At 39.4% G+C, this 58,309-nt stretch overlaps 1 protein-coding gene across 2 annotated transcripts; it reads right to left on the bottom strand.

The window, feature by feature from the left end:
- Positions 1-6,870: 6,870 nt before the first annotated feature.
- KCNG3 (potassium voltage-gated channel modifier subfamily G member 3) lies at positions 6,871-45,733 on the bottom strand. Of its 2 annotated transcripts, none has more exons than XM_063079047.1 (2): positions 45,102-45,733; positions 6,871-7,516 (listed from the first exon to the last, which is right to left on the bottom strand). In XM_063079047.1, exons 1-2 carry the CDS (start codon positions 45,731-45,733, stop codon positions 6,871-6,873), a joined length of 1,278 nt encoding a protein of 425 aa, XP_062935117.1. The 2 variants fall into 2 exon arrangements, with proteins under 2 accessions (XP_062935117.1, XP_062935116.1); XM_063079046.1 differs by having other exon boundaries at positions 45,069-45,733.
- Positions 45,734-58,309: the final 12,576 nt, after the last annotated feature.

A 58,309-nucleotide genomic window follows, 5' to 3' on the forward strand; every position in this document is an offset into this window, starting at 1 on the left:
GGTGCTGATAATACCGAAGTCCAGGGACTGATCCCTGTACCGGCCAGCTGCCAAAAAAAAAAAAAAAAAAGAACAGACATATACATTATACATCACTGGAACAGAACTGAGAGTCCAGAAATAAATCCACATATCTACAGTCAATTGATTTTTGACAAAGGTGTCATTACTGTTAAATGGGAAAAGAATAGTCTTTTCAACAACTGTATACCCACATGCAAAAGAATAAAACTGGATTTCTACCTCAGATCATATACAAAAGTTAACTGTAAATTGACCAGAGACCTACAGCTGAGAGCTAATGCTGTAAATTTCTTAGGAGGAAACATAAGAGTAAAGTCTTATTTTCTTAAGATACAAAAAACATAAAAGATGAGAGAAAAAAATAGATAAATTAGACTATATCAAAATGTGTGTGCTGCAAATGATACTACTAAAAAAGTGAAAAGATGACTCTCAGAATTACAGAAAATATTTGCACATCATATATCCGCTAAGGGGCCGGTATCCAGAATAGGCACAGAACTCTTACAATTCAGTAATAAAAAGACAAATAACCTAATTTTTTTAATGGGCAAAGGATTTAAATAGACATGCCTCCAAAGAACATATACAAATGACCAGTAAATACATGGAAAAATGCTCAATCATTATGGAAATGCAAATCAAAAACACAGGGAGATACCACTTCATACCCACCAGGATGGCTATTATTAAAAAAAAGAAAATTAACAAGTGTTGGGGAGGATGTGGAGAAATTGGAACCCTCATATACTGCTGGTGGGAATATTAAATGGGGTCAGCTGCTTTCAAAAACAGTTTGGCAGCTCCTCAAAAAGTTAAATGTAGTGTTACCATCTGACTTGGCAATTCCATTCCTAGGTATACATCCAAGAGAGGAAAAACCCTATGTCTACATAATAACTTGTACGTCAATGTTCATAGCAGCATTATTCTTAACAGACAAAAAGTGCAACAACCCAAGTGTCCATCAACTGATAAGCAGATAAACAAAATGTGGTATATTCATACAATGGAATTTTATTCAGCCATAAAAAAGAATGATGTATCGATATATGCTGCAACATGGATGAACTTTGAAAACATTATGCTAAGGGGCAAAAGTCAGACACAACAGGCCACATATCATGGTTCCATTTATATGAAATACCCAGAATAGGCAAATCCATAGAGACAGAAAGTAGATTAGTGATTGCTAGGGGATGGGTGGAGTGGGAAAGGGGAGTGACTGCTAATGGGTACAGGATATGTGAAAATGTTCTGGAGTTAGCGGTGATAGTTGTACAGCCCTGTGAATATGCTAAAAACTACAGAATTGTACATTTTAAAATGATAAATTTTGTATATGAATTATATCTCTATTTTTCTTAAAAAATGCTTTGTCAGAACCACCCATCTCTATTTAGTTTCAGTTTTTAACTTCCCAAACTACTCTTCCCAAACAGTCTGAAGCTTGTCTACAGAGCCACAATAGCAACAACACTGACTGGCCAATTTAGTCAGCTTCAAAACAATAGAAATAATTGAAGTCACAGGAGAGGGAACTTATCTAACAAAAAATTACAGAAAATTTTAGTTTTGGTTTTAAGACCAAATTTAATACAATGCCACATGAATAAATACAACAGAGCACTACTTCAGATACAGATGACAGAATCACTTATTCCTGGTAGGTAAAAGCCAAATAATATTCCCTCTGGCTTTCACCCACTAAATGTCATTTATTCTTTGACTATACTTGGTATAGTGTTGTTGATATTTTAAAATATAAATAACAAGAGTCCCACTAGAGTTCCTTAAAATTCATTTATTTAAATTACAGCATAAATGCAGATTATCAAGTTCAATTCCCTAAGCAAATAATAGTAAACTGACAACTGAGCTTATGTCAATGGCCCAAAGTTTAAGGGTTTTTTGGGAATGTCTGAGGACACTGGAAAAATCTGAAAGTTTAGACCTAAATTAATCATACAATGGGACTATGATATTATATGTATACTTTGGTTTTCATTCATAATTCCTGGCTTGTTCTAACCTTCTCTGCCTTTCTGTCTTGGATGGAGCTAGCCATAAAGAAAAGTCTCTGACTTATCTGATTGTAGGTCATAAGACCCCCATTTCAGAAGGGGCCCTGCCCCATCCCCGGGAGGAAGGAATGCCGCACAGAGAGGCCAAAAACAATCTGTACAAACAGGCCCTTCAATCATGCCTACGTAGGGAAGCTTTCGTAAAAACCCAAGAGCACAGGGTTTAGAGAGCTTCAGGACAGCTGAACACATAGAGCTTGCTGGAGGATGGTGTGCCCAGGGAGGGCAAGGAAACTCCACGCCCCTTCCCCCATACGTTGCCCTGTGCATCTCTTCGTCTGTATCCTTTGTAATATCCTTTATAATAAGCTGACAAACATAAGTACGTGTTTCCCTGAGTTCTATGAGCTGCTATAGCAAACTAATCGAATCCTAGGAGAGAGTTGTGGGAATCCTGATTTACAGCTGGTTCGTCAGATGTTCCAGAGGCCTGGACTTGCAACCGGCTTCTGAAGTGGGGGCAGTCTTGGGGACTGAGCCCTCACCCTGTGAGATCTGATGCTATCCTGGACTTGCAACTGGCATCTGAAGTGGGGGCAGTCTTGGGGACTGAGCCCTCACCCTGTGAGATCTGATGCTATCCTCAGGTAGACAGTGTCAGAATTGAATTGGAAGGGACCCAACTGGTGTCTGCTGCAGAATTAGTGGCTTGCTTGCTGATGGGGAGAAGTCCCCACATTTGGTCATAGAAGTCAATCTTCTGTGTTGATTGTGCTGTGAGAGCAGAGGAAAGACAATGTATTTTTCCCACTCTCTCAGGGACAATATACTCATGCTTGTGGATGAAATTTCACAAGTCTGTGGAAGGCTCCATGGCAAATGGGGCCATAAATCATTAGCTTACTTTCAGGAGCAGAACTGATATGCCCAGTCCTCTGAGTGCAGATGGGCTCTGGAAGCAAAACACCATATGAAAGCATGCTGAACAGAGAAGTGTATGTAACCTTCCCTGATCAAAATGGAACTTTTCCAGAACATTCCATTAAAGCTTCAACCCATGTTACTTCCTATTCAACTATGACATTTCTCAGTCCAGCTCTTCTAAATAATGCACTGATAACTAAGAAATACATGTACTTTTTTGTATATATGTGAATGGGTGCACAACTGTGAAGTCTTGCAATTTAAAAAATTCTACTGAAAATCTGAGTTCCCTATGCACTGGTCCCAAGCCCTCCTTCTTGACATCCATGGCTTCTAAAAGCAACATTTGCTTTTTAATTCAACCTAAAGAAACATGGGAGATTCCAAAGCACCAAAGAAAATATTTTTAAAAGAAATCTTTCATGCTTTCTGATGTGACAAAATTAAAGGAAAAAAAACCAAAAAAACAAAAACAAGTATATCCATAGGGTACTGAACCAAGAGCCTGGAAATCAGATTTCTGGGGCCTAATCTGACACTAGAGTGACCATGGCTAAATCATAATCCACTGAGAGCAGAGTTCCCTGGTTTCTAACATCTGGGTGGGACAAAGGGTGTACAATTGGGGCACGGTAGATCAGAAGGTCTCCAGGACCCCTTTAGTGCCTACTTCTTATGATCCTATAAAATATTTAGACCATGCTTGACTGGGTTATATATTGCATACCATAGGGAATGCAAATTTTTGTAGGGTCAGAGGGCTCTGGAAATATTCTGTGAAGCTATACACTGTTTGGAGTTACATAAGCTTTATACAGTGTTTGGAGTTACACAAGCTTAACAGTAAAACGGAGCTAGGAGTTTTCAGTGCTTTATTTTTTATTTCTATAGAAAAAAGGTAAATTAAGTGGCTTCTAGAAAATATCAAGCCAAAAAAAATTCTCCTAACACCAACATCTATCTTTTCCCCCTTTCTGAGATCACAGATCATCTAGACAAAAATTTTAAAAGAGGAAATATTATTTTGACTTACTGACAGCCACTGTGAAAGAATATATTTTAACACTTTTAAGAAAGTAAGAATTTACAAATGTGTGGTTACAAGTACCTACTAAACCAAAAACAAATGCAACTGTTTCAGCTAGCAACCTACAATGACAATACAAGAATGAAAGAAAAAGATAAAGTCGTGAATTGTTATGGTATGTTCACGTTCAAATATATTCCCTAATTTTGTTTATTGAATCCTGAAAAATCCCAGTTTAGAGAATACGAAATAAGTTACATATAAGATCAAGCCATATAAGCTCAGGTGTGGTAAAATCAGTACAGGGCTTCCTCTTTCCTCTTTGGGCATTTTAATTCAGGATAATATCTGACTTACTGGTACTAATATAGATCCTAATGAAAACAATTCTGCCATGAACACTGATTATGAGAAATGTCTAAAAGTACAACTAAGAAAGAAGTGTTACTTAATGATTTTATTAAAAAAAACATTCAGGGAAAGTTACAAGAAAATGCTCTATTCCTAAAAAACCACAACATCCACAAAGACAAAACTCTTATTTTTTTCATTTATGCATAAACTACTCTATCATTACTTATCCTTCTTAATAAATAGGTAGCTGAACTGCCATTAGCATTTATCCAACATGCTTCTTTATTAAAACCAGTCCTATGAAAAGTCTAGCATCACCAACAAGAGATTTCACACTTGTTACCTAAGGGCAGCTCAAAGCCTGTGTGTGTATTCACATGGGTGGCTATACATATATAAATATGGATGTACGCTTCTCCTTGCTTCTTCACACAAAAGTTTCTCCCCCCAAATAGTCAATAATTTATGCCCAAGTCTGTAATAGACACTGTGGGGATATGAAGGTGTGTGCATGAGAGAGAATCCCAGCTCTCAACATAGTTATAATTTACTTGGAGAGATAAGACATAAGCACATGAAGAGTTCCCAGTCCCAGAAAAATTGATGGTTATCTTATTTTTATGAGTAATATGGAGATAGGTATGAAAAAATAAATCCATGCCATTTATTTCAATTATATTAAAATACAATAAATATACAATAAATAACAGAATTTATTTTGAGTATGTAAAAAGTAGCATGTGAGAAGGGCAGTAGTAGGGGAGGTGGGGTGAGATTCTTAATGGCCAAAATATCGCATACACTCAGGAAAGGAAATTAGGGAAAATGAAACAGTTTTGCTAACATTATCTCAGCAATGATCAAGAAGTGTGATTCTCAAGGCTTTGCTCAAAACTCAGAGGTGTATGAAGAATCAACTGCTGGGCTAGCTCCAACTCCTTCACAACTGTATCCTCTCTTGCCCTGGTTTTCTACCCGTAATAGCTGAGGTTTGAAGTAGATGATGGCTAATACTCCTTTAATGAACACTTCTGGTAACCCTTTCTTTGATAAATATATCAAGGTCCCCTATCCTACTCACCACTTCCCTACCATACCCCCACCCCTGATAAATTACAGTGTACAATATTAAGTTATTCATGAATCCGTAACTTTAATTTTTTTGTGTTTATACCTCTTTATGGCAACTGTTTGAAAAAAGCAAAATTCTAATTCATATTGCTAAAATTCAGCACTAAACAATCATCACTCTTACATTATCTAGTTCTAATAATCTAGCCAGCATAATATAGTGCATTATTCAATATTCTTACAAGAAGAGTATTGGTGTAGCTATGATTCACAATGGTGAAGATAGGATCAAATAATTATGTATTCACTGCTTTTAGCTGGCTTAAAGTTGACTTAGCTACACAGCAACTAAAAGTACGATAATATTGGTAACAATAATCAACCACAATGTATATCGACAAAATAAAAGTTAAAAAAAAAAGTACAATAATATTTAATTTCTTTTTTAATGATAATCCAGTAACAGCACATAAGTATGACTTTGGTATTTAAACGCTACATAAATAACCTTTCATTTGGTAAGTCTTATTAAACCCAAGGTGTTTGGGAAAAAGTTAAGAGCAGAAAAAGATAAATATGGGTTGTAATACTGAGTAATATCAAACTATTTCTATTATCATTTTTTATGTTAAAAATATTCTTATTTGGACATCTGAATGTTAAGAAAATTATCACCTAGTAACAGCAATGAATTCAAATATTATCCAATAAAATGCTAAACAATGCAAGCTCTCTTCAATTCTTAAATACTTTTTAAAGTCATTTCAGTAAAGAGATAAAATACTCTTTACTGAAATGGAAGAGAGAGAACTTTCATGAAGCCATACAGTAAGGTAAATAATAGGTACAAAAATAAAGCAGAGAATTGAGAAGTATGCTGGAAAAGTTTTGCAAATACTATTTTTGGTTGTATCTAGCTCCATTATACAGTTTAAATTTTGGCCAAATTTTAAAAATATTTGTTAAACAGTTCCTTCATGTGACATATGCTTCCGGGATACTTCTGACATTGATATGAGAAATTATAAAACATTTAGAAATGAAAATGTTACTCTCAAACCAAAAACAGCACTGTAATCCAAGCTTTTTCTGAATTCATAAGACGGAAAAACATTTAGAAGTACCTTTCTGTTTTAAAACATCCAAATAATGTACTTTAAAAAAACAAAAATACGTAATTGTTCAAGGCAAAAAGGAGACAAGTCTAAATAAAATAAGGTCCCAAATTTTACTCTAGGAGTCATTACTCTTCCTTTGCAGTCTCTACTCTATTTACTCCATAATAAGTAAACTGTTTTATCCCTTCATCTGGGAAGGATAATTTTTACCCTACCAAGATGATAACAATGCCACTGCAGTGCTCACCCAGCAAGAAATGCATGAATATAAAGTAGTGCCAACTCTTTCTATCAAACAAAGTGTATGCAAGAATTGATTCGCAATGCATTAATTCAGGAACTCAGCAGAGAGGCTCCTACTATATCGAGCTGATCTAAACTTGAGCTCATGATAACACTGCACAAAGCTATGGTAGATAAAAGTGATAGGCAATGCTAATAGAACGATTCCACTGACAACACAAACTCCTCCAAGAATTCTTCCAGGCATTGTGATAGGATACATATCTCCATAGCCAACTGTAGTCATAGAGATAATCACCCACCAGCAGGCAGCGGGGATGCTGGCGAAGTCCTTGTTGGATGTTTCCAGGTCCAACCCATGTTCGAGAAGCTGAGAAAGTGCACTAAAGATTGCCATGGCAACACAAATGAAGACAAGTAACATAACCATCTCTCGGTAACATCGTTTGAGAGTCAAACCAAGTGTCTGAAGACCAATGAAGTGACGGGCAAGCTTAATCACCCAAAAAATCCTCATCATTCTAAGCACCCTCAAGGTGACTCCAGCCCTCTGGAGTTGAGAGTTCTCGCCTGTAAATACTGTCATTAACACGGAGATGTAATACGGCGTGATTGCCAGTAAATCAATGATGTTCAGGGGTCTCTTGACAAACTCACACTTGTTTTTGGAGACGATGAACCTCACGATGCACTCTGCAGTGAACCAACCTATGCAGATAGCTTCAATTATCCTGTCAAGAGAACAAAAGAAGGATTGATGATTTTATTTTTAAGCATTTTAATAGCTCTTAGATTTCTACAGATAGTACTACACTGACATACTAATTCAGTTACTTTTCCAGAAAACATAAAGAACAGACAGCATTACCAATGTCATCGGACCCACCAAAACACAACAGAACAAACACAGTTCAGATGAAAATTGAACTTAGTAAAGTTCTTATTTATGTACTGCATGTAACACCATTAAAACGATTATTTTTTTACTTGTCACTAATACCTTTAAAAAAATCTCTTTCTTATTTGGTGGTTTGAAATTAACTTATGTTCATCTAGCCACAATATGAAATTTCACTTACTCTTTGAGGACAATGGTTCTCAACTGTGATATAAGTTACAAGGCGGGTCAGAAGGATTTTGTTCCTACAGACAGTGGACATACCCAAGTTTTTTTGATGATTTATTTCTTGGTAAATTAGATTGACTACAGATCATTTCCTGAAATGTGACTGCTCATTTCTTTTCCAATAGGCTTGTGTGAGAGACACGGAAGCTGAGCTGGCTTTTGGAGCACTGGAGGAGTGCCCTCGCCAGGAGAGCACCAGGTCACCACCACCACCACCCTCATCATGAGGCTCCCAGGGGAAAAACGCCTGAAGAGTCCTACAATGGAGCAAAACCACCACTAGGATTTTCCCAAAAACCACAACTACTTTGCTTTCCATAACTATTTTTACATAGCATAAGTTTTAAAATATAAGGCCACATTTGACCTAGAACATTATTTATCAACCTTTTTGCATCACTGCACACACTGAAAATAATATTTACACAACATACTGGAGTCAACGGGTAGGATTCCTAAAGCAGAAGCCACCCTCCTGGGGGCTCTAGCCACCCTGGCCCTTGTCCTGCACTCTCCAAGCCTGAGGAAATCAAATCTCAGCACAATGGTTAGGAAGACCTGATCCAGAGAGAGAAGTAATTTGGAAGTAACTGTAAGTTAATTAAAAATTATTAATTCCAAATTAAAAGCTGTCATTTACTATATACCCTCATTCATTTTTCTCCCCATAATTTTTTCCTGCCACTCACCTAGACACAAATGTCAGAAGCACAATGGAGGGAAAAGAAATTGGAGTAGGTAGGATGGGAGTGGTAGGTGGGGCAACATTTTGAAGAGAATTACTCAAAGCATACTCAGAACACAAGTTACACTAGATGTTACTCTGGGAAATGAGTAAATACAATTAACCATGCTTCCCTACTGTAGGGCTTTATAGGGCCATAAAGATAAACTTTATTTATTCTGTTTATTAACTTTCATTTATTTATTTTTTTAACATTCACATTCACATGGTTCAAATCAAAAAGGCAAAAAAAAAAGAAAAGAAAAGAAAAGAGAGTATGCAAAGAAAAGTCTCTCTCTCACCCCATTCCCCAGAGAGCCAAAGCCAGCAGGCAACAAATATTTCTCTACTGTGAGATCTCCTGCTCTACTCATGGGCCCTATCACCTGTGGAAACAGCAGCTTCCCTGTCCCCACCCTGCTATCAAGATGGCTTCCATGAATCTGGAGGCTTAGAAAACTGGGAGGGTCATAAAACTTCGTAGACCTAGAGAACAGGAAGCTGCAATTTTCTAATACACAGTTTTAGCTGACATAATATCATGCATCACTTCTCCCTGGTAATGCTAATCAAATATTCCATGTGTTAGCCCATAGTTTCAGCCCCTTGCAGTTAGGCAGGGTCATGTGACCAGTTCCGTCCAATGGGCAATGAGCAAAATGCCTGTAACATTTCTAGGCAGATACACAGAAGTTGATGCAAATTCTTTTCCCTGCCATGGCAACCTGGAAGGCATGTATTCTAATGGCTTGCTACAAGACGGTGGGTCCCTACCAGCCCAAGCCCAAGTGACTGCACAGAGTACAGCAGAGAAACCTTCTCCCCTGACCTAGATAGGACATATGTGATCAGGAGGAAATAAATCCTTACTGTGTTAAGCCACTGAGATGTCTAAGTTGGTTGCTACCCTAGGTAATAAATTGACAAATATAGTAAGTAGTAAGGTGTGCACTCAAAAGGGACTGCAGGAGCACAGAGTAGTAATAATAAGTTTTCTTAGACTGGCTAGTGCATAAAACATACCAGTTTTCCAGCCAGCACACTATGTCTCTTCTCTAGGCGGACACAAGCAAGGACAGTAGACTGGATGTCAAAAGTCCCCATGCTCTTTTTGCTCTGAAGGAAGAGCCTCACCCATGAAGTGGCAGAGTTGCACTTAATCTTCTAAGGGACCTCCCAGCTCTAAAATCCTATGATTCTATTAATGTCAGAAGAGTGATAATTTTAACGTGCCAAAAATACCAGAACATTTTCTGTCTAATTATTTCTACCAGCAGTCAAAGTTCTTCAGATTATAAAGGAGGAAAATCCAAATAGTGCGGAATAATCTTTCAGTAACGGAATTTCAAAGAGGTAAACTCGCCTATAATGAGGTCCTCAGGGTTCTTCCTGCCCACTCCCCGAGTCAGATGCAGTTTATCCAGAATATCACGCTAAAGGGATGAATCAGTGAGAAACCCTGGGCCTCAATTTCACCTGGGATTATGCCAAGGCAGTCTCCAACAACAAACACCACTAAGCCTGCCAAAATTCCCCATGCTTCCAAACGGCACTCTTACCAATCCACCACTGACAACTGCTAAAAAACTGAGTACTGTTTACTGAGCACTACAGCAAACAATTGGGTACTCCCAAAGACTACTTCTATGAAACACAAATAGGGGGGAAAAAAAAGAACTAAAGAAGATACTGAGGGACACCATATTCCTTTGAAGCACATTCTGATTTCTTTTGAGGTCCAAATATACACAAGTTTATGAATGCACGGCTAATAAAAATGTTACCACTTACTGAGGCCTTTCAGTGGAGCACTATGCTAAGCACTTTACAGACACCATCTCATTTAATCCTTCTCAAGAATTCTATTAAGTATGTATTTCCCTTATTATCTCCATTTTACAGATGACAAACTGAAACAGAAAGGTTAAGCATCTTTTCCAGAGACACACTAAGAAATCGTAGTGGCACAGGTAATGAAAGCCAGATCTGCTGGGCTTTAAAGCTATAAGGAACATTTGAAAATGCTACTGATTTTTATGACAATGTCCAATGTTACTATTATATGGCATATGTCCATCTCTTGGTCTCCATGATTTATGTTAGTCAGAACAGTATTTTTCAGACTGCTGGTTCTTACCGTGTTAAAATCAACATTAAAATTAACATTTTCTTGGAAACAGAATAGAAAATGACAGAGTACATCAAAGAATAGTTTCATGAAACTTTTGTTTCAGTTATATACAACTGTGTCCTAGGTTATAATGTAAAAAGGACTTTCTGCAGGTACTGGAGGACCTCAACAATTGCAGGCAATCGCCTGTCATTCCTAATTACTCTGACTGATTCCTAATGACAGAAGGCACTTCTGGGAATGACTCAGAGGATTATAAACCGGCTAAGAAGGGGAGCAAATGCTTTTAGCGTTAACCAGTGTCTGCCTCCATGCTCTCCCCCAACTCCCTCCCACAAAAAAGACTGGGCCAGGCACAAGAGGTCATTAACTATGCGATGTGAAGTAAGATCAGGGCCCTCTGGGTGCTCTTTTTGCGTCTTTCCCCCCCAACATTTTATTATGAAACATGGAGCAGATTCATTAATATTTTAAATATACTTGCTTACCACCTTTATCTATCCATAATCTGTTTTTAATGCATTTCAAAATAAAACGCAGACCTCAATGCACTCTTCTCTCTAAAACTTCAGAGTGCATATCATTGACTAGAGTTCCATATTTGTTTAGTTTTTTATCTCTTGATACAAACTTTATACACAATGAAACATACAAACCTTAAATGTACATTCACTTACTTTTGACAAATGCATAACCTCTATGATCCAAACTCTTATCGAGATACAGAGCTTTTATATCTCCCAGGGAGTTTCCTACCTGGTTCATCTTTGTATCTCCTGCCCTCACTTTCCAAACCCACCAGACACTAGCAAGTGCTCAATACATGTTTGTCCAGTACAATTGAAGTGACTTTGATAGAACAGGAAGTCCTGGGGCTGGCCAGTTACCCAGTTACCTCAGTTGGTTAGAGCACAGCCTCATAACACCAAGGTCACGGGTTCAGATCCCCATACCAGCCAGCTGCCAAAAAAAAAAAAAAAAAAAAAAAAAAAAGAACACAAAGGCCTGGGATGGCCACTCCACAGCCACAAGAAGCCTCTCAGTCCCCCTGGACAACTGAAGACTTTCAGTTATCTTACACCCTTATCTTACACCATACATGTTATAGACTGAATCTATGTGTCCTTCCTCCCTCTCCCAAATTAATATGTTGAAGCCCTAATCCCCAGTATGCTAGTATGACTGTATTTGGAGAGGGGATTTGGAGAAATAATTAGGTTTAGATAAAGTCATAAGGGTGGGGCCCTAATCTGATAAGGCTTGTGCCCTCATGAGAAAAGGAAGAAAAACCATAGCTCTTTCTCTCCAGCATGTGAGGACACAGCAGGAAGGCAGCTACGTACAAGTCAGAAAGAGCCCTCACTAGAACCTGACCACTGGCACTTTGATCTCAGACTTCCAACTTTCAGAACAGTGGATAAACACACTTCTACTGCTTAAGCCATGCAGTCTATGGTATTTTGTTATGACAGCCCAAGCCAACTAATGTAGCACTGATGCAACTGGATTAGTGTCCTAAGAAGAGACACCAGAAAGCAAAAACAGACAGATGGAACAACATCAAATAAAAACTTGTTCATCAAAGGACACAATCAACAGAGTGAAAATGCAACCCATGGAATGGGAGAAAGTATCTGCAAGTCATATATCTGATTTATATCCACATATCTGATTAATATCCAGAATATGTAAGGAACTCCTACAACTCAACCACAAAAAACAAATAACCCGATTAAAAAATGAGCAAAGAAATTGAATGGACACTTCTCCAAACATGATATACAAAGAGCCAAAAAGCATATGAAAGGATGCTCAACATCACTAATCCTCAGAGAAATGCACATCAAAGCCACAATAAGCTATCACACCCACACCCATTAGGATGGCTACTATTAAAAAAAACCAAAAAACCAAAAACACACAGAAAATAACAAGTGTTGGTGAGAACGCGAACCTTTGTGCACTGTTGGTGGCACAGTAAATGGTACATCCCCTATAGAAATACCATATGATATTTCCCAATCCCACTTCTGGTTATATATCCAAAAGAACTGAAAGGGGGAGTCTGGGAGAGATACTTGCACATAATTGTATATGGCAGCACTATTTGCAATAGCCAAGATGTAGAAGCAACCCAAATGTCCATTTATGGATAAATAGACAAAGAAAATGTAGTATATACATACAATGGAATATTATTCAGCATAAAAAGGGAGGAAATCTTGTCACATGCTACAACATATATGGACCTTGAGGACACTATATTAAATGAAATAAGCTAGTCACAAAAAACCCAAATACTATATGATTCCACTTATACGAGATATCTATAGTAGACACAGAAACAGAAAGCAGAATGGTTGGGCCGAGCCTGTGGCGCACTCGGGAGAGTGCGGCGCTGGGAGCGCAGCGACGCTCCTGCCACAGGTTCGGATCCTATATAGGAATGGCCGGTGCACTCGCTGGCTGTCACGAAAAAGACAAAAAAAAAAAAAAGAAAGCAGAATGGTGGCTTTCCAGGGCCCAGGGGAAGGGAGGAAAAATTGTTTAATAGTGCTATGATTTGAACATCCCCCCAAGCTCATGTTGGAACTTAATCCCCAATATGGTATTTGAAAGGTGAGCCATTTTAAGAGGTGATTAGATCATGAAGACTATGCTCTCATGAATGGATTTATCCATTCATGGAGTAATGGGCTGATGGTTTAGTGGATGGTCATGGGCATAGTCTGGTGGTTTTATAAGGAGAACACATGAAAGCACTCTTGACATTCTCGCCACCTGACACCTTGCATTGCCATGGGACTCTATACAGAGACCACCAAAAAGGCCCTCACCAGATGTGGTCCCTGGACCTTGAACTTCCTGACCTCCAAAACTATAAGAAATAAATTTTATTCCTTTATAAACTACCCAGTTTCAGGTATTTTGTTATAAGTGACAAAAAACAAACTAATACAATGGGTTTTCAGAGAGGAGGCCGACAGCTTTCAGGTGAGCAAGTGAGCCTGTAAAAACACTTTTGCTCTTGCCCAGCCCTCGCTATGTGATACCCTGCACCACCACAGGACTCTGCAGCGAGTTCCCACCATGAAGACCCTCACCAGATGTGTTATTTGGATCTTGGACTTGCCAGCTTCCAAAATCATAAGAAATAAAATTTCATTTTCTTATAAATTACCCACTTTCAGATATTCTGCTATAAGCAACAGATAACTGACTAATACAAATGGGTATAGAGTTTCAGATTTGCAAGATGAAAAAGTTCTGAAGATCTGTTTCCCAGCAACATGAATATTCTTAACACTATTGAACTATATACTTAAAAATGGTTAAGACGGTAAATTTTATGATATACGTTTTTTACCGCAATTCAAGCAAACAAACATATGGGCAGTGGTGGGATTCAAATCCGTGCCCCCAAAGAGACTGAAACCTTAATCTGACACTTTAGACTGCTGCTCATCAACACCGCTCACTGGGTCAATGAAAAAAAATGGTGCTGACCTTGCCAGTAATTAATTTATTGACTTATATCCTGCCTTACCTCAAAAGAATTTAAGATGATTGTTCTTGTCATTAACACCAAGCAGAACCTGAATAAAATTCAATAATCTAGGTATAATTAAGAAAATTAATGTAAAAATAGCTGAAAGCTGAATATTTTTACTGGATAGCTGACTTGAAAAAGCTAAATGAGTTACACAAATGTATAACAGCACAGAAAACTATCTGAAATAGTTATTATACACAATGTATTTATCATACATTTATATAGCTACGTCATTATAATATATTTTAAAGCAAGTACAATATCACAATGTATTAGAATATAACATAAAATGTTAAATGAATCCAAACCCCAATAACTTTGTTTCTTATTAAGTTACCTTTAAATTGGAGTAGGATTTAAGATTCAACTTTATACTTTTGATAGGGAAAAATGAAACACAAGATCTCTGAAGACATATATATTGACACACCAGTGTAAAATTAAAGATAATAGAGTGCTATCATTTTTTTCCCCAAAATAAAAATAATAGTTCTTTGTTTATATATGAAACTACAGAACACCAGGTAGAAGACAGCAGTATGTCTAATAACTTGTTGTGGAACTTTGGATAAACTATTTAATCTGTCTTCCTGAATTTTCCTCATTGATTAAATGGTGACTATAATAATAGAACCTATGTTTTATGTTGTAGTAAGAATTAAACGAAACAATATGTATAAAGAGCTTAGAATACTGCCTGGCACATAGTAAGTGCTCAATAAATTGTGACTTTATTATTACTACAAACCATCCCTGGGCTCATAGTCTTCTCTCCATACTCAAAAGGAGATTAATTCAATGCCTTTCTGAGGGCAAAGAGAAGGTGCTATGGTTTGAATGCTTGTCTCCTCAATGTGCATGATGAAATTTAATTGCCACTGTGATGGCTCGGGGAGGCGGGGCCTTTAAGAGGCATTTAGGTCATAAGGACTCCAACCTCACGAATGGACTAACGCCCTAACAGCGAGAGTGGGTTCTTTATCACACTGGTGGGTTTGCCTCCTCTTGCTCTAGCTCTTCCTCTTGCACCTACTCTTGCTTTCTCTCTCTTTCTCTCTCTCTGCCCCCGTCTTTGCCCTTCTGCATTGTGATGTCTTCCACCATGAGATGACACAGCAAGATGCCCCTCACCAGATGACAGCCTCTCATCTTGGACTTCCCAGCCTCCAGAACTTTGAGCCAGTAAACCTCTGTTCATTTCAAATTACCCAGTCTATAGCATTCTATTACAGCAGCGCAGAACAGACAGAAGGCAAGAAGGAACGCTCCATTCTTTCTTCTCTGAAGAATTCCGCCTATATTCTTATAAATTGCTGGTTGCAGCATAAATTGTTAAAACCACTTACGAGAGCAAATGGCAGGATTTATCAAGCTTAATACTGCACAGGAGCCCCTCCATCCACTCTCGAAGTTTATCCTACATACACATCCTCACATTTACAAGAACATGTAGTACAGCCTTATAACATCAAGGTCACGGATTCGGATCCCCATACCAGTCAGCTGCTGAGGGAAAAAACAAAAAACTAAAAAACAAATACAAGAACATATATAAAACCCAAGGATAAAAAAAAAAAAAAAAAAAATACAAATGCCTATCCATAGGAGATAGATTATACAAATGTATTTCCAAAAGTTATTTTGGGGTTGAATCATATGAAATTGCCAGTCAAATATCAGAAATTTTATAATTCCACCTTTTGTTATGTACCCATGAAAAGGAATGAGGTACATCACTGCACTTTGATGTGGAACATTCTTCAAGACGCGTGGTTAAGTAAGGTGCAGAATAGTACATATAACAGGCTACGATTGTGTATGCATGTGTGTGCGCACCTGCATGAGCTGGAAGGATACCCAAGAAACGGTTAACACCAGTTGTCACTAGGGAGGGAACCCTCAAGCCTGATGCAGGATGGAAACTCACTTTTTATTTTATTTCCTTTTGTACTGTTAAATGTTTTGCCAGCACATATTATTTTTCCAATTTAAAAACACTTTTAAAAGAAAAAGTAAAAAGTATGCCCAACTAGAAGAGCAATCACCATGATCACATTGTCAGCAGCTTGAATCAGCCTGTAACCCCAGGAGTGCCACAAAAGGAAAAGTCACACCCCTCCTAACCCAATCTTTCAGACTTAAACATACAAGGCATTTCCAATCACATTTCTAACAGGCAAGTATGGGGTAATAATACATGGTATAATAAAAGTTTCTAACGAACTGCACATCAACATCCACCACACTACCTAGAATCTCTTTCAAGCCTTAAAACAGTTTTCTCCACAACAATCAGTTAAATGGGGGAAAGGCAGGATTTTTTTTTAAATTTGATTTTTTGGTTATACACTTTAATTGCCTTACAGGAAAAAAATCTATACTGTTCACATCTTTTTATCTCCCAACCTAGATCAATGAGAATAAATAAAACACACATAGAAGGGTACTTCAAAAAGTTCATGGAAAGATTCGTATTATCTTTTAATTCTATTTCTCCACAAACTTTTTGAATGGCCCTCTTATTGAGCACTTACTCAAATGCCAAGCATCTTTCTATACATTTATACGTATTAATTCATTTCATTCTCTCAACTGTATGGTAGATTTTATTATCCCTACCAATAAATGAGGAAACTGAGGCAAAAAGCAGTTAACTTACTCACACCACAGAACTAATAAATGGCAGATTAGTAATATGTACTCATTGATTATGTCATACATTGAATCCTGGCTGGGAGCTTTGCTTTTCTTAAAGCTCTAATCAATATATGCATGCTATTTTATGTTTCTCACTTGATATTATTTTGTTTAACCATGCCCAGCTGGGATGGCCATTTCTTCAGGATATGTAGCAGGATAAGGATAATGATCAATAGAAAAGTCGCAGTTCCAGTCATTGGGACTGGCTACAGAGAACTGAGCTCCTTCCACAGTTTTTAAGGGGCTGCTATTATTCTGCTGAATCTCCTCCTATAATCACCTCCTTTGGGCTGCCCATGCTTTTTTCACTCCTGTCTTAGCAGACAGACACACACTGCTCTCTCCCTTGCCTGAAGAGCTGGGGCTCTTCCTCACAACTGCAGAGTTTCCCTTCTGTTGTTCCTCTGTCCTCTGTTTTGGTGACACAGGCACAAGACCCAAATTGTCTCTTTACTGGTAAACGGAGACCCATGGCTCTCTACAAAGGAACAACCAAGTTCTTGATGTCACATCCAGGCTACACCACCTGTTCGGCGAAGACAGGGTCTACCCATCCTATATTAATCTCCTTCAAAGATCAGAATGTGTTTCTGTGACAAATTATAGACAATTACTACAAATAACCCTCATCTTCTCTGATTCCTTTTGGCATAATTAATTCCATTTCTAACCCAAGCATATGACTTGAGTGCATTGTGATAGAGCCTGAGGTAGTGTCTTGCTAGGAACTCTGTCCTACTAGTGTGACAGTACAGACGAATGCTAAAACTTCCGAAAGAAATGGTTTTGATACTGTCAATATGGTAGGCTTTAAAAAAAAAAAAAAAAAAAAACTTTTAATATGGAAAATTGAGACTATTCAACATACAAAAGAAGACAGAACAGTAATATGAACCCCCAAGCACCCAACCAGCCCCATCAACCATCAGCCCATTGCCAATTCTGCCCCTTCCACATCCTCACCCACCACTTCCTTCCTCCTGAATTATTTTGAAATAAATCCTAGAGTGTAGGCATTTATCCCGGAGTCCTTTCTCCCCCTCCCTGGCTGTCGGGTCCAGCAAGTGTTCACAAAGGGAGGCAGGAAATGTCTGTGACTTCAGCCTGAGTCTCCTGAGATAGGTCAACTGTAACCAGGGTGATGCAGTGTCCTGGAGTAAGGATGGGATGACAATCTATTAACTTGGATGTAGTTCTAAGCCCATGGAGCACATTAATTCATGCATCATGCAATAAAGCTTATGACTGCTTACTGGTATGCCAGGGCTCTACAGAGCCACAGAGCGGTGTATAAAGATAGAACTTAATTACATAAGATGTTAGAACTTCATTATATAAGAACTTAGTTATATAAGATGTTACCATTGGGGAAACTGGATGAATGGTATATCAGAACTGTGTACTATTTCTGTAACTTCTTGTGAGCATAAAATGGTTTCAAATTAAAAAGGTAAAAAGCAAAACAAAACAAAAAAGAAGATACGACTTACCCTACAAGAGTTTACAACCTACTGATAGGTAAGATATATCCTCCCCAACAACAACCCTATCATATAAACTCAAAAATAAAATGTAAAAATTGATCAATGCTGTAATCAACACACATTAAGTTCAGAACAAGGTAATTTTCCTTCATCTGGGGGATTACAGAAGGCTTCTTTGAGAAGGCAGTGATTTATTTTGGCATGAAAATAAATCAAATTCAGAACAAGCAAACTCAGGAAAATGCTGGATATATTTGCAGAAGTGAAAGCAATTATCTTTAAAAAGTTTTTTAAAAAAGATGCCTAAGGTAACAGATAATAGAGGTAAATTGAGGCCTGAAGCTTACTTGAGGGTAATAATAATAATGGTACTGTTTATTGAAATGATTGCTATGAGGCTTGTGCTTTAAATCTACCATGTCATATGTATTTATGGGTACAGATGTACCCAGAAAAGGAGCCAGATTATCAAATTAACAGTGGTTACACCAGGAGAAAGACGGGGACTGGCAGGGAGGGGATTTGCAAAGGTAGGAATTCATTTTTTACTGTTATCTGTGCATCATTTAATTTTTCACAGTTGAAATGTATTCAAGTATTAACTGTGTGATTTTTAAAATAACTTTTAAGTATATATTATTATTATATTACCCTTCAGAGCCCACAAGTTGATCATCACTATTATATTATCCTTATTAATATAATATCCTTATAGGAAATACAGGCTCCAGGCTAAATCAGTGGCATAGTGGTGTTGGGTCTGTAGCATGGACATTTCTGCTGGGGGAGAGACTGAAAGCAGGAGGTCTAGTTAAGGGGCTACTAAAATATTCAAAAACCAAAATAAGGGCCAGACACCAAGTGATAGTGGCAAAAACAAGGAGAGAGGCCAGATGAGAAAAGGCACAGGAGCTGAAAAGCATCATGGTGCTTGGGGACAGAGAGCCGCATGAGTATGCAAAGTGAGGTGTGCACTGGGAAGAAGGGACCATTGTAGGAATGATGGCTGGGTGTGTCCACTCAAGCTTGATGACTAAGGGTTTTGAAAGTCAAGTGACAACTTTGAAGGCAAAGGGAACTCATTAACAATTTGGCAACAGGTGGATTCATTCAGTAAGTCCTTCCTGAGAGGTGACTATGTGCCATGCATCATGGTGCCAGGCCCACGAGCTGGGAAGAGGCCAAGTGTGCTGTGGGAATCTGCATGGGCAGCAAACAGATGATGGGATGGCTGGATGGTGAGATGGTGCGGTCAGTCAGGTAGCTATGATGCAAGCAAGAGGGATGGAAGGCCTCAACCGGCAGGAGACCACGGGAATAAAATGAAATGAAAAAAAAATGATGGAGGACAGTTGACAGAAGCCTTCAACAAGACCCTGCCACTGGCTGGGTGTGAAGGGCATAGAGAGTCATGCCTACAAGGATATGAGCAGATGCCCAGAGCCCATCAAACAGGCACACAACACAGCAGACATTCAGTCACTCTCCTGGACCTCCCGGAGAGATGTGCCGGTCAGAAAGATCCAGGCAGAGCCCCTGAGTCATTCCCTAAACGGAAAGGAAAGTGAAGAAAACAAAACCACCCAGAAAAATCTTATTACAAGAGATGGTCACTTCAGCCAATGAAAAGATAGAAATCATCTTTTAGGAGCTAAATTACATAAAGAATTTCATCAATCCCACGCTTCAGTGCTCATGTTCATTACCCTCTAATACAGGATTTGTGTTGTTTTGTCCTTAGCGCTGGACTGGCTTTGTGAACAAACCATCAGCGTGTCTGTGTGTGCCTCACCAAAGGCTCTCAAGAGTCAGGGACATTGTGTCTCTCTGACTGCTGTGGAAACCAGGGTACACTTCTCTTCACCAGAGCTAAGGAATGTGTTTTCAGAATACTACCATGTTCTAGGTGGACATATTCATACAAGTGGAAAGACCCAAAATCTGTGGTTCCGATTCTCACTATTAAAATACTTCTCAGAGATGAGAGAAACACAAACCTAGACCCATCAGCACCTGCCCTCCCAGGACCCACAGCCTCCACTCCAGGTGGGCTCCCTTACTCTTCAGGTGCAGCAATCTCCCACTGCATCTTTACCACAGCCCCAGTATCCACAGATTTACCTAAGTAATGCGAGAGAAAACCAATCTCATCATGAGACTTAATCTGTTCCTATTCCATATATAACTACCAGCTGGCTTGTACTCCCTTTTTATTTAATTGGCAATTCATTACTAAGAGAATTATGAGACCAGAAGGGATGTCAAGAGACCATTCACCTCATCAAACAAGATCATTTTATAAAAATTTGGAAAATGAATTTCAAAAGATTATTTTTTAAAGTGGGCTAGTTCATGCTAATATCATATTTGCTATCTTCTAACCACATGTAAATGATTTGTCCAAGAGCTCAACTCGGATTATTTTTACTTAATTACTGTGTACCAGGTACTCACTGCAAACATCAGGACCTAAATGATACTTCTGTTGCACACACAAAGTTTCCGACATGCACATAAAAACAAAAGATTTAATTAATAATAGGAATATTTAAAAGTATCCAGATGTAAGGTCTTATTGAGACAACAAGCTAAGTGTTTTATTCTACAGTCATAGAATACAAAAACATTCATGGCACTAAAAACAGCAATACCGAGCTCCGAATACTGAGGTACTGACTCCCACTGTCATCAGATAAAAGCTAAATTCATGATTATGTCATACAAGGCTTCAGATCTGCCACTCTCCGCCTTACACCATCTGCTCCAACTAAAGTCAGGCAACACAGTCCTGGTCTTCTCACTCCTCTTGCCTTTGCACATCTATCCCCCGTTCTTGGCTAACATCAGCCATGCCTTCAGATCTGAGCCCGAGCATCATTACCCTTGGAAAGCCCTGCCTTAGGTCCCTAGCATATGTGGCTGAGTTTCTCCTGTGTTCCTGTCACAGCAGCCAGAGTTAATCTCCCGCACTGCACACATCATGTTGTGTAGTGGTTGTTTACCTGCCTGTCTCCCTGTCTCCCTAGCTAGGCAGCAAACTGGGCTCTGTCTCTTTTTTTAAAAAAAAAAAAATCACTATATTGCCTAATCATAGCATTTAATATATATTCAGTAAATAAGTTGTTTGAATAAGCTAATGGTGTAATTAATGTTATAATTAGTGAGTTCAGCAGTTTTGCCAATCTAATGAAATATTTTGGACCAAATGATGGGTTTGTTGTATTGATTAAAAAAGAAAAAAAGGCTCAGCAATCACAATTCCTTGAACTTGTTAAGATAAGTGAACAGATATAATGTTGATGGGGGGGGGATTGGTAAAGGGACATGAAAATCAACTACATTATATATTGATAAAGTAAAATAAAATATATAAATAAAAATTAGAGATAATGCATTACTATCCTTACTTCACACCACACTAGTATTGGCTGAAGGTGTCCCCCAAAAGTTCATGTGTTGGAAAATTGATCCCCACTGTAACAGTGTTAAAAGGGTGGGAAATCTGATTATGGTATTTGAAATGCAGGCCCTTTAAGAGGTGACTGGATCATGAGATGATACCCTCATGAATGGATCAATCCATTCACAGAGTAATGGGTTGATGGTTTAAGGGGTTGTCGTGGGTGTGTGTGTCATGGGACTGGTGGTTTTATAAGGAGAACATAAAAAAGTGCTCTTGCCGTTCTCACCATGTGATAACCCTGTGTTGCCACCAAGAAGACCCCCACCAGATGTGTTTGTTCCCTGAACCTTGGACTACCCAGACTCCAAAACTGTAAGAAATAAATTTCATTAATTTGTAAATTACCCAGTTTCAGGTATTCTAAGCAACAGAAAACAGACTAATACACAGACAAAAATTAATGAGATGGAATGTAGTCCTAAACGTAAAAACTAAAACCATAAAGATTTTAGTAGAGGGCCGAGCCCGTCGCGCACTTGGGAGAGTGCGGTGCTGGGAGCGTGGCGACGCTCCTGCCGCAGGTTCGGATCCTATATAGGACTGGCCAGTGCACTCACTGGCTGAGCGCCGGTCATGAAAAAGACAAAAAAAAAAAAAAAAAAAAAAAAAGATTTTAGTAGAAAACAGAGGAATCATCTTGTGACTTGGCAATGCATAAACTTTCTTATGCAAAGGACAAAAAAACCCAGTAATCATAAAAGAAAATATTGATAAATTAGACTTCACATCAAAATTAAAAACTTTATTTTGATCTACAACCTGAAAAAAAAAAAAAGAAAAAAGAATTTAAACTTCAGTACAGCATAACACACCATTAAGAAAACGAATAAGCGAGCCAGACACTAGAGGAAAATAGTCACAAAACATTTATCTGACAAAGGACTAGTGTCCAGGATGTATAGAGAACTCCTAAAACTCAAGAATAAAGACATCTCAATTTTTAAAAACATAGGCTAAATATTTTGACAAACACTTTACATAATAAAATATATAAAAAGACAGTAAGCACATGAAAAAAATAATCAACACTCAATAATCATGAGGAAAATGAAAATTAAAGCCACAATAAGATATTGCTACACACCCAAGAGAATAACTTAAATAAGACCAACAACACCAAGTTTGGCAGGAGGTGAAGCAACTAAGACCTTATAAATAGTTGGTGGGTTTCGCATTCGCGAATTCCATCAACCTCAGACTGAAAATATTAAAAAAAATAAAAATCTACACTGAACATGTACAGACTTTGTTTCCTGCTATTATTCCCCAAACAAAACAATATAACAACTATTTACACATATTTACCCATAGTATTGGGTATTATAAGTAATCTGGAGATGATTCAAAGCATACAGGAGGATGTGCACAGGTTGTATGCAAATATTACACCACTTTATATCAGGGACTTGAGCATCTGTGGATTTTCGTTTCTATGGAAGGTCCTGGAACCAATCCCCTGTGAATACTGAGGGATGAGTGTGCATTGTTGGTGGGAGTACAGAAAGGTACAACCACCTTGTGGTTCTCCCAAGGTGTTCCCAAGAACAATGTAGAAGGCAGTGGCCCCAATGCTCTATATGAACTTTTGATGTGCCAAAACATATGACACAATCAATAAGTTAAAAATTTAATTTCCAGATGTATGTTTTCATTAAAGAAAATTATGTCTGACTTATAAACAGGAAAACTGAAGGAGAGAGGGGACAAAGAAAGAAAAATGAAAAAAGTAATAAATAGGAAATAGATATAAAAAAGAGGAAAAAAGTCAAAAGCTGGTTCCATGAAAAGATTAATAAAAGGGCTGGCCAGTTAGCCCAGTTAATTAGAGTGTGGTGTTATAAAACCAAGGTCAAGGGTTCAGATCCCCTTACTGGCCAGCCACAAAATAATAATAATAATAATAATAATAATAATAATAAAATCTCGTCCCTGGCAAGATTCAGCAAGAAAAAGAAAGAAAGAAGGCAACGAAAACAGTGATTAGAAATGAATGAGACATGGGCCAGCCCCGTGGCTCACTTGGTAGAGTGCAGCGCTGGTAGTGCCGAGGCCGTGGGTTCGGATCCTATATGGGATGGCCAGTGCGCTTACTGGTTGAGCGTGGTGCGGACAGCACCGTGCCGAGCGTTGCAATCCCCTTACAGGTCAGGAAAAAAAAAAAAAGAGAGACATAACTACAGATAAAACAGATATTTTACAAAAATATGAAAATTTACTAAACCACTCCATGCAAATAAATGAGAACTGTAGGTGAAATGGACAATTTCCCAGAAAAATGTATCAGACCAAAATTTTCAGTTTTAGAAAAACTAGAAAACCTGAATGGTCCTACAATGATCAAAGAAATTGAATCCACACTTTAATATCTTCCTACCAAAAAATCCAGATTAGATGCAGATGATTTTACAGGCAAGATCTATCAAATATACATAATAGATAATCCCTATCTTATATGAACTACTCCATATAATAAAGAAGTGCTCACTAACTCATTTTAAAAAGTTGGTGAACGACTGGCCAGTTAACTCAGTTGGTTAGAGTATAACTTTATAACACCAAGGTCATGGGTTCGGATACCCATACTGGCCAGCTGCCAAAAAAAAAAGTTGGTGAAATCTTGACACCAAACCCAGTCAGTGACAATATAAGAAATGAAAATTGTAGGCCAATCTCACTTAGAAACGTAGATGCAAAAATTCTACATAAATTAGCAAATGTGATCCAAAAATGTATTACTCAACTTAGCTGACTCTATTCCAGAAATGCCAAGATGGTCTAATATTAAAAAATGTATAAATATTAACTTAATTCATCATATTAAAAATAAAGGGGGGAGGAACATAATTATCTTAACAGAGGTATAAAAAGAATTCAATTAAGTACCTGTACCAAAAAGCAAAAAGAAAACAGTATTTGATTAAATTTCATAACCATTCATGATTTAAACAAACAAACTCAACAATATAAAAAACATATGAAACTTCCTTAACCTGATTAAAAAACACTGCCAAAAACCTAAGGCCCATATTTAAGGACAGTTAGAAATATTACCTTTAAAATTAGAAACAAAATCAGCTACAATGTATATCGACAAAATAAAATTTAAAAAAAAAAAAAAAAAAAAGCCAAGCGGCACCTTATCGCAAAAAAAAAAAATAAATAAAAAATAAAATAAAATAAAATAAAATTAGAAACAAGATAAGAATGTCCACTATCATTACTTCTAATCATCAGTACAACCCTAGAGGGTTTAACCAATACAGAAAGACAAATAAGTTGTAAAGATTGCAAATATTTCCAGATAATATCACTGTCTACATTAAAACAAAGAGATCCTATCAATTATCAGAATAAATGGGAACAGAAGTACTATCGAGCTACAAAAGGCAGTCAGAAATTGTAATTTAAAAAAAAATCATTAACAATAGCAGCACAAGTTATAAGGTACCTAAATGTAAATCCAACAAAAGACATAGAAAAAGTTTTTGTTGTTGTTCATGTTTTTTCTTTTGGTGGCTGGCATGTATGGGGATCTGAAACTTTGACCTTGGTGTCACAACACTGAGATCTAACCAACTGAGCCAGCCCGACGGTGCTGGTGCTGGAATTAATAGGAAGACTAATGAAGAACAGTGAGCCCAGAAGTAGATCTACATACTCACAGACACTAGACATAGGGCAGATGAGGCTCTCTAGATTAGTGGAGTAAGTATTGGACTATTCTATAGTACTAGGGAAACTGTTGTCGGTATGAAAAAAATAAATTAGATAGATTCCTCACAACATAAATAACTTTAGGCAAATTAAAGACCACATTTGAAAAGTAAAAGTAAAATTTTTACAAATATATAAAAAATGTTTAAGAAAATATGAGTATCTTTATAATCTTGGAAATAATGGGATATTTTCTTAAATAATAATTTAAAAATCACACAAACCATAAAGGAAAACACTGATACAATTGTCTGCTAAAATGTACAACCCCTCTGATAGCACCAAAATCCAGGGTTTGATCTCTGTACTGGCCAGTCGCCAGGAAAAAAAAAGTACAACTTGTATATGTCAAAAAACACCACAAAGTGAAAAGACCAGACTCAGGCAGAAAGAAGATATTTGCAATGCATACAATTGACAGAAATCAATCAGTACCTAGAATATATAATTAGCCATTAAGAAAAAGAAAAAGAAAACAATGGACTATGGATATAAAGACGCAGTTCACAAAGAGGAAATCCATACGGCAAAAAATTATGAAAAGATGCTCAACTTCACTACTAATCAGGAAAATACAAATTAAATTTACAAGATACCATACACTCACACTAGATAAGCCAAAATTAAAGAGACTGACAATACCTAATGTTAGTAAGGACATGAAGCAACTGGAAATCTCATAGCTGTTGGGAGTATGGAATGGTGCAACCACTTTGGGAGACAGTTTATCAGTACCTTAAAAATTAAACATACACTTAAAAAAAGAAAAGAAAAGAAAAATTAAACAAACATCTATCCCATGATCCAGCAATTTCACTCCTAGGTATATAACCAAAAGGGGGGAAAAACATGTCCACGAAAATACTTGTACATGAATGTTCATAACAGGTTTATTCATAACTAAAAAGAAGGAGCAGTCCAAATGACCACCAACTGGTGAATATTAAACTGGTGTATTCATACAATGGAATACAAGAGGGAATGAACTTTCTTCAGAATGTTAAATACAGAATTACCATACGAACTAGCAATTCCATTCCTAGGTACCTACCAAAGAGAAATGAAAACATACATTCACACAAAAACTTGAACACGAATGTTCATAGCAGTCATAAGAGTCAAAAAATGGAAACAAGCCAAATGTCCACCAATGGATGAATGGGTAAACAAAATGTAGTATAACCGTACAATAGATTATTATTCAATCATAGAAGGAATGAAATATAACATGGATGAATCTTGAAAACATCATGCTAAGTGAAAGAAGCCAGACACAAAAGGCCCCATATTGTATAACTGCATTCATATGAAATGTCCAGAATAGGTGAATCCGTAGAGACAGAAAGTAGATTAGTGGTTATCAGGGGATAGGAGGAGGGGGGAACAGGGAGTCACTGCTAACAGGTAGATTTCTTTTGTGGGAGTGATAAAACTATTCTAGAGCAGTGATGATGATTACATAATATAGCGAATATAGTAAAAAACACCAAATTGTACAGTTTAAAATGGCAAATTTAAAAATATAAATAAATAAATAAAACGGTAAATTTTATGTGAATTATATATCTAATTTTTTTAAAAAAAAGAATGAACTGATAATATAGACAACACATGGATGAATTTTTAAAAACATTACGCTGATCAAAAGAAGCTAGACATGAAAGAATGAATCCTATATGACTCTAGTCATGTTAAATTCTAGAACAGGCAAAATTAATCTATGATGACAGAAATCAGTGTCTGCCTAGGGCAATAAGGTAGAGGGAAACTTTCTGGGGTAAAAGAAATGTTCTATATCCTGATAGGGGATGGTGTATTAGTCCGTTTTGTGTTGCTATAACAGAAATACCTGAGACTGGGTAATTTTTAAGGAAGAGAGGTTTATTTGGCTTACAATTCTGGGACAGCTGCATCTGGCACGGGCCTCCAGCTGCTTCTACTCATGGTGGAAAGTGGCAGGCAACCGGCGGGTACAAGCAGATCATATGGTGAGAGGAAGCAAGAGAGAGAGAAGGTGCCAGGGTCTTTTTAAGCAATGAGCTCTCGCGGGAACTAATAGAGCAAGAACTCACTCATTAATCCTCCCTCCCCCAAGGAGAGCATTAATCCATTCATGAGAGATCCGCCCCCATGACTCAATCAATTTCCAACACTGCCACATTGGAGATCAAATTTCCACATGAGTTGGGGGGCGGGTGGAGACAATAACGTCCAGAATTTATAATTCCACATGAGTTCTGGAGGGGACAACACATCCAAACTCCATCAGATGGTAACCACACAGATAATATACATTTGTCAAATGTCATCAAACTGTATTCTTAAAAATGGGTACACCATATTTTATGTAAATTATATCTCAATAAAATTGATTTAAAAAGAAAAAACATGAAATATTTCACATCTATCAGATGAGCAAAGTTTTAAAGTTTAACATGCAGAAATGACAAGGATATTGAGCAATAAGACTATTCACTACTGGTAAGAATATGTCAGTACAACCACTCTGGAGAGCTATTTGGCAACATCTGGGAGAGATGTGCATACCTCTCACTAGAGCAACTCCAGTCCCACGTAGACGCATTAAAGAAATTGTCCAATATGTGCACTGAGAAAGGAACAAAACTATTCATTGCAGCACTACAGTAATAGCAAAATTTGTACATATAGAAGAACAAATAAATCAATGCCTACTACATTATAGTTAAAATGAAAAGGGCTACCTACAGTTATAGAAATCAACATCAGAACATAAAGTTGATCTAAAAAGACAAGCTGTGGATTCCACTGATACCACTTGTGTAAATGGTTTAAAATATGCAAAGCAATACTATATTTTATGTGTAGATACATACATGCATATATTAAATTTATTTTTAAATGCATGGAAATTACATCAAAGTCAGGAGAGTGATGACTTCTTCCAGAAAAAAAGGGATTTCAATGGGAAAGAGGCATGTGGTGGATTTCAACTGTATTTTCTGTTTTATTTTTTTAAGTTGGGTGGTGGGTACACACAGGTGTCCACTGTACTAAATCTATACTTCTTTACATGCCTGGAAGACTTTATAATGGTTTTTATGCATAATTTCCTCTTTTATCTTTGTAAAGCATGTGGTTCTTTTATTTCACAGATTGATTTGTTCTGCTTCTTCAGGTTTTGGTAGTTGTACTCAACGAAAGCACATTTTGATTGGCATATGGAATTCTTCATTTTAAGATGCTTAAATTTTGCTTTAGCCTCAACAGTTTCTTATATTAAAAAAATTCCTCACAGTATTTGCTGTAATGGCTTAGCACCAACACTTAAATATATTATACAGGTTAATTGAGAAATAGGGACAATTTGTTTTAAAAGCCCATTGCATATTGTACTATTAGCTAGTAAAACTTAATTTTTATCTTTCCAGGATCTGAAAAATTCTTTTTCATTTACTCAGTTCTTAAATGACATATATAACAATAACTATCAATTAAATTCAATTTAGACCTTAATTTGGTTCTTGAGATGTGCATCAAAGTTCCCCACGCATCATTTACAAAGATAAGAGTTGCTGCACCTAAAAAGCAATGGAGTGTCAGCCAAGTACAAGCTATGGAACCTGACCTGGGCTGATTCCCAACTCTTCACATTAAGTCACTCACTTGACTTCTCTATCGCCGTACCTGTAACCTGAGCTACTAATAACCTCAGAAGGTTTGTATAAATAAGGCAATTCATGTTGCTGCTGAGCATACAGCGGGGAGCACCGTAATATTTATTTCACCTACTTCCATCACACACATGCAAGGAATTAGGCAGAAAGCAAAGGTGCGCACAAGATGATATGCAGATAAAAATGGAGACATTTCTGGTTTTCTTCCAAACATATTACATCATATCATACGACCATATCCTTAGTGATCATAAATGAGGACATGTTATAAGTAAATGAATAAAGGGATGAATAAAACCCTGCCATGAAGTCTCCTTTGAAGAGGAATTTTATAAAAGCCAAAAGCTTGAAGTTACTTCCAAGCTTTTCAGTATTACTATCTAGGTTTAAATGCCTGCTTGGTATATTGTCCCTACATGTAAAGCTAAAGTTACTAAACATGTCACTCAGGGAGCTACTGCCCGACCTGATACCCCCATGCTAGCTCCTGACATTTTGTGACACTATCTCAACTTACTGACCAATATCAATACTGTCCCCCAAACCACCCCATAGCTCTTGCCTGGCTTTAACACACTCAAGCACAGTAGTTCCCAAATTTTTTGTTGACCCCTGAAATAATTTATAACTATATACCTCCCTCCAACGTTTTTATTTTGACATTTGACAATTTTTAAAATAGCTGCAAAGGATGCAAATTCTGGCATATTATAAACACCAACATTTAAAAATAAAACATTGCTCTTTTAAAAGTATCTAATGAACCCAAATACTATAGAGTTTTGATATACCTACCAACTCCCATTAAAAAAAACACACACACTAACAAAAACTCTTCCTTAACAGAAAATTTACAATGTTACTGCATCCTCCTTTTCCTACAAAATTTTGCCCTAATATATTTTTATGCATTTGTCAAAATTTCTCGAGTCTTAAGTTTTGTGCACTACATTGTGATTTTTACGTAAAAAAAAAAAAAAAAAATTTGTAAAACAAACAATGAAAAGGATAATTAAGTATGGACGAATTAAGGAGGAAAGATAAAAGGGAATTCTTTTGTTCTGGTGAATCCTTTGAAATCAATAGGTTTGGGAGGAGCCAGCCTAACTTAACTCAAGTAGTAGTAGTTGACCCCACTGTGCACTATTTCTGCAAACTACTATAATAATTAGACTAATCTATACAAGGGCAAGGAAGCCATCTTTTTTTCCTTCTCACCACTGTGTCCTTAACACCTAGTACATACGTGTTCAATATATTTGTTGAATAAAGGTCCGCCTCTGGCTCACTTGGGAGAGTGTGGTGCTGATAACACCAAGGCCAAGGGTTCGGATCCCCTTACTGGTCATCTTTAAATATATATATTTGTTGAATGAACTTCTCCAACCAAGATTAAAAAGGACCTATTGTAATGTAATCTACTTTTATTGTAGAAATTTTATAAACACCTTGGGGCTGGCCTGTTTAGCTCAGTTGGTTAGAGCACAGTGTCACAGCACCAAGGTGAAGAGTTGGGATCCTCCTACCCGCCAGCCGCTGGGAAAAAAAAGAAAGAAATTCTGTAAACACCCTATCATACTTTTCTACAACAACAAAAAATAGGCTCATAACTTAACTGTTTAAAAACTTCCTCTGACTATAATCTGTGGCAAAATTGTTTTCACTGAGTTATCATTACAATTATTAATAGAATATAATTGATCAAAACATGAATATTACAAAATCCAGTATTAATAAAACAAAAAGTAAGACTTTACTAAAACTGTAGTTTTAAATAACATAGACAGTTTTTTTTCTTTTCAATTAGTTCATGTCTTATTAGCAGCTGGAAATTTTAAAACCAAATTAATAAATGATTATTTCTGATTGGCAGAAGATTAAATTCAGCATCAAATCTATTCCTATTTTAAATGTTCTCATCACAAAGAAATCACAAATATGTGAGTTGATGAACATGTCAGCCTGATTTAATCATTCCACAATGTATACATGTATAACAACATCACACTGTACCCCACAAATACAATTATTTGTCAATTAAAAAAACAAGAATTTTTTTAAATAGAAAAAATTTGAATTTAATGATCTATCTGCTGTGTAGCCAATTCCACTCTTCAATTTTGTTAAAAGCAAATAATTGACAATCACCTAACTTGCAAAAACATTTGTTGGCCATCACTAGAGTCATTCACTCTCTCACTTCCTAGGAAGTACTGCATAAAAAAATACTTAGACCAGCACATATCTAGTGACTGCTAAACACACTGGTTACTCTTCTGCTTAAAGGCACCAGTACTAAATCTGATAATACTAGAAAGGGATGAGATATTAAAATATTCCAATACATCTTGGTAAATACAATATTTTTTATTAAATATTTGCATTTTATCATGTGTATTAAATATACTTTCATCAAAACCTTGGAATTGCACATGTAGCTCATTCAGCTATGGAAAATGTCCACCAAATTTGCAAAGTCAATGCTCACTGTTGAACCAATCATTCAAATTACACATACTTTCTTTAAGAACAGACTGATTCATTTTTCCAATTCAAATGATCTGTAAATACATACTTCCCTATGATAACCTCACTTTTGAATTCTAAGACAGGCAGACAGCGAGGGAAAGAGAGTGAGAGAGGGAAGGAAGGAGAGAGGAGGGGGAGGAGGAAGAAAAGAGGAGAGACAGAGAGAAAGAAAGAAAATTGAAAGAAAGAAAAAAAGTAAATGATATAACCAAGGTCAAGGGTTTGGATCCCCATACCTGCCAGCCACTGAAAAAAAAAAAAAAAGATATTGCATTGCCATGAGTCTGTTGCGTGAATGAAATAAGGTACTTCTGGATAGTTTCTCACCCATCTTACAGATTCTCAGTATTTCTAACCAATGTTCTCTTTGCTTTGCTGTCACATGACTCTCCCTCAGAGAATGGCAAAAGCACAGGTTTTCTACACCCTGAGACTGTATACCTTAGTAAGATTCTTGAAGGGTAAGAGGAGCACTTTTCATTTGTAAATGGGAGAAGGAATCATGAAAGGGGAACATCGAGCTTTACGACAGGCATGTTTCAGGCATACTGGTTTTATGAGAGTATACACTGAAGTTGAGGTCTTGGAAATTGGTGCCTTTAAAACTGTGGTTCTCAAACTTTTTGGTCTCGGATCCCTTTACACTCAAAAATTACTGATGAACCCAAAAAGCTTCTGTTTTATGTAAGCTATATCTACCAATATTTACCATGTAATCTAGGAATTTAAAAAATATTTACTAGTTCAATTAAAACAATAACAAATTTATTAGTTATAAATGACATATTTTTTACGAAAAATAGGCATATTTTCCAAAACCAAAAATAAGAGTGAGAAAAATTAGTTACCTTTCTGTTTCTGATTCAATATGTTGTGATATGCTGTTTTGAAGAATATAAGGAGAACTTATCCTCACAGAAACACTGTAGTTAGGAAAGAGTATTTTAATAGCCTTTTCAGATAGTTTCGGATATTCTTCTCCAATATTATACTGTTGAGAAAATGGAACAATTTGGTCAGGCTCCCCTCGCCTCAGAGCCAGTTCAGGGTGGTTCCGTAAACATTGTGTGTGTAGGTGGAGTAAGTGAGCCTGCAAGGTGCCACTTTGGCTGGTGTTTTACAGCCTCGGGCGCCCGCCCTGCGGGAGGGGTCTAGTGACCCAGCCTGGTGTATGAAGGGTTTGTGACCCAGTCTGTGAATGGGCTTGAGGGGTCTGTGAGCTCCAGCCTAGCCCTAGCTCAACCATGGGCCCAGTTGGCAGGATTGCCGGCAGGTAAAAGAGCCATGCATGGTCACCTAGCTTTTCAATTGGCGTCAGGAACAGGATTAAGAGCTAGACAATTGGTGCTGTGAGCAGGATACACGACATCAGCCTTAGCCTCGCAGTAGCCCTTGTTGTAGCCAGACATATACCAAAACTCAGAAAGTGATAGTTTCTCAAAGCTGAATGTAGAAACTGAAATCACATCTGAACTTTTTGTACTTTGTTACATTAAAACCCACTGGCTTCTCTGACATTAAGGCTGGGTCTTTTGCCATGCATGGTTTTGTAACATTAAGTATTGGTCATTTGGGATATATTGGTTCACTAAGTTATGCAGATCTTTCCAATGTTGACATATTTCATTCTATGACATTTTTTTAAAAAACCACATTTACTAACATCACCACCTATTTCATCAAGAAGTTGTTAAGTATTGGGAAGCCATCAGTGCACAGTGGCAAATTCAAGTTTTTCAAATTTCTAATTTTTAATTGAAAGCTTGAATTTTACCACTCGCAACAAATACTGTCCATTGTTTTCCTTGAAATAAAAGACTCACCTTGCTCATTTTTCTTTCTGGTGGTTGGCTGATACAGGGATCTGAACCCTTGACTTCGGTGTTAGAGCACTGGTCTCTAACCAACTGAATTAACTGGCCAACCTCTCACCTTGTTCATTTTTGAAAAAATGTCAGCTCTGCATTCAAGTCTGAATAAAATTAGTCATTCTTACAAATAAGAGTGAGTAGTGTTTCACGAAAAAAGCTGCTATTTCAGCTCACAACTCACCTAATTGTAATTTCCTTTGAGATGGCCACAGTACTTTGGTATGCAGCAGAAGTGCTATCTGCAATTTCCTGTTTCATCACACAAACTATTTAAAAGTATATACTTTAGGGTCAGAGTGTTAACAAAATTAATCATTTTGACTGCTATGTCAAGGGTATTCTTAAGTGAAACTTTTTTTTTTTTTTTAAACTGTGAGTACATGGCTGTAGAGAATACAACTACTAACACAGTATGGTGCCACTGCCGCTTCCACCGTGTCCTTGTGCCTGGCATTCAGAGAATGCAGTATAGACTAAAATGCTGCTACCCCAAAAGCCCTTCCTTCGGCAGCACCCCAGGCTGCCCACACATGTGCTCCCTCCCACAGCGGCACCACCTCACCTCCTCTCTGGCTCTTCCTCCCCCTCCACAAGAAGTTACTTGAGGGCTAGGGCTGCAGCTTGGTTATGCCTCAAGGGCACCTGAGTAATAAGTAATAATACATCCAATTTACTTCCTTTTTTAAAAAAATGTACTTTAGGATCTGGCTGGTTAGCATAGTTGGTCAAAGCATGATGCTGATAACACCAAGTTCAAGGATTCAATCCCTGTACCAGCCAGCCATCAAAAAAAAAAAAAAAGTACTTCCTACTTTATTTCCTATAAAATCATAAACTTTTTAATGTGTTACTAAAATGGCAGTCCCTGATTTAGTAGGACCTATTTCATGAATCTCAGTTTTGATCACCCCTCCCCTCCCTACCCACCTCCCACACTTACCAATTCAGAGTACACCATGGCTGAACTAAAGCTGCTCTCTCTAACATAAAGAACAAATTACCTACTGGGACCTAGAAGTACCTTGCCATCTCACAATCACTCCAAGGTGTTCTCCAAGGTGGAATTCAGGTGTGAATATCATCATAGAAGACTGTTACAAATGGTAGTCAGGCATATCTGAAATTAATACAGGCAGTCCCTAACTTCTAAATACTTGATTTCCCACACCAATCATAAATACAAATAAAAGCCTCTGCTCTACCAGAACTACCATGACTGAATAGTAAATTGTGGTTGGGGGAAGTACTTCCAGAATACAGAACAATCTGTGAGTCAGGGTGGGCCCAGTGGGACCAAGGGCAGCATTTGGCATCAGGAAGGTTAGAAGAATCAGCTATCGATCATTAATCCTCATGGCCACCCTATAACGCAGGTACTACTGTTTATCCCTATTTTACAGTGAGGAAACTCAAGCTTAGCAAAGGAATATGCCTAAGGTCCCACAGCTAGACAATGGTTAAGTCTAGGCCCATGTGACACCACCATTCTAGAACAAGGGTTGGCAAACTTTTTCTATAAAGGGCCAGATAGTAAATGTTTTGGGCTTTTTGGGCCATACAAATTTCTACTGCAACTACCAAACTCAGCCCAAGTAGCAGGAAGCTGCCATAGTTGCCATAGACAAAATGTAAAAGAATGAGCGTGTCTGTGGCTGTGTTCCAATAAAACTTTATTTACAGACACTGAAATCTGAACATCATATAATGTTCACAAATCACAAAATATTATTCTTCTTTTGATTTTCTTTTTTTTAACCACTTAAAAAATGTTCTTAGCTCAGGGGCTTTACAAAAAATAGGCAGTGGGCCTGAGGTGGTCTACAAGCCAGTTTGCCCACCTCTGCTCCAGACACCACCAGACCTGCAACAGAGGGTGTGGGAGACCAGTTGAGACCCTTGTCATACCATGATGTCAGAGGCAAACTTGGCTGATTACAATAATATTTTTATCCAAAAAATGAAAAAGGAAATCCTGCCACCACGGCCTGGACCAATACAGCCTTTAGCTGCCCGGATCTAGGACTGGAAGCATCCTATGAGCGTGGAGGTGAAACCAGATCCCACAGGCTTTCATGAGCTAGCTGAGGAAACCAGTCAGCATCACTAACAGTGGTCCTCACTGGCCTCACTGGCTCCACCATTGAGTCCTGGAGTCTATCCTCTACCTGGTGGCCACAGTGATCTTATAAAATTAAGCCAAATTATGTCTTCTGCTCAAAACCCACATTTTGGATTTAAATCCAAAGTCCTTACCATCTCCTCTTTTAAAAAAGACAATCAAGGGCAGGGCTGTTGCTCACTCAGGAGAGTGTGGTGCTGACAACACCAAGTCAAGGGTTAAGATCCCCTTACCAGTCATCTTTTAAAAAAGAAAAAATAAATAAATAAATAAATAAAGAAGACAATCAAAATGAAATCCTTCTAGTTGGTGCATCTAGAAAGCTCTTCTTGATCTACACGTCCGCATCTTCACTCCAAATTCCCACCACTCTTGCCTCAGACGAAAGACACACTCACCTAAGGGGTTTGTGTTTCCTGTTCTCTATGCTTGGAACTCTCTGGCCCAGGTATCTCCACACTGCCTCCTCCATCCCTCTAGGTCCTTGTTCAGACATCACCTTCTAAGGGAGATCTCTCCTGACCATGGTGCACACTTACGCATCCTATAAACCCCTTATCCTGCCTTACTTCTTCATAGCACTATCACAATCTGTTACATATTTATTTATTAGAATAGATGGTTCTCCAGAGGAAGGACTTTCTGTTTTGTTCTCTGTTTTATACCCCGAGCACCTAGAACAGTTCCAATTATATAGCCAGTGCTCAATGAATGTTCATTGAATTTAAGGAATAAATGAATAAGGAGCCAAAAAACAACCTGCAATTGATTATTTAAAATACTATTTGCACTGGCTGGTTAGTGTGCTGCTGGTAACACCAAGATCCAGGGTTTAATCCCTGTATAACCTGCTCATAAGTTGAAGACAAATTTTAAATACCCATTTCTACCAAAAATGAAAATGCATAGTTATGTCACATGTATCATTCATTTAAAAATATAGGGCCAGCCCCATGGTGCACTCGGGAGAGTGCAGCGCTTGGGAGCTCAGCAGCGCTCCCGCCGCGGGTTCAGATCCTATATAGGGATGGCTGGTGCGCTCATTGGCTGAGCGCGGTGCGGCTGGTCACAAAAATGACAAAAAAAAAAAAGTTAAAAATATATACTGAGGCTGATATGAGTGCAGTGGTGTTTATGATGAACTGATCACAACCAGTTACAGATTTCTGTGTTCTTTCTCCACTCCCACTGCTTCATTTGACTAGGAAAGAAAAAAATTATACTGACTGCTTACCCATGTGCAAGGCATTGAACTACATGTTGTGAAACAGAATTTCTGTCCTAAAAGAACTTCTAAACTAAAAGGGAGCTAGGACATGCTAACAAGCAACCTCAAGACAAGATAGACAGTGAGAAGGGGCCTAAGACAGGGGAAAATAAAGAGCTAAGGAAATTTAGCTTCCAGTTGAGGGTTTGGTCTTTATTCTCTCATTTGACCCTTCTGTGGGACACCTCCACTTAACAGATGAGGGTACAGACCCAGAGTGGGGCAGTGAATTAATTGCCAGGATCACACAGGTCTTGACTTTCCACCACAGCTTTTTCCTTTTGACATTAATTACCAGAGAAAGTCAGATGATTGCCTCAATGACATATTTCCTTTCGCCAGTAGAGTCAAAAATCAAGGAGTCATTGTCGCTCACAGGCTAAGAGGATCATTTAAATGTATGTAACTATTCCAAACACTCCAAGAGAACCCACCAATTCATGAATGAATGAATAAATTCAAACACAAATGTTTTTGCCTGTTGCTTTCATTCATCTGCTCAGCCAAATTGCCTGGGTCCCTGTCTTAACCATTCCAGGGCTCCAACTTTCTGACACATTTCGTACTCCTTCAAACACATGACTCAAACATAATGCTTAAAACAGTATAATGGAGATGACTGCACAACTCTGTGAATATATTGAAAACCACTGAACTATGCACTTTAAAAGGTGAATTTTATGATATGTGAATTATATCACTATAAAGCTGTTATATTTTTATAATGTTTTTTCCAGATGTTTGCAATTAAAATGTTACTAATACAATAATATTATGATGATGGTTATTATTACTATTAACAAACAATAGTACTGACTTTCATTCATATTTTAGAGGAAAATTCTGCAGTATCTATCAAAAAGAATTTTTTTTTTGGCAGCTGGCTGGCTGGTACAGGGACTGAATGAACCCTGGGTCTTGGAAAAAATTTTTAAAGTACAATCCTTTTACCTCAGCTATTTTTCCACTTTGGAATTCAGCCTACATATACACTCACACCAATTCGCAAAAGACATGAGAAAGACTGCTCTTCACCACTGTCTGCATTTTTTTACAAACTAGAGTTGGGGCTGGCTCGTTAGTTCACTTGGGAGAACATCGTGCCAGTAACACCAAGGTCAGGAGTTCAAATACCCTTAACAGCCAGCTGCTAAAAAAAAAAAAAAAGAAAAAAAAATCACCTTTGTTAAAAAGAAAAAAAGAAAAACTAGAGTCAAAGTAACCATTCCTTGGCAGAGTAGAATGGGGACATGGGAATCAGAACCCAAGGCTCCTTAACCACTGTGTGAGTTTGGACATATACCTGCATTAGTTAACCTATCTAAATGCCCCAAAATGGGGATAATAACAGTACTATTTCACAGTACTATTTCAAAGGATTGTAATGAGACTTAGATGACAAAATACATGTTAAAAACTTTATAGCAACTAGCATATATTAAGTATTCAATAAATATTAGCTATTACAGCCATTGCTATTATCTACACAACAGACGCTTGTTAAATGAATTATGGCCCATCCATACAATAGAATACTATACAGATATTTAAAAGGATAAGGAAGATTTATATGAACTGATAGGGAAAGTTTTAAGTGAAAAACACAAATTGCTGAAGAAGATTATATAATGATTTCAGTTACATATTTAAAAAGAGAATCTCAATCTATATAATATGCATGTATATATACAAGTGTACTTCAAAAAATTAGTGGAAAAATGGAATTAAAAGATAATATGAGGCTGGACGGTTAGCTCAGTTGGTTGGAGTGTGGTGTTACAACGCTGAGGTCAAGGGTTCAGATTCTCTTACCAGCCAGCCGCCAAAAAAATTTTTTTTAAATAAAAAAAAAGAGAATACGAATCTTTCCATGAACCTTTTGAGGACCTCTCATACATAATTGTATATATATGTGTGTGTATGTGTTTGTGTGTGTGTGCATATGTGCATATTTATGAGTGCACAGAAAATTTCTGGAAGAATACCCAGAAACTGGGTAATAAAATTGAAACAGGAGCACACTAACTTTTCACATTATAACACTTTTTTCCAATGAGCTAAGTTTTAATAAAAAGAAAAAGAATAATGTTGAAAATGACTTGCTTACCAAAAGGGAGAAAAAAACCACTTAGGTTAGAAAAAAGCATTGACAAAAGAAAATTTCCACTGAATTCTAAAATTGGCAGCAGATAGAAAAACTGTACACATGAAAAGAAACAGTCCACTGTGAAAGAACAGAATTTAACTGAGATTCTTGGGTTATGTTCAATCCTATCAGAGATCTATTAATTACTGGCTTCTGAAAATATCCGCCTTATCTCAAAGTAAAAGCACTGAGACTTCCATCTTCAGTTTCAAATATTGCTTTTTATTTTTCAAGTACTTAAAAACCTATTGGATTTATATAATATTGAACTAAAAGGCGAGAGAAATAATACAATTGATTTTTATATGTCCATCACAGGGTGGTTCGTTTTGATTATTTAATTTTTTAAAAACTTAGGCTTAAAATAGCACAAGAATTTTAAACATTTTAAAATCTTCTCAAAATTCTTATCATCACTACTCAAAGCAATACAAATTAAAGATCAAACCTGCACATGAAGCAAGTTTTTGAAAGAATTTCTAAAGAACAGATCAAAATTCTAGCAAGACTTTGCATGCTAAAGAGATTTATTTATTTATTTTATTTATTTATTTATTTTTTTAAAAGATGACCGGTAAGGGGATCTTAACCCTTGACTTGGTGTTGTCAGCACCACGCTCACCCAGTGAGCAAACCGGCCATCCCTATATGGGATCCGAACCCGCAGCCTCGGCGCTCCCAGCGCCACACTCTCCCGAGTGAGCCACGGGCTCGGCCCGCTAAAGAGATTTAAAACTCAAAAGAGAACACTCTGTTGAGACTGACTGGGACAACAGAGACCAAAAAGTAAATGGGACAACTACTTTATGTCTGATCTGTCTTTCAGATGTCAAAATTTCTCAAAAGCAATTATCAAAGAGCATCTTTTTATGAAATCAGCAGCAATGCTTTGTAATTTTAAAAGATGACTTGTCTATATGTTAAAATACCAAAAAGAACATTAATCTTCTTGGCAGTGTCAAAATAATACTCAGATGTTGATGGAAGGCAAACTGCCTGAAAAATTTAGTTTATCAATCAAATAAAACATTAAGAACATCACCATTCTGAGATTAGTCACTAGAACTGTTTATCAAAGGAGGTTGTGAATGTGTTCACTAAAGATCTTTAACAGCCAAGACAGTCCTCTCAATGAGATGGGTTTCAGTTATACAGTAAGGAAAATGGTCTATCATCAGTCTCCCACCAACCCTTTGGAGATCCTTCTTCCAGAGCCTCCTCCTCACAATATCCCAAAATGGGAAGCGGACCCCGAAGAAAAGAACTGGATTCATGGTTCACTACATATGGGTCAAAGAGGTTAAGCAAGGGGGACCCCAATGCTGGTGGGCCCAAGCACTGCCTCACTTAATAAATAATAACTCACACATTTTCCTAGTCCTGGGAGATGAGTTAGTTGTCATTAACCACATAATAAAAATCCACATAATTCACCTGAATCCAATCACTTCTCACCACTCCCCTAGATCAAGCCCCATATTCACTCACCTGCTAGGTCTCCCTACATCTGCTCTACCCAGCAGTCAGCAGTGTTTTTTTAACCATGTGTGTGTATTTGCATAAAAGCAAAATAATGTGTATGTACAAGGATATTCACTGTAGCATTTCCTATGGACAAGAAACAACACAAATGTCCAGCAATCATAGAACATCCACACAATGAAATATTATGTAACTACATAAAAGAATCAGGCAGCTCTTTATAGACTCACATGGAGGGCCGGCCCGTGGCTCACTCGGGAGAGTGCGGTGCTGATAGACTCACATGGAATGATCACGACGACATGGTGGATAGTTAAAAAGCAAGTTTCAGGATAGTACATATCACACTGTTTTTCTCCTTTTTGTAAATATATATAATATACTTTCAAATACATAATATCTCCGAAATGACACACAAAATACTGCTAAGTTGTTACACCTAGGGAAAAGAACCGAATAACCAGGGAATGGAAAAAGGCTTACTTTTGTAGTTTCTGGATTTTGAACCATTATTTATGATTATTAACCATCTAAAACAAAGCAATTTAAAAGGATCATGCTGTGTTGCTGATAACACCAAGGTCCAGGGTTCGATCCCTGCACCAGCCAGCAAAAAAAAAAAAAAATCAACCTCATACACAAAAAGTTTTAAAATTATTGATTTGGAGGACCTCTCAAGTTTTCTCCCAAACATTAGGTTGTGTGCTACTCCAAAATTTCAGAGGTTAGTAAAAAGAAACCATACTCATATCTTTATTCCTTTGGCACAATAAGTATGTGATAAATAATTGTTTCTTGATTTAATAGATCTTTTTCTTATTCTAGCACAGAATCCCATCTGCTTCAGATAAGAGTTCTGGTACCTGAAACCCAACACGTTACCCCGAACAGCTCCTCAAACTATGCAACAGAAGATATATTTTGGAAAGGTTATATTTTTAAAGTGTAATATACACGGCAGATATTTATTGTGCTTGAGTAATATTTTTTTTCCTAGAAGATGCTACAATAATAAATAGTATAAGGAATTTACTTGCCTTCTAGGGCTTTTCATCTATCTAGCTTAGGAACTAGGACACTTTTATATGACAAAATAACTACCATGCTATGGAGGATATTATTTACAGATGCCAGATAAGTAGTATAAATAAGCAATCCCTCAAGAAACTCAGGATGAAACATCACATCCACTAGAGTAGTCAGTAAAGGCTTCAAAAGAGAAATCGAATCTGAATTGGGCTTGATGATCTAATGTCGTAAGCTAGGAATTGCACAGTAAGGGACATCTGGGTGGTTCAGAAACAAGTGAGCAGGCCAGACTGGACAAATGAAGCCTGCAGGTGACAAGGAGTACTCCCCACTCCTGAAAATCCACTTCATCAGCCCCTGATGTCGGTATCCTTCCACTGCCCTGGATTAATTCTGATTCTTCCTAGTATTTCCCAGTTGTCATTTCTTTTCCATTTTCACCACTGCAAAGCATCCAAGCTCTCATTCCCTCCCTCCACAAAGATCTCCAAACTCATCCTCCTGTGTCTGATCTCTCCACTCTCCAATTCATGGTACACTCTCCACATTTGTTACTTTATATGCATAACCCACTCACCCAAACTCCACAAACCTGCCAATGGCTTAGCCACCACTTGCAAAATAAAATAATTCTCCCTTGCATTCAAGGCTTCTGTCATCTGCTCTCTGTCCACCTCTCACTCCATCACTGAACTCATTCTCCATAAACATAATATACAGCTACTCGCTTATGCCATGTTGTTCCTCTTACCTGGAGAAGTCTCCTTATTTTGTTCCCAGGTGAGGCACACATGGGTGTGCAGGATGCATTAACTACAGTCTACGTAAATGACACCCACTCCAGTGTTGGGCAGTGTACAACCTCTGCAACCTTCCAACCATGGCTTGTTTTCATCCTTACCCACCTTAATGGTCTTCTCAGATCAACTGAACTCTCAGAGATCATTTGTGCCTGTGATTCCTACATCACCCACTTGACACCAACTTTTCTTTACAACAAAAATTTGCAATACTATATTTGGAAAACCAACAGTGCCTTGAACACAGCAGATACTCAAAAAATACTTGCAAATTATGATGGGATAAGTCAAGAATGACAGGTTGTGGTTAAATTGTAAAGATCCTTGATTGCAAGCCAAGAAAGAAATTTTGGCTTTATTTGGTAGATGCCAAATATGAGCAAATGATCAGAATGATGTTTTGGAAAGACTAATTTCAGCAACCACAAGTAGGCAGGGTTTGAGAGACGATATTTAAAGTGCCAGCTTAGGGGCCCTCTCTGTTGAAGGAGGCAAGTGGGGGCTTCCTCTGCAATGTGCAGTATACTCCGTCATTCCGCCATCCTTCAGCTCATCTGTTTGGGATTGCAGATATTGGTTTTCTTATACCTACACTCAGAGAGTGAAGCTGGGCCATTAAGCAAAACAAAAACAAAAACATGCTTTTGCCTGAAATATCTGAATATCTAGGGAACAGTTCTGACTTGAATAATTATATACATACAGTACCTAAAATACATATACACAAATTAAGCATTATCTTTTTCCTTCACTTCTGCAGTCTCCCTTTTCCATCTCTGTCCCTTCCCATTTGGTTTCTTCCATTTCTCTCTCCCTACAATTATTATGCATCTCTCATTTCTTCCCAAATGCTTTACAACAATGAACTCCAGACTGCTCTCCTCTTCTCCCAAAACTCCCTCCCTCCCCCAAAACTTACGATTAAGATATTTCACTGCTTATATATTCATTTAGTTAACTCCTTCAATATCTGTATTAATAACTCAATTCTCCTATTTCCTTCGCTAATGTAGCTCAAACCCTCACTAACCTGAGAATTCTACAGTTACTAGTGAACCATTTCAAGGCCAGTCATTCATGGCTCATTTTCCTATAGACCTCTTAAAAAAAAAAAAAAAAAAAAAGGGCCCTTATATATTGTGCTTAGACAAATAAGTTAATTTCATTGTACTGATGAAGTACGAAAAAAGTAATTCTTATCTGTAAATTGAAAACAGTACCTAATACACTAAACAAAATGAGTTTCCTAATGAATTTCTTTTCAAAGCATGTATCTTGGATTTCATGCCAAGATGGTCTGTCACTAATAGACTCTGTGGTACCAGACAATTTTATTCACTACTTAGATTTGCATAAAAATTCTTACTCCCCATAGGAAGAATATTATCTGGAAATAATCCATTGCAATATTTAGACACACAGCACCATTCCTAACACGCACATGCCTGTCAGGAAAGCATTACAAGGTGCAACCTTAAATTTAAAAAAAGTTAATGGAGGGGCAATCTTAAAACAGTATCAAACAAAGGTAAAATAGAATATACAATTTGGGTTTTGTGCCCAAAAGGGCTGTCTCCCTTGAAAGTCCAACTTTAGTCTGCTTATTCCTCCCACCAAAAATGCAAAATAAACTCACTTGTACTAAAAACAGAAAATTGTTATCACCATTGAAAGGTAAGCACAATCTTAGGAAAGATTAAAATGTTTTCTTTTCATCCTAGTGAAATGAAAAGAAAAAAACATAAACTACCCAATACTGTTTCTGGATTTAAGGCAGTTTAAATTTTTCTCCTCTCCCGAGGTAATGACTTTTTCCCTGGGCATACAGAAGACTCTGAAAATCACGATGTGAATCTTTGATACCAAAAAGAGGACAGGAGCCTTGCTAACTCCATACTTTTCAGAAAAAGAAGGGAGAAAAAGACACAGGCAACCACTATTTAGAGCCTATCGTTAAATTAACCTCCCTTATACTGTAACAATTCTTTTACAACACATATTATGCCGGGGGCACCCCGGCAGAGTGTACAGAAAGGGTGGACAGTGTAGCGCAGACCACATTTCACCATGGTAAGACTTCATCTTTTCAGACACGGCCAAAAATTAGCAAGTAATTCAAACTTCTCTTAGTTCAAGCTTACATTGTTGAATACTAACAATAAAGTTTAAAGAAAACTAATCAGCAGGCTGCTATTTGCTCAAAAGCAAACTACAAAGAAGGAAGGTTTGTCTATCTCTACCCGACCCTCCTCTCCACGTCAAGGGATTTCGCACTCGACAGGAGCGTCTAGGGTACTGTCCAGAACTGGCTAGTGCCCGGGAAACAGGGGTGGGGACCAAGCGTCCCTTAGTTGGCCGCGCCTGCGGCCTCGTTGGGCCCCAGCCCAGCTTGGCTTGGCCGCCCGGAGGCAGACAGGACGGAGACGGAACGGACGGACGGACAGACGGGACAGGACGGACGGGACGGGCAGAGAAGCAGTGCGTCCTACCCGGAGGGCTCCCTCCCAGGGCCGGCGGAGTACCTGCTCCGGTCATCCAGGCTGCGGTTGTCTGCGGCCGCCGCGCGCCAGTCGGGCAGCGTGCTGGCGCAGAGCACCACCATGGACACGATCACGAACACCACCGACACGCTGGCCAAGATCTGCGCGGCCAGCGACGACGTGGGCTCCTCGAAGGTCCGCCGCATGCGCTCCAGCCAGCGCCTGGAGGGAGCCGCCTCGGCTCCGCCGGGTCGCGGCTCGTCGCGGCCCAGCGCGCCCGGCTCGTCGGCCGAGTAGAAGGTGTAGGTGTCGGACATACGGTCGTCGAGGCGGCGCTGGCAGCAGTACTCGAGGTGCGCGCCCTCCAGGCCCCAGTAGATCATCTCGTTGTAGAAGGACAACTCGCACATCCGCGGCGCGAAGCGCAGCTTGCCGTGGCCGCGCACGTAGAGCAGGATGAAGCCGAAGGCCTCCGAGTGCCGGTCGAAGAAGTACTCGTTGCGCTCGCGGTCGTAGTCGTCGCACACCTCGAGCACGTCGCGCTCCGAGCGGCAGCCGTGCAGCCGGCTCACGCGGCGCAGCGGGAAGTCCTTCAGCAGCTCCCGGGACAGCGAGTACCGGGCGCCGCCCACGTTCAGCACCACCGAGGCCGCCCTGCTGCGCCCGAAGGTCATGGTTGGCCGCCCCCCGGGGCCTGCCTGCCCTGGGCCGACGGGGGGGAGCGCACCGTCGGGGCCCGCTCTCCCTGGTGGCTCCGCTCTTGCCCTCCGCCTGCCCGGGAGCCCCTCGGCTCTAGCCTTCTCGGCAGCACAGAGTCGCTGCCAGCGACGCGCCCTCCGCGCGGCGGTACCTGCGGGTGGCGGGGGAGTCCCCTCCGGCGCCAGCGCTGAGCCCCGCTGGCCGGGAACGGGGCTGTGTCAGCGCCGCCGCCTCTCGCGCCCGGGGGATCCCCCTCCGAGGCCGGGGTACCCTCTCGCAGGCGGCGGCGCCGACCCCCCCCAGGGGCGCCGAGAGGAGGGGCCGGTGCGCCCTCCGGCCGCGGCTCCGGCAAGCGCCCGGCCGCCGTCCAGAGGCGAGAGGAAAGTGAGCGGGTCCGCAGGCGGCGAGCAGCCGGCTCGGAGAGCGGGGGCGGGGCCTCCCTCGCCGCCCTCCTCCTAGCCTGCCGGCTCCGCGCCGCTCACCTCCCTCTGCGCGCCGCCCTCCTCTTCCCGCCCGCGCCCGCACCTCCCCGGCTCGCTCGGGCTGGGATTCCCCGGCGCCCCGCCCTGGACCTTGGGCTCCCCGCCTCGTGACGCCGTCCTCCCGCTCCGCTCCCGCCCGCAGTGGGGAGGCGAGGAGTGGGAGCCCTGGGGGGAAGGGGGAGTCAAGCCCCGCGGCCGGGTGCCTGCTCCCGCCTACCGCTCCGGACCATAGGGATGACTTGGACAGCCCCCAAGGGCCCTTTTTGCGTCCCCAAAGAGAGGAGACAGTAGAGTTAGGAGGGTTGCAGAGGTGAGAACTGAGGTGCAAGGTTTGAGGGGCGGGGACAGAGGGCGTTTGCAGAGCTTTTTCCAGAAACTATCCGGAACCCAGCTGGGTTTCTGGGACCGACCCAAAGGATTTCTCAGAGAAGGCACCCCAGCCACTGCTTTTCCTGCCGACTTTGCTCTTCCTCTCCCCGCACGGGCCGACCCACGTAGCGCGTGCTCCGAAGGCGGCCACACATCCCAGGCCCCAGCCTCGGTGACGCCTGCCCGCCCGCGGAGGGAAGCGGCCCTGGCTCCCGCTTTCTGGGGCGCTGGTCCTGAGGAGGCGCCTACGTGTAGTGTGCACGGACCCTCTCGTGACGGTTCCCGTAGAGTGGGGTGAAAGTCTGGGGAGAATCGCCTTGGCACTGGCAAAAGCATGATTTCTCGTTGCCTTCGTCTGCATCCTCCTTTCATAAGGTCTTCATTTCCCCCCCTGAACCCCCGATCCGGCTGCAGCACCGGTCCTCGGAGCGTGAAGAGCCCCTTGAAGCTCCGCAGAGCGTCCTGCCCCGCATTCTTGCCCAGGGAGTGGGTTCCGCTTGGCAGGGATCATTTTAAACTGCTACCAGCAATTCACAAGACATCCGATAGCGGCAGCCCAGCCCACCAGAGGCGACACAGGTGAGTTCTAAGGCAAACTATGTTTCATGCGAAACAAATACTGGAAGAAAAAATAAAGGTGGGGTGGGGTGGGGAAAGGTTGGGTGGGGTGGAGTGGAGTGGGATGCGGTCATCTGACCAGAGCAACCCGGCTGGTTACTGGGAAGGGTTTTTACTTTGCCCTCCACTTTTCATAATTTTGTAGGATTGTCCCGTGCCCGCTAGAGGTCACCATAAAGAGTCATTTTGCTCTGTTTCTAGTGTGGATTCCTAGTGAAAAGGCAGACACAAAAATTGGAGTGCTCTTTCTCACAGAGTGAAATAACTGGATGGTTCCTTGAAGAATGAAAACCTCTGTAACTTGTTTATCCCTAGGCCTGGATAATTTATTTTAAAAACACTGATGTAATAAAAGCTTAAAAACAGTAGTTGTAGGGGCCGGCACGTAGCTCACTTGGGAGAGTGCAGTGCTGATAACACCAAGGCCACGGGTTCAGATCCCTATATAGGGATGGCTGGTTAGCTCACTTGGGAGAGCATGGTGCTGACAACACCAAGTCAAGGGTTAAGATCCCCTTACCAGTTATCTTAAAAAAAAAAAAAAAAAAAAAGCGGTAGTTGTTTATTTGCTAAGTAGCTACTAAACGAGGAGAATATCCGGAAGAAAGTCTTTCGAGAAAGAATTGGAGGTGGTGGCCATGAGTTGGCAGAGATAGAGCCAAGCATTCCAGGTAGCAAAATCTCTGATGTGGAGGATTATCGTCTGGAAAGAAAGCTAATGCATTGGCCCAGGTGAAACAATGGGGATCTCAACTGCAGTATTTAAATATTATCCTTTAAGCAATGGGATCCCAGAAGGTTTAATAACGGAAAGGGCTTGATGAAAGCTTTATTTCAGGAAGATGCCCTTGCTCTGTGGTTTTTCTAAGGAGAAGGCCATTTCAGCAACCCAGCTGTGGGAACCCCACCCCCACATCTGTGAGCATGAGGAAGGGTCTGTTCTGAGGAACCCTGAGACCAAGAAATCAGCAGGTCTTGGAGGTGGATTTGTTATAGGACATGAGGATGAAGAAAATTTTGTAGGTGTGAGCCAGAGATGAGCCTGGCTTCAAACCATCAAGAGCCAATTCATCGGGAAGTTTTTAAAAATACTTTCTAGAAGCATCAGAAGCAACGGAAGACAGAACAACTATTGTGTTGATTATGTGCTTAACATTACTATATTTATTTGGGTTCTCTATCTAAAATCCCTTTACAGTCTGTTGCTTGAGCCAGTGGAGAAATATCTCATTTTAAATTAAATTTGAGCTTAGAAAACAAATTAATTTGATGACAATACAATTTCTGCCTCCTAGGTATATTTTCATAAAATTTCTTAGAGAGGTTTAAATCATTTCATTTGTTTCCAGAGTAATATTATTATTTGATTTTAATACCATCAACCACTACTGCAACAGCAATACCCAAATCATTTTTTAAACAAAGGAAATGGTAAGGTGCAGAAATGATTGGCTTGTCTCAATATAATTTAGTTTAGAAAGCATCCTTAAAAACAGTTCCATTCTTTTGTAAATTGAAAAGATGTTAAGAATTATTACATTTAAATTCTCTCATGGATTTGGGCTGATATTTAGGGTCTTCATATGTAAATCTTTAGAATGCATTAAGATGTAGAGGTATCAAGCAGAATTTTAGAGTTTGAAAGAATCTAGAGGTTTTCTAGTCTCAATTTATCTGCCAATTTTAGGAAGGAGTAACAAAGCTTCAGAGATGTGGCTGTAACTAGCCCAAAGTTTCCCAGCAGCCAGCGTCATAGCAGAGACCAGATACAAAGGCTAGAACCAAGGTTGCTAGTTCCAAACTGTAGTCACTCCATCTCGTGTCTAGACTGTTGTCACAACCTTCTACCACGTCTCTCGGTACTCCAATTCTTTCCTACCTCTGTGAATCTTATATTAGTGCCACCAGATAGCTCTTCCATCCATTTTCATCAAGGCATTCCCCAGTTCAAAAACCTAAAAGGACTACGGAACCTGTAGATCTACGGAATTATGAGTTGTCCGTGCAAAAAAGTCTAAACTGGCTATTAGGACCCTCGCTAGATTCAAATCCTGGCTATACAATATATTTGCTGAGTGACCAGGAGCAATTTCTTTAACCTCTATGAACCTCAGTTTTTTCATCCATAGAATAAAGATAATGATACCTACATCACAGGAGTGATATGAGGATCAAATGATCATGTGAGGGTGGTATGTAGTTCAGTGCATGACACTAGAAAAATCTCACTTCATGTCTGCTTACGTTAGGCCAAACAGGCCATGCTTATTTCTGATTCTTGGGTTCTAAATAAATACAAATTTGATGAGTGAATCGATTCACCTAAAAATGTGACATTTCAATCCCCATACCAGCCAGCTGCCAAAAAAAAAAAAAAGTGACCGACCACAAGTAAATATCCTGAAATATCAAAAATTCAGTGAAAAGTGGTGGTCCTTTCACTGCTAACTCTGGGTTGAAGATGAATTCCTCCATCCCTTTGCACTGTGTGATTAGATTTGTTGGGGGACTCTGAACACCCTGCGTGCCCCAGAGCTTTGGAAATTGAAAGACTCTGCGGGCACTGCTGCTTCATGCAGCTTACTTATCAACTCTACTTTAAAAAGCTCTTGCTCTGCTGTTAATTCATATTTCCAAGTGTTTCTGTTTATATTAGTGTATATCTCAACCTCTGAAGAATCAGTGGCTGCTTTAAGAAGTCAGCTGTTTGAATAAAAACCTTCCAACTTCTCTAATTTTCTATAAGTGAAAGACTGTAAGGACTTAGCTCACTATGCACAATTATCCCTGCAGAATGTAACTTTCAACAGAACTGTGAGGTTATCCCAAAGTCCGGACAGTACTTTCATTTAAAGAACTCTAACACAGGGAAGTGTTAGTCAAAGGGTACAAACTTTCAGTTATTGTGATCAATGAGCCATGGAGATCTACTGTGCAGCATAGTACCTATAGTTAACAATACCATATTATATCTTTAAAATTTTGGTAAGAAGGTAGATCTTATGTTAAATGTTCTTATCATCATTATCAGTCGTCATAAATAAAGAGGGCAGGAGGAAATTTTTGGAGGTGATGCATATAGTCACGACATAAATTATGGAGATGGCTTTACAGGTGTGTACTTATCTCCAAACTCATCAGTTGTATACATTAAATATGTACAGCTTTTTGTATGTCAATCATACCTCAATAAAGTGATTTTAAAAAGGAGAGAGATACCAAAAATAAAAAAGTTCAAGACTGCGATAGGACGTATGCGTAGGGGAGGAAAAAAAACTGTCCGCGTAGGTTCTTCCCTAGGGTCCTACAGATTAGATTGACAAAAAACAGATTAACAAGAAAAAAACAGGGCTGGTCCAGTTAGTTAGATCTCAGTTGGTTAGAGCATGGTGCTGATAACACCAAGGTCCAGGCTCCAGTCCCTGTACTGGCCACCACCTCTCCTAGGAAAAAAAGAAAAAGAAAAACAGTTTATTAATTCACACATCACAAGGGAGGAGATCAAAAGGATGGTTAGAACTTGGGGTTACACAGCTTTTTAACAAAGAACAGTAAATTTGTAGAGAAGAAACAAAGGAAAAGGTTTAGGCTTTTAGGGGTGGCAAACTATGGGAAGGTAAATATATGGGGGAAACTAATGGAAGGTAAGGGTTGTTTTTAGTAAGGTGTCTTATGTAGATTTCTCTGGTGGCATCTCTAGGGTGATAGAGTCTAATGTCTCTGGTGGTTAAGAATCTTCCTGCCCTTCCTGGCAGAAGGAGAGAGCACAGAGTTTTTCTTTTTTTTTTTGGTGGCTGGCCAGTATGGGTATCTGAACTCTTGACCTTGTTGTTATCAGCCCTGTTCTCTCCCAAGTAAGCTAACTGGCCAGCTTTAGAGTTTTTCTTTGTGTTGCATCTTCCCATTTGCCTTCAACTCAAAATAACCCTTCTGTCAAAGTGGCATATTTTGGGGTGGCATATTCTGATCCCCTCTATATGGCATAGTGGCCATTATTTTCTTGCCAGGCAAGTCATTCCTAATGCTATGACTTGATCAAATAAACTGCTCTCAGAACCATCCCATCACACAGACCACATTCTTAAAGGTAAGAAGCCTCCAGAGGGATGTGTCACCCTATCCCACACCCATGTCCTTGCCTTTTTCTCTGCTCCAGGACACTTTATGCTCTTGTGCAATTAAAAGTAACACTTTCTTCCTTAAATCTCCAGGGCTGGCCAGTTAGCTCAGTTGGTTGGAACATGGCCTTGTAATGCCAAGGTCAAGGGTTTGGATCCCCCTACCAATCAGCTGCCTTCCCCCAAAAAACACATTTGAGCTTTGAGAAGGTTGCTATATAATCATTAACAGCAAAAATATTTTTGGTGCCATTTCAGGGAACCTCCCTTCTTCACCTTCACCCAAACCTCACTCCAGTCCCCTCTGCCCACCACCACTCCAGGCCCTTGCTCCATACAATGACAAAGCCCTTTCTAGTTGGCACCATGCGTTCAGCCTTCCACAAAAGCACTCTTATATTATTATCCTCATTTTATAGATAAGAAAATGAGGTTTCAGGAGGTTAGATGACTTGCCCAAAGTCCCACAGCCAGCTAGTAAGTAGACCGGTACTGAAACCCAAAGACTGCACAGGCACTTGCCTCCCAGGCTGGCTCACCACCAAATCTCCTCTACCAAGCATCAAACAGCCCTGGGGAGGGAGGAACAAGGTAGGTGATCACAGAGGAAGCAGACAAATCTAGAATGTGGGTCATTAGACAAGATAATTCATCTTCAAACAGTCACTTTTATATCCTGAAATATTTAAGGATGCAGTTGTATAATGTCTGATATTTGCTTCACAGTAATCAAGGGAAGGGGCTGGCCAGTTAGCTTGGTTGGTTACAGTGTGATGCTGATAACACCAAGGTTCAGGGTTCCATCCATGTACCGGCCAGCTGCCTAAAAGAATATACAATAAAAAAATTTTTAATAAAAAAATAATAAGGGCAGGGACAGGTGAGTGGAGGTACAGATGAAACAAGATTCTCCACGAATTGGTAATTGTTGAAGCTGGGTGATGGGGTTTTATGGTTTTATTATATTAATCTCTCCACTTTTGCATATATGTAAAATTGTCCATAATAAAAAAGTAAAAATAACATTTGTTTTTTTCTGGCAGCTGGCTGGTATGGAGATACGAATCCTTACCTTGGGGTTACCAACGCTGTGCTCTAACTAACTGAGCTAACCAGCCAGCCTGAAAATAACATTTTAAAACCTCAAGCTTTAGGGGCTGGCCGGTTAGCTCAGTTGGTTAGTAGAGTGTGGTGTTATAAGACCAAAGTTAAGGGTTTGGATTCCCAGATTGGCCAGCTGCCAACAAATAAATAAATTTTTAAAAAATAATAAAATCTTTAGCTTCATTTGAATTTATTTCTGAATGTTGACTAATTATTCATTCCTTCAGACTGGACCTGAATGCACTCTTTCATAATATTTGTAATGAAGGATCCCCTCCAATTTCTCCACAGTTTAAAAAAGCTCATATATGTGACTATACATATTAAAATTTTAAATGCACACACCAAGTGGTCCATCAGTTTTAACAGCAAGAATTTATACTACAGATATATTCACATATTTCACAAAGACACACATTTAAGGATCGCTGCATTGTTCTCAATAGCAAAAGTATAGAAACAACCCTAGTGTCCATAATTAGGACATTGGTTCTTTAAATAATGGCATATCCATGAACCTAATGTTGTTCGTACAGGCTGATATACAACCATTTCTAAGACAAATAACTAACTAAAAAAGCCTAAATTCTGATCTGTGGGCTAAATTATTTCCTCTATATATTAAAAAGATACATCAATCGATAGATATATGATAAAATTTCTGAAAGGGTACATAAAATACAGTTGTAGATGGTTGTTTTTTTGGTTGAGAGACTGGGAAGGTTAGTATAGATATGAGACCTCCTCGTTATTGGTTATTGTAAAGCTTTTGTCTTTTTTTTTTTTTTAACTGTGTTCAAGGAGTGTGATTTCAATTTTTTAAAAAACTACTTAAAAAATCTTAACATATATACTCCTACCAGATGACCTCTTTTCCTTGGGCCCATTCTTGCTGTATCCTGCATCCCTCTGTGCTCAGTTACCCCTGTGGCCTTGGCACATGCTGCTCCCTCTGCCTGGAACACTGACCCAGACCATATGTGGCTGACTGACTCCTTGTCAGTCAAGTCTCAGTTCAGATAAACATCCTTCCTCAGAGAGGCTTTTCTTGACCACCCATTCTAGCATATCACCTTATTTTTCTCATTCCCTTATCCCTACTTTTAAAAAATCTAACTTGTTCAAACCCATAGAATGTCCAACACCAAGAGTGAACTTCAATGTGAACTATGGACTCTGGGTGATTATGATGTGTCAATATAGGTTCATCGACTGTAACAAATGTACCACTCTCGTGGGGGACAGTGATTATGGGGGAGGCTGTGCATGCAGAGTTGGGGGCAGGGGATATATGGGATATCTTTGTATCTTCCTCACAATTTTGGTGCAAACCTAAAAGTGCTCTAAAAAATAGCCTATTTTTAAAAAACCACCTTGCTCATTCACCTGTTACTTGCTTATCATCTGTCTCCCATCAGACTCTACTCACTTCCCTTGAGAGCAGGGACCCTGTAGTCTGTTCACGCCAGTAACCCCCAGTTCCTAGAACCAGTGCCTGGTAACTTGTTGAAGCTCAAGCACTATTGTTGAATGAAGGAATAAATGACTATTACTGTTGATTCAAATGCTGTTCTCTGAGTGCTGAACTGGCAGTATTAGTGTATACTTTATAGCAAGGCTGGAATTGACCAACTCAGGAAATCCAGTCTCTTTCTGAAAAACCACTTCAGTTTCACTAAATGGTTGGCACATGGGTGGAGAAGATCTTGGCACTGCTTTCCCCTGTACCTATACTGTTTGCCAGCTTCCTGGCGTTTAAAAGCACTACAGAAGCACTACCCATTTAGCAGGTTCCGACCTTGGGTCAGTGAGTAGTCCTGTTATTCCTTACTTAGCAGATTCTCTGGTCAGAAAAGTTCTTGGGATCAGCTCCAGTCATGTCTGGGTCCCCTCATCCACCCATACTGTCCCTTGAGGAAGGAGTTAATGTGGAAGCAGACCAGGGGCTGCAAGCAAAGCACTGTCCACCATTGAATCAAGCACTTCAAATGGGTGAATTGTGAATTATATCTCAAGAAAGCTGTTACCAAAAAAAAAGGATTGAGGGGATGGCCAGTTAGCTCAATTGGTTAGAGCACGATGTTGTAACACCAAGGTCAAGAGTTCAGGTCCCCTTACCAGCCAGCCACCCAAATAAATAAATAAACGAAAAGGATTGGATGTGGATTCAAGAGGTTCTATAGTGTCTTGGCTCAGAAACTATAGGAAATATGGAAAGAAATTTAGGAAGCTCTTGCTCTGGTGTTATATTGACATCTCCGAGACCCAGCTGCCTGATTGGGTGCTCAAGATCAGGAGGAGAAACTTTCCAGCAAAGCAGCCCTGGAGCCCAGACAGGAAGGAAGTGGGAGAGCCAGGTTGAGAGAGAGGGATACCCCCACTCTGCCCCTTAGCACATCATAGGGCAAATTCAAACAGCCTGAGAGAGGATTCTACTCAGAAGAAAAATCAAAGACATCTTCAAAATGAATGAAAGTTCCCCACTGTGTTCTATCCCTTCTGCAAGAGGAGAGCTGCCTTTACCAACATTAATGAACCAAAATTAACTAGTTTAGGAGTCAGCTTTCAAAAACACCTGCTGTTCTTACCCTTCTGTCCCTCTAACAATCTATTTCTCAACCCCACAATCCCAGCCCTCCCCCTACACCCAGTGCTATTATTTCTGCCTCCGAGGAAAGACTGGGGGTGAGGTTGACTGAAGCGAAGCGTATGGCATTCCTGGAAATGATCTTCTCATTGTAGATGTAACCAAAATAGCATTGGCTCCACACTTAATAATTGATACACTCTTCAACAGCAATTTTCCTGCAAGGGGCAGAATTTAAAATACAGACTACTTTTCTCCAATTCTTAACTGGATAAAATAATCCAATTCTGGTGTGTGTGATCCCATAACTCTTTTATGTCAAAAAACCTCAGGCATTTGCCTCAGTTTACTCTGAGACACATGTTCTCACAGGTTAGCAAAAAAATAATAGTGGAAAGCCGAGAGGTGCAGCAGTCTGGAAGACTTATTGTTTTTAAAGGCTGTTTGAAGAGGATGCAATTAGATTGGTGTAAGCCTGTCTCAGGCCTGAGTCAGAGAACAATTAGGTTGTTGTAAGCCTGTCTCAGGCCTGGCTCAGCAAAAAATGATGAAATGAGTGCCTGCTGAGCTTTCCCAGCTTTTCAGGATTCCTCTTCCAGGGCTATAACTCCATGCAGTATGTGGCCTAGCAACATTGTATCCTATCCCCAGAAGAGAACCTTCCTCTGGCTGCAGGAGGCTTGTCCTCTGCTTAGTGTATACTAGTACTTTAAGTCTTCCAAGTAGGATTTTTCCTTTCCAGAGGAAAGTAATCACAAACAAAAATCTTTGTAGCAAAGGACAGTGAGAAGCTTTTTATACCCTTTTACTAGCTTCTATTGCAATGGATGAAACTGCAAGAACAATTAGAGCAGATGTCAGTGTAAATCTCCAAAGAAAGAAGAAAATAGGCTTCCCAAGTTTCCTTTGAGGTTGCCAAGTCATTCTCTACTCTAGGTACAGTGTGTATTTAACTTAGACAGTGTCAAACAAAGACTCAACGACTGTACCAGTGGTCTGTCTTAATAGCAGCCGATACTTATGGAAAGGGAGAAATTGTATATAACTTCCACAGAATCGGCATTAGTCGAGACTTTCAATTTGTAGTTCATTGTGCTTTCATCCTAGTAACCAACTCAAGAGTGATATTTATATTCTGTGTAGATTAAACATTATTAAGACATTCTCTTACTTATAGAACCCTTAAGAAAACTCCAACTTTAATGGTACTAATCAATCAGTTCTCCCAAACTGTGAAAATTCGAGGTATACAAGTAATATTGACACTTTATTTGAATTGGTCCATATAGGGCCCCTTAAAGTATTTTTACTCTACCTTCATGTATACTAACTTGCTAAATAATTAACTAGGCATAGGAGAAGCTGACATTTCCAGTTACCCTTGCATTGGGTACCCCATTTTACCTTTGCCTTGGCAAGCCCCTTGTTACACGTTTAAGGTACTTTTTGGATGTTAAACTGTAGTGGTTTATACTGCAAAACCACTTGGAGTCCAGGATTCGATCTGTATTACTGGCCAGCCGCCAAAAAAACAAAACAAACAAACAAAAACCCCACCAAAACCAAAAACCAATTGGATTCAGAGGATGAGTAAGAAATAAAATGAGAACTACATGGTTTTTACTTTTTCGGCAGCTGGCCGGTAAAGGGACCTGAACCCTTGTTCTTGGTGTTCTAAGGCGGTTCTTTAATCGAGTTAACCCATCAGCCCAAATGAGAACTGTCTGGGATACCTGATCTCTGTTCAGAATTTGACTGAGAAAGAATTTGGCAGTCATTGAGCTTGGGTAGATCAATCTTTTCAGTTTGATACGTGTCCTTAGAACAGAGCTTTGCAGGGACTGAAAAAAGAACCTTCCTGAGAGGGCCAGTAGGAGGCATGGGAAGGAAAGCACAATGATCACACCCAGGAAAAGACTCCAAGTTAAGAAGGCAGTGGTCTCTAATGATAGGGCCATACCTAAGCCTAGCTAGAGGCCCAGCCCCATGGAAGAATATAACTAGGCTTATCAGGAGCTCACAAGTATTCTTTAGATAGCCACATAGGACAGAAGAAAGGGTAGAACTTCCAGGGCAGAGAAAGAGGGTCACCAGAAGGGACATTTGGAAAATTAGGCCCAGCTGACCTGAACGAAGCCCAGAAGATGAGTGTCAGACTCTGTGAGCCAGGAGTGAGGGAGAAGCTGAGCGGGCCAGGGAAATGCCAGGTTGGTGGGCATCCCAGCCAGGCCCATCTGGGAGGCAAATGGGGGCTCACACCCGGGAAGGCCCTGGAAGGAATTCAGACTTGCATGACACCCACCTGTGCTGCCCCCCATCCCCTCAGGTTGAGAGACAAGGGCTGGCTTGTTAGCTCACTTGGGAGACAAGGTCAGGGGTTTGGATCCCCAGACTGGTCAGCTGCCAAAAAAAAAAAAAAAAGGTTGAGAGATACAAGTGAGAGCTGGAGCAACAGGAAAACTAGGCAAATCATGGACCACTTAGGACAAGAAAACTATGCTCCATTAGTTCACCATTTCTATGCCATTTGTAAAAAAATCTATACATTTGCATTTTCCTTTGTATGTGCATGCCTGTGTTTATTTGTTTTTGGCAGCTGTTTGGTATGGGGATCTGAACCCTTGCCCTTGGTGTTATCAGCACCACATTCTCCCAAGTGAGCTAACTGGCCAGCCCTTGTGTTTATTTTAAAAAGCTCTTTCTGTGAAATGTCAGTCTGTGTTTGTAAAATTAAAGGGAGAGGGACTTTTGACCACACAAGTTTTAGCATAGCAGCAGTAGAGATAAATTATAAAAGCCACCAGAAATACTGCTTCCTTTTCCTTTGATCAAGGCTTTTTGTTAAGCACAGAAAATGGACATATCTTCATAAACATTTTCTGGTTTAGGATCCCAACTCAACCCAGTTCTGTAGGTGTCCAGGTGACTCCTCTCCTCCCACAATAAAGTTTTACAGAATTCTAATGTTTACAGGGTTATAAACGCAAGGCAAATGTTATAGTTTTATTTTACAAAATGGTAATACCCTTACGTTAGGAAAGAAGGAAATGGCTTCAAAAGCTTAAGTCTACACCTGAAACTGTAAATACAATTGTGGAATTTTATGATGACAACCCATGGACGTCGGTTCAGCCACAGCCTATTTAAGCAGCTTTAAATGTAGAGAGAAGACAAAGAAGAGAATGAATATAAAAGTAATGAATATAAAAGTATGAAGAAATTGGGCAATCAAAGTAGAAACAAAAGGAGGCCTACGCAGAAGTACTTCACCCT

Source organism: Cynocephalus volans, chromosome 14 (assembly GCF_027409185.1).
Source record: "Cynocephalus volans isolate mCynVol1 chromosome 14, mCynVol1.pri, whole genome shotgun sequence".
In the NCBI taxonomy this organism is placed as follows: domain Eukaryota; kingdom Metazoa; phylum Chordata; class Mammalia; order Dermoptera; family Cynocephalidae; genus Cynocephalus; species Cynocephalus volans.

Coding starts and splice junctions, on each gene's coding strand:
- KCNG3 (XM_063079046.1), bottom strand. CDS start 45,733: ATGACCTTCGGGCGCAGCAGGGCGGCCTCGGTGGTGCTGAACGTGGGC. Junction 7,517..45,068: donor CCTGGGAGGGAGCCCTCCGG/GTAGGACGCACT, acceptor TTCTCTTGACAG/GATAATTGAAGCTATCTGCA.